Genomic DNA, 60,948 nt, shown 5'->3' with positions numbered 1-60,948 from the left:
TTGCTTTGAGAAGGAACTTGAATCTATAGAGCTGAGTAGGTGAGAGTGGGTGGCTGGGCAGGGTATGTGATGTTAACATATTCCGTGTTTTTGATCCAAAGGATAAAATATCAGGAAGGAAATGGAACTCTCATAAAGACGGGAAAAAGAATAGAATAACCTTAGATAAACTGCAAATATTGTTTTGAATCGTCTCCCAACTTTTTGCTTTTCTGTCTACCTTATTTTGGCATCTTTCTGTCTTCCTCCTGGCCTGCCCCTTTCGTTTTGGGGCTTCTCACTAGGGCAGTCACCTGGAGGGCTTGTTTCAATATCTGTATTGAAACAAGACTCTCCTCCAGTTTCCGATTCCGTAGGTCTCAGGTGGGTTTCGAGGATTTTCATTTCTAACAAATTTCTAGGTGAAGCTGATGCTGCGGGTCCAGGGTGACACTTTGAAAACCACTGGCCTTGGGATGTGTTTTACCATCTTAATATGTTCATTCATTCATGCACTTGTTAATTCAGTTAATGTCCAGGCAGTGCCTTACACATTGTGTACTCCCCACAGAATCCAGCTTTAGTGACAAGCGTTGAGTAGGTCTTCAATAAATTTTAAACTGTTGTGCAACGTACATTTCTCCAAGTCTCACTAGCCCATGGCTACCTAGCATTCTTTGGCAGGAGTGACTTGAACTGTACTGACTTTTACCCTCCTGCGTAAAACAAGACCTCCAGCACCTCTCCGAAAAGCACTTATTGTGTCTTAGGGATGCTTAGTCTTGTAGTTCATAGGCTTATAACCCAGGTAGTTCTGGTTACCACACACAAGCCTCTCTCATGGATGTTTTCTCTCTGTGCAGCTACTTATGGGCAACTTACTGCTTCACCTGCTGCTGTTGCTGCCTTCTACGGCAACCCTGAAGTCCACACCATGGGAGCTACCCACCAGTGCTCCAGAAGTTGCAATACCTGAGAGGTAATGGAAAGGATGAGATGCTCCCTGACCCTGCATCATATTTCTTTACCTTGCAAGCCAATGGCTGCTGATGCTTTGATATTGCACAGAATAATATATGAAAATATCTCCATCAGTGCCTTCCTGTAGTTCTTCTTTTCTGGTGCTTGAAACCACAGTGCTGGGGAGGTGGGAGCGGGTGAATGGGTAGAGTATGTAACATTAACCCAGTCTGTCTTTTCCAATCCAGTTTCACTAGCAATTCTTAAAACTTGGGTATGTAGTTACATACCCCAACATTGTATCAGATAGGCTACATATGTCAGAATCACAGTAGGTGATCCAACTCAGTTCCAAAACTACCACATACAAATGAATAAAGGATTCCAAATTTCTCTCTACATTCTTCTCCTGCAGTTTAAGGTGTTTATTTATAATCCCAATGCATTTCTAATGTTCCAAATTTAATCTAATGAAGCCAGGAGCCTTTCCTTTCTTTAAATGTACTCTGTAGATTTTTTTCTTTTACATAAACTATACCTTAGGTGAGGAGAGAAAAAATAATTTGTTGGTCTGCACTAGTTTTCTGCAAGGAGCCCAAGGGTTGAGACAGTTTTATCCAATCTTTACTCCTTTACAAAGACAGAAAACTACTGCTGCGTGAGTTGTTCTGTCTCTGCCAAGAATGACCTAGAGCCAGTGTGTCTGTCCTGGTTTCTCCTCTGTGTGTGTGCCCTGGGGACAGAGATGGAGCAGAGTATCAGGACCTTGAGTGCCCATTTCTGAAACAGAGAAGCTTAGTTGTCTAGATTGTGCGGGGGCTTTTTGAAGAAACCCAGGGCAACCTCCAATTTTCCTAATTCTTACTTTATTCCATGATGACTCTATGAATTATCAGGTTTTAGAACTATAAAACAAATGGAAATTATTCTAACCTGCATAAATTATCTAATTATTAAGAAGTGAAATAATAACTTTGTACATGTCTATCATTTCAAATAGATGCCAAATTGGCTGTCATATGTTTTATCTGTTTACCATATCATAGTATGTTCATGCAGACATCGCCCAGTTTCTGGTCATGTGGCAGAACCATTCTAACACAGACACAACATCAAATCACGGAATAAACGTTCCTAGGGAAATGAGGCAAATGCATTATTGCAGGAGATTTCCATACCAGGAAAATGGAGGAAAGTGCATGGTATAATAGTAGACAGAGGAGAGAATACCTAATACAATGCAATGCCAGGCATTTTATCTGCTGGAAATATGCCTATTTGGTGTTCTCTGGGTCATATATAAGTGATTAGGCTATAGCACATAGTGTTACTTCATAGATTTGTAAGACCAGTTCTGAGGAGACAGGTGATTTTCTCCAAAAGCACTTCTCCTACTGCATATAGATGTACTAGTTTAGGTCAACAGGAATAATGTCCTTAGGGGTGAGCAATCAATTGTCAGATAAAAAGTGCACATATTTCTATAAAATATGACATAATCAATATAACTTCTTTTGCATACTGGTCAAAAGACAGATATAGTATAGACTACTATTTAACACTTTTATGACAAAACTTCAAAGATTATAAAGTTGAAAGTTTTTCAGCAGCAGGCGGGGCAGCTTGGTGCTGTCCAGGCCTGGTGTTGGAATGGATAGCAAAGGTATTAGCAAATTCCATACAATAAGTAGGGCAAAGGTTGTACCCAGGAACCTATGCTAATGCTGCAATTATAATCATAGTAGGGTTATGGTTCCTAGAAATCAGGAATATGAGGAGCAAGGGATAGGGTGCCCCAGTGGAAGAGTCTGGGCAGCACTGAACCAGGAACAAGGTGTCCATCTGCAGGTCTGCAATCTGTGCAACAAGCCTGGGTCAACAACGGTAAAGAAAAACTCAGTACTTAGCTTTTCAGTGATTGGAGTCCTTATATTTTGTCCTTCACTTTCCCAAGGGCTCTCAGGAGATGGGCAAGTTGCCACACAGTCACAGCAGGTGACACACCTGACAGGAGTGGGGGAAATGAGAGTGCTGTGGGTGAAAGATGAGGCCCGATTCACTATCTAATCTGGTCCAGGAGTTGTCCCAGACTGAAGGCAAATAGCCTTCATCAAACTAGGATCTTACTATTGGAAGCCTTGAAGGGTTCACTTCATTGCCAGTGAAACCTAAGACATCATTTAATTGTAAAAAGGTGTTAATTTGCTTCTAGAACTAAGTATTTAACTTATATATAACAGTGAATTATACACAGTATATAACAGTGTATATAATTATACACAATATATAACAGTGAATTATAACTCTGCACATTAGAAGCTTTTAAAACTGTGGATTCCTGAGCCCTACTTTAGATCATTTAGAGTCTCTGGGAAGATGGATGGGGCCTAGACACTCATATATTTTTAAAATTTTCGGGGGTTTTTGCTGTTCTTTAGTATTTAAACTTAATTTTTAAATGACTGAAAAAAATGTGCATTTTTTATTGTAAACAAATTATTTGTCCTACTCTCCTTCTTTATAGATTTATAACATATATACAAGGTATAAAGAATATAAAATAAATAACTATTTATCTACCACCTTTCCAATTTGATTGAAGGATAAGACATATATAAATATGGAAAAGTACAGAAATCACAAATGTATAGTCAATGTGCTATCTCAAAATAAACATACTTAGGTAAATCCCATCTAAACGAAGAAACAGAACATTCCCACAATCCTGCTCTACTCATGTTTTCTCTCCATCACCATCCTTGCCCCTCCATAAAGATATGGAAAGGTCCCCAGGTAATTCTAATGGGCTCTACCATTATCTTACTGTCTACCTTTTCACTTTATTTCTCTCATTATTTTTAAGAAGAGAAAATATTTTAGGCACGAGAATTATTAGTCTCTCTGATCTAATCTAATAATAATAACGAATGCTTTGAGTTCTATATGTGCACACACAGATTATATTGTAAGTTATAAACGAATGTTATATTGTGGCAACAAGTTTTCAAACTAACACTCGTTCAAGGAATTTAGCTTTATTTTCCTAAAACCAAATTAAACTTCTCCGTGTCCCGTGCTACCTGATGGCAAAAAACACCTTTCCATTCAGTTTCAACAGAGACCATGAGCAATTGATGGCAATTGCTTCCACATTCCAAAATGAGGTATGGATCCGCTGTGCTGAGGGAAGTGGTTTGCTGCATTGGGAAGTCTGAGGTTACTGGAGCAAATCATGGTGACCATGTCCATTGGATCACTTGTGGGGCAGTACACAGAGGTCCAAGTTAGAAAACCAGCCTGCGAGTCAGCCTAAATGCTGCCTAAGAGAACAGCCTGGAGAGATGAGGTGATCTCAACAGAACAGGGGGCTACCAAGTTCCAAGGGACTGAGGGGCCATCAACAGCCAGCTAGAGAGATGCTTTGATAGTGGTGTCTTTGAAGTGACTACAAGATGCTCATCGCAGAGTCAGCTTTACATACCTGCCAAACCTGGAGAGCTTATAAGTCATCGCAGCATTATGAATGGAGTAGCAAAACCATTTCTGCCATTATTGCTTCTCTCTCTCCACTACCTTGGAACAGCCAGAGCCAGGCTCAAAGTAAGGTGAGTGGCTGGGTGAGTGGTTAAGGAACGAGAACTCTAGGCAGGAACAAAAAAGAATCTACGATGGATCTCCTCTGTTCCTTTTCAGTAGATTTTGGTTATGCTTTTTGAGGGACTGCTATCTTCTGGAGAAATTCTGGAAATTTGAAAGAAATTTTTTAAAAAATTTACTATGATATAGAATCAAACATATTAATTAGTTTATGTATATTACATGTCTGTATGTCTATGGCTAACAACTGGAGAACTTTTAAAAAAATTTAAGTATTACTGGAAAAGTCATGGGGCCTGCCTGAGTTTCCATTTAAGAAAGTTGAAAAGAGGTATCAGGCCACAGAAGAGGTTTCAATGGGCAGTGGAGGGGGCAATCACTAAAATTGTGTTCTGATTATATCTGACAAGCCCTGTTTATCCAATGTATTGGTTACATCAATATCTTGACTACAACTAATTCAGTGTGCTTGTCCTCAATTCTACCGTGATAGCTTTGCTGTGGTGCAATGGTGACTATGTGTCGAGGCCTGGGCCGAGGAGACAGGCTTCCGAGCAGTTTAATGAGGCATCATGGGGGATAAAAACAAACACATTGCTGAGTATTTCAAATGATCATTCCAAGGCTGCTATCTCATTCAATCATCACAAGAAACCGATGGAGTAAGTGGTATTATTTTTCTTCTCCTACACATGAGGGAAACTGAGGCAGGGTAAAATGACTTGCCACAGGGGACCACAAGTAAGAGTTAAATGAGAAGAATTTAAAGCCAGGCTTCCTCCCTCTTCAGCCCATTCTCTGAATATCATAGTTCAGAGTAGAGAGTGGAGCCTCCACTAATCCCTATTGTGGCTATAGCAGGGGACAGTGTATTGTTCTTTTTCTAGGAGACATTTTCGGAGTGGGGTGGGAAGGTAGTCAACCAGATTTACTAACTCACACAACTCGCCCTATCTCCTAGGCATTTTTCCATGAAAAAAGTAGCTCTAAAAACAGCTGGAGGAGACTTCTGGTTATTATAACTGGCCTCTGACAAAGGCTTACTTTTAATTTTTATAGAGCCAAGTCAGTTGTTCCTTTGACTGTGAAAATAATAAGATGATTATAAAATGCAGCTTTGGTATGGTTTTCTTGCAAGAAGTTCACATTTTCTATCTAGAAAATAATTCTGTGTGTATGAAAGTATGTGCCTTAAGAGTTTTTGAGTGCAAATAAAATTGCTTTGATGCCTGAATTCTCAGAAAGTTTAGCCAAAATACCCAGGTACTTCCAGGCTACTATCAATATTGGGATTGCTCCTTCTCATTCCTCCATGTGGCAGGACTTTTAAAGAGGAAAAAAGGTCTGAATTTAGAGTGCTAAAATAACAGCCTGATTATAATTTTCGTCAATTTACCACTTGGACGTTTATTCTCTCCTTCCATATATATTCCAACTCCTTGCTCTTTTTGCATTGTAAAATATAGTATTTTTAGGAATATACACCATATGCTAATCTTTTACCCACTCTTCAGTATCACAACTTTCTTTCTCTGTGGGGAGGAAAAATCCCTGTCCCCTTTCTGTCTTCTTGCCTTTTGATTCTATTTGTCATAGTCTAATTGAGACCCCGAGGTCATCAGCTCCTGCCTTTGTGCTAGGACACGCAAACCACCCAGGCCAATCCCGCACCTGTTTTTTTTAAAAACCTCCAATCAGAGGAAATCCACGACTTCTTTTTGTGAACTGTTGCACTGTGCAACTGCACACTATAAATGTCTTTCCTTATCTATGTGCACTCTTATCTCACTGTTCTATTTTTTCCCCCTCATTTATATTAACTCTTTCTTACCTTTTTTTTCCTGAACTTCTAGGCCTTCTCTTTCCAGAACTGGTGGAAGACAAATGAAACGGCCAAGATGGTAAGGTGAGTAGTTCCTGGGAACGCTTGTGCTCTAACCCCAAGTTATGCGGGATGGACACTCGAGGGGTGGTGGCATTCCGCATTTTACAAGTTACTCCCTTGGCTGCGGCTGCTCCACCAAGATAGCAAACACTCTCGATCTTTTGAACTTCATGAGACTGACATTTCTGAGTCTGTTTTGCAAACATGACACTAGAGGGCTCCCAGGGGTTAAAAATAAGTGGAAAGTTATTTGAATGAAAACTGATTCTCTACGGCATTTCTTTTTTCCGAATTTAAAATTAATGTTTATTTTGTTAACTATTGTTTTTAAAAGCCTTATATCTCTTAAAACCATGCAGCAGTCCGTTTCCAAGTTTTGCTTTGCAATCAGTAGTTTTCAAGGGAGCTTTTAAAGCTGAACTGAAATGTTTGAAATGTGGAACACTCTTGACCATGAAATATGTTCTACTTACATGCCTCAGCCTTTAAAAGTTCTTTGCATTAGAGTCAAGGATTACATTCTTCCTGGAGCCAAGCATGGGGCCAGCTGTGTAAGTAAGGTTGCTTACGAGTTTCTTCTTTTTCTTTTCAGTAGTGAAAAAACAGAACTAGAGATGCTTTTATTTTCTTTCAGCTGACTTCGGTGGAAAGAAAAGAAATAAAAAGCAGTCAGAGATGTGTTGTGTTGTGTGTGTGTGTGTATGTGTAAGAGAGAAAGAGAGAGAGAGAAACAGAATAAATGCAACTGTTTCCAACATATATGGACATTTACGGCTTTGTATTATACTAACAATGTAAGCTAATGGAACATATTATTAATATGGAGAAAAATTTGTACCATTAGACTAAGAGAATATGTTTCTAAATTTTATTGTTAATACTTGCTGCTTGTACTTGGTTAATTCAGGGCTTTAAAAAGTAAATATTGTATAGTTATAGAGTTTTAAAAAATCACCTATTACTTGTCTTAAGTTCTTTCTGAATTTCAAAAAGGAAAAGCCCAGGTTTGTCACATTTTAATGCTTTTGCTTCAGAGTCAACTTAAATGACTCTAGGTACAAGTTATAAAACACTCTTGGATTTTTGTGTCTTGTTTTCACTACTTTAAAGTGACTGTCAAATCTATACATCTATCTTGTTTCCATGGTTTTAACTTTTATTTTTAAAAACATTTAGTGGTGATATTTATGAAAGGAAATGATGACTTTTTTTCTTTACTCTTGTAGAGGAACTTAAATGGTTTGAGATTGTGACTCAGTTAACTCTGTATCCATTCATTTCCAGAAACCAGCCACATTTCTCCTTGGGGAGACTGATAGTTTAAAAGGTTTGTTGTGTCTGAAACATTCCCAGCTTCGTTACCAACGCTTTCCTTCCACCTCTACCCACTGGAGACCATTTATGTCCCGAAGCGGACGCGACAGCTGAAGTCAGGAAACCATGCATTACATTAGCAGGAGCCAACTGCAGACTTTAAACTCCGTTCAACATGTGGATGCGGCAGAGAAATGACCTGTCCAGACAAGCCGGGGCAGCTCATAAACTGGTTCATCTGCTCCCTGTGCGTCCCGCGGGTGTGTAAACTCTGGAGCAGCCGGCGTCCAAGGACCCGGAGAAACCTTCTCCTGGGCACTGCCTGTGCCATCTACCTGGGTTTCCTGGTGAGCCAGGTGGGGAGGGCCTCTCTCCAGCGCGGACAGGTGGCTGAGAAGGGGCCACATCGCAGCCGCGACACCGCCGAGGCATCCTTCCCTGAGATACCCCTGGATGGTACCCTGGCGCCTCCAGAGTCCCAGGGCAATGGGTCCACTCTGCAGCCCAATGTGGTGTACATTACCCTACGCTCCAAGCGCAGCAAGCCGGCCAATATCCGTGGCACCGTGAAGCCCAAGCGCAGGAAAAAGCATGCAGTGGCATCGGCTGCCCCAGGGCAGGAGGCTTTGGTCGGACCATCCCTTCAGCCGCAGGAAGCTGCAAGGGCAGCTGATGCTGTAGCACCTGGGTACGCTCAGGGAGCAAACCTGGCTAAGATGGGAGAGCGACCCTGGAGGTTGGTGCGGGGTCCAGGAGTGCGAGCGGGGGGCCCAGACTTCCTGCAGCCCAGCTCCAGGGAAAGCAACATTAGGATCTACAGCGAGAGCGCCCCCTCCTGGCTGAGCAAAGATGACATCCGAAGAATGCGACTCTTGGCGGACAGCACAGTGGCAGGGCTCCGGCCAGTGTCCTCTAAGAGCGGAGCCCGTTTGCTGGTGCTGGAGGGGGGCGCACCTGGCGCTGTGCTCCGCTGCGGCCCTAGCCCCTGTGGGCTTCTCAAGCAGCCCTTGGACATGAGTGAGGTGTTCGCCTTCCACCTAGACAGGATCCTGGGGCTCAACAGGACCCTGCCGTCTGTGAGCAGGAAAGCAGAGTTCATCCAAGGTAACAGATTCACATGCTTCGTTATTTGCAGCTGTTGGGGATTCGGGTTCATTTTCTCCTTTCCCTTACTGTCTTTTTCTAAATGATTTTTCTCCACCCACGGTTCACATTTGGACAGCAGCACCAGCAGCAGCAGCAGCAGCAGCAGCAGCCTGTCTTTCCATGCTCTTGGCATTCTTTATTTTCCCAGCCTGGGAGGATATGAGAGTTCCAGGGAAAATGCTGTATTGGACATACAAGAGTAAGCCCATACTGTATAATCTTGGCTCTCCATTTCCCTCGCTGCACTTCCCAGTGGTTTATTAAATCTAATTAAAGCCAACGGCAATTTGCATGATGAGGAGAGGAAGCTAGGCTGGAGGCAAAGAACTTGCTGACAGTCAGGCATACTATTAAATAGGTTACTATGGGAGGAAGTAGAAGTTTTTAAAAGTAAGAGGGAAGCGAGTTATCGTTCTTGAGCAGATGGAATCTTCTTAAGGGGCGCAGAGCCAGACCATGTTAGGTTCAACCCCTTGATTTTTTTTCCAGTGGATTTAACCCCTTTATTTAACAAAAAAAAAAAAAAGAATGAGGCAAAAATTGGTAATTTGTTCAGTATGTATACTAACTAGCTGTGTGGTTTTATCAAGCCCCTGACTATGGTCTATTGAGCCAGTCTTTCAAGATTCTCTCTTCTTGGGTGACAAACATTTTGGCAGGTTCTAACATATGTAGCCAGTTACTGCAGTCGCCAGCAAAAGGATTGGTCTGCGGTCATGCCCATGCCATATAAAGGATATTCCCTGAATATTAAAGCTATTCCAGGGTTTGAATACAAAGTACAGTGAGTCAGTGGCTTATGTTTGAATGCAGAATGATGCCAGAAGTTACAACTTTGAATCCAGATTGGCTCAAGAGGCTAAAACGTACCCCAAAGAGATTAAAAGCTGAAAGGATACTTACTTTCTCCATGTCACCATGAAATTTAGCATTTCAGTGAGGTTCCCAGGGAGCCTACAATGGAATGGATTAAAATCCCTTGGAGTGGCTGAGACCCAAACTGCATTTCCAATGGCTTTAGCATTATAATTTCGTTTTAGAATGGATACTCCTTGAAGTACCAGTGATTTACTTAGAAAAACTGGACATTCATTACTGATAGTGGTTCTTGTCTAAGTGCTCCAGATTCACAGGTATGCTTTGATGTCTCAAGTTTACAAAGCAGTCCACCACAATTATGCCAATGTAAGAAACCCTCTCAAACATTTAATCTAATGTTGATAAAAATGAATTTTGTATTGGGTGTCCACAATTTGTTAAAGATTATACAAATTGATTCATATGTGTTGGCTCCTAGAATTCTCATAGCAATGCTATTATGTAGGGACTATTATTATTTCCATTTAGTGGGTGAAAAAATTGAGTCTTATTGAGACAAAGTAATTGACCTCAACTCCCACAGCTAGTAAGTGGCTAAACTGGGTTTTGATTGTAGGCCCAGCAAACTTCAGAACATAACTTCTTAGCCACTGGACTTAGGTGAATATGTAACTTATTATCCAAACTGGAACCGTGTGGCATGAAAGGAGCTGCTGGTGGGCATTGGGACAATAGGCACAACCGACTGTTCTGAGCAGAGTAGGGCACAGGATCCCTCTTGTTATGCTGTAATCCCATTCATTTTCATGTCATAAAGGCCCCAGAGAGGAGAAGATGAACTCCTGGGTACATCCTGAGGCAGGGTTCTCTGATATGTCCTTTGAGCTTCCCTTAGACACTCTTGGATGGAAGTTGGGAGAATACAGTAGTGACTAAGAGCCTGGGCCCTGGAGTTGGACTAACTGGGTTTGAACTTACCAATCTTATGACTTGGAAATGTTGCCATGTCTCTTTATGCCTCAGTTTCCTCGGCTGTAAAATGACAATACTGCCTACCATATGACATTGTTGTTAGTCAATATATGGAAAACACTTAGAACCAGTATTTACCACAAGATAAACCTTCAATAAATATTGGTTATTATTATTATTATTATACCAAACACAGGAGGTACCAAGTTCATTGAATTCCTCACATAATCTCCAAGTCTCATATATTATTTCTTTATGTGATAAGACTATGGCTAAAACTGCTCAATTAAACTTTTGTAATCACGATTCCTCTTAGGTATTTAATTCTTTGCTCTGAATTTCCAGCATCTTTGAGAACAAAAATTCATTTGAAGGAGGGGTTTATAATCTCAATATAACCTGGATATTTCTCTCTCCTTTCATATGGGAGTGGTGATGGAAATAAACTAATAAGGTTATACCAGTATGACTCAATTTAATAAATAAAATCCCTAAGATTATATCTCAAACAACATTCTCTCTTTGATACCTTCTTCTACTTAGTCATTTAGAGTCACAAAGTCAGGTCAGTTTCTTCAGGGGCTCATGAAATGATTTCATATAGTTATGAATACTCTACACAATATAATTCTACTCAAGCAGACTGTTATAGTGATGCAAAGTACATAAATAGAACACTTCTGGTCATGGTATAGACAGCATTAGGTTCTCAGTATCTCTACCCATCCACCTATTTCTAGTCTTTTCCTCACTATGTCTTTCTTCCCTGATTTCCACAGAAGTGTGTAGCTTTCTTCTAGGGCCCTCCTATTCTGTTAGTCAGTTTGACTTTATTTGAGCCTCTCAGTCCACCCAGAGAGGCAACAGATCTTACAGTTACCTAGCATCTTTTTCAGCTTGCTCTATATCATTATATTATATAATACATTTTTGTATTATAATCATTTGCTTAATCATCTGTTCCTTCCCACTACTCTCTAGGTCTCTGAAGTCAAAGATACTTCCCATTTTCTTTAGAATTGCATTTCTGGATCTTAGTGGAGAGTCTGGCCTATAGTAGAAGCTCAATAAATATTTTGAACGAATGAAGGAATGCGTTCATTGCTTGTTCCTTGGACTCTAAACAGTAAATCTATACTGGAAGCCACTAGCTTCTAATACTTAGGATGCGTAATAACATTTTTAGTCTTAAGTCCAGGCTAGACTTTCTCCTGGAGGATCTCATAAGGAATTCATTGTGGATGTAATAAAAAATGTTTTTGTAGCCTCCTTACAATGCAAATGAAAGGTTTACAGGGCTTATTCTTGTGAGGACTATCAATGTGGTGTGTTGGCATCACGCTCTAGTGTAATTTGATAATGAGTTTTCTGCAGGAGGAACAATAGGATTTAATTTAGGTATATATTTCTCTGATGATCAGGCTTGGTCTGGGAGTAGATCTTTTAATATTTGAGAGAGTGAGAAGCCAGCAAAGCCTGTAAGTAATCTTCCCTAAATGTTGTTTCTGTTCTGACTTTTGATTAATGTTTACAAAAATAAATTTATATCTGGCACCAAGGAAGTGGTTAGTCTGTGTTGCAAGTTGAATTTAGATATTTAAGCTGTCTTAGTTAATTTTTCTAAGAATCCTATGCAGTAGACTTTTTAAACCTCACTTTAGAGATGAATGAAAGGCAAGAAGACTGCTCAAGGACATGTGATGAGTTGTCCAGCAAAAATTTTTGTCTTCTAACTTCCAAGTCTTTTCTCTTTTCACAAATCTGCTTCCCTCAACAAATCCTTTAAGGGGCCCTAAGGTAAGTCGTCTTTCTCTATCACCACAGCCTACTAGGAAGTATAGTTATTTAATATAATGAAACAGATTACTTATACACTGATGCACAGATGTAGCTATGGGAACCTCCTTTTTATCCTCAAGGAGACAAAGCAACCTTAACCATAGCTAAGAGTCATTCAATTTTCCTAGATATATATACCAGGCACCGTTCTAAGTACTGTGCTTGCATTATTTCATTAAATCATCATCTACCAGCTGCACCCAGGTGACATAGAGTTTGGGGACTCTGACAAACATTTAACAAATATAGAAGTTGAGGCCCAGAGTAATTATAAAATGGATATGTGATGTGGAAAGGGAGATGTAAAAAGGAATCAAATGCTGTAAATTGACTAATCTGCCTGCCCCAGCCTTTCAGATAAAGCTCTCTGTTGATTTAGTTAAAAGACAAAGAGTTCCAATTAATAAAGGTCATCTTTAGGGTTTTTCTAAATTGGCAGAACTGGTGTGGGTAATCCAGTCAGCTAGCTCAGTTTAGTCTGAGACAAGATCTTGATTGTGTGACCTGATGAGTTCTAGATGATTCTTCTTGAATACAAAAAGATGTGTGAAATTAGTGGACTTACTGGTATTGTACTTTATAACAGACTATTTTCTGACAGATTATGCTCCAAGATATTCTAGAAAATGAGAAGGGTGCACTTGAGGAAGGGCAAGTTAGTAATTAAGTAGGCAGAGCCAGCAGTGTGCCACAATATAAGATCCAGCAGTTACCACTAGAGCAGATTTTCATCCTATATGTTTCTGTGTAGAAAGTCTTAAAATGAATTAAAATATAGCATCAAAGGGCCTTAAAATGTTTGTATGCAATAAGGAAGTATTTTTCAATTGTGACAAAGAATCTAGTGTTATGTATCATATAGTACTTACACTGTATTTGACGTGTGTTGTCTATTATACCACCTGACAATTTTACGCAGCAGATATTACTCTTATTTTAAATAGGGGAATCATGAGGCTCAGTGAGCTTATAAAATTTGCCCTGCATCGCCTACCTAGAGAGCAATGAAATTGGAATTTGTGCCCAATTCTATCTCTGACACTGAAGTTTCCTCATGTTGCTTCTGTTAACCCACACTACCTCACAAATATAACTTACTACAATCATGGGGTAATGTCAAAAATGTACAAATTTTAGCATGATGGTTTCTGATTTTACCACTATGCCAACATTTCTATTTAATTTCTTTTTTCAATTCAATAATCTAACATTGATAATATTTTTACTCAAGTGCAGTACTGATGTATCATTGTGAACACTGCTGCAAGTTTTTTTCGTGCAAGCCAAGGTGCCAGTGCTTACCAGATTTTCTTGTTTACCATAAACAGTCACATGTATATCAATGTGACGGAACATATTTGTTTCCTGCCAAATTTTCCTTGCAAGAGTCTCAAATTATTATAAAAGTCACCAGATACTGTGTGGTGCTGATACATTTTGATAATTAAAAAAGCGAAAATATCCTAAAGTATTTATCTAGGATTAGACAAAGCAGACTATGTCCATGTAAAAATCAAGAGAATAAAAACAGAGACAACCCAGCATGCTTCTGTGATCTCTGATTTAGCAGCTTTGCCAGAGCTTCCCCTGTAGTCTGCACAGTATAATGTGAATGAATCTCAAGGGACACCATTTTGGTAGCATTTAAGCATTGTGCTATTTTTCATGCCCAGCATGGAAGATAGATGATGTATGCTTTATTTTTAGGATGCTGCTTTATTCCACAGAGCTGTCAGACTGAATTAAGGTAGGCTAGTTCCAGGAATTCTGTATGTCAAGGCTGCTTACATGACAAACTGCAGGCACCCCACAAACTTCCATTTAAATTCATTGTAGATCCCAAGTTGCTCACTGTTTTCCAACTTGTATTGCCTCTTCGTATTATAAACGAGGAGAAATATGTTGTGTGTTTTTCACTCTCTTTTCAAGCCTATGTGAGCAGCACTGTGAGTTCTGGGTGAATGTGCAGTTGCCGAGGCAGAGGGATGGCAGCTTTGCATTTTATATTGTTTCAGGCTCTCAGGTAAGGACATAGTCATTTTGCAGGGAGTGTTGAGAATAACACAGACGTCCTCACAACCTGGGAACATACTGGCTTCTGAATCCTAGAAATCTTTGACATATAGGCAAACTTTGTGGAAATATTTATTTAGGAGTGTATAATCATGTTTTATTTTTTAAAAAGTTGGATTGAAAGTATGTTGTGTTCTTCCTCAGAAAAGCCCTAAGGCTATTTCTTTATGAATCAAATTGAGCTGGTCAGCTTAATACATTCATTCATCAGTGAACAAAAGTTTACTGAGCCTCGGCTCTAAGCAGCGCTGTGCTCCAGCGTCCTCTTGTTTGCTCACTACATAACTTCATAGGCAAACGGGGAACCGGGCAACCTTCTCTGCTGTGTAATTTGTCCCTTGGTCCCACACACAGCTGGGATCAAAGGGGTGATTAATGGTTGCCACAGTACTCACAGCATAAGAGATGCATGTGCCTTAACTCCATGCAATCTATTGTCTTCTATAGGATCACATTTATCTTTTCTTCCTTTAACATGTATTTATTGAGCACGTGCTGTGTGCTAGCTACTATTCTAGTCACTGGGGCTGCATCAGTGAACAAAACAGTCAGGAATCTCTGCTCTTGTGGCGCTGACACTACAGGGCCATGTGTGAGTTCAGTGTTCTGGAGGAAATCTTCCTGTCACTGATGTGAGGATTCACTAAGCACCTTCCCAAGCTCCAGGAGGTGGGCTCTTCAGTGGGAGTGAATCAGCTGCTGTCTCTGAGTTGCTGTAAGGATCACACAGGTGCAGGGGTGCTAGATAGCTCTTCCTACCTAAGTTAAAGAAGAATTGTTACAGTTTCAGTGTGTTTGTAATCAACTCAATTCAATGGCATTTTTAGGTGTGAGGCACTGCCCTAGGTACTAGGGGAAAGTGGTACAGTTTGTAATTCAAATAGCTTTGTATTTTGGGGTGTTGACGGGGAATGTAGACCCCTTGCAGGTGAATCTGGATTCTGCCACTTGCTAGCTAGGTGATCTGGGGAAAAGTTACCTAATCTTTCTGTGTTTTATATTTTATTAGTATAATAGGGATGATGATAATAAAAACAGTGATGATAACATTACTTACCTTAGAGTTGTCATGAGAATTAAATGAGTTAATATTTATAACATATAACATAGCTTAACACATACTAACACCTTTTTTTTCTTTTATTTTTTTCCCGAGACAGGCTGGAGTGCAGTGGTGAGATCTCGGCTCACTGCAACCTCTGCCTCCTGGGTTCAAGCAATTCTCTTCCCTCAGCCTCCTGAGTAGCTGGAATTACAGGCGCCTGTCACCACGCCCGGCTAATTTTTGTATTTTTAGTAGACACAGGGTTTCACCATGTTGGCCAGGCTGGTCTCAAACCTCTGACCTCATGATCCACCTGCCTTGGTTTCCCAAAGTGCTGGGATTGCAGGCGTGAGCCACCGTGCCCAGCTAGCGCTCTTGAATGCCACCCTTTTCATGCCGTTTCTAAGCTGATGTAGCTCTTTGTGATATATTTCTTTAGATTTTCTTAGTTGGTTTATCCAGATCGATGTTTACTTGAGTAGAATAAATGGGCACCTACATTTTTCATTTAGAGAAGGACCTTGGAGCTTATAGAGGATAATAACAAGATCTCTTATTTGTGGAGTGCTAGGCAGTTTGCATTCATTATCTTATTAAATGTCACAACAGTCCCCTACATCAGATGTTCTTATACACATTTCCTGAGGGGAAACGGAGGATGAAAGAATAATGTATGTTCCCTGAAAGCCCACAGGTAGCGTGCAGTAGGGCTGGGATACAGACATGGGTCAAGAGGACTCCATAGCCTCATTCCTCAAAACTGTGCCTTACTGCCTCCCGCTGTCCCTTCACATCATGTGTGAGCCTTCAATGACTGCAGCCTGGGGCTTTCCCTGTTAATCATCCATCCAGATTGTGACCACGTTTCCCATTGCCTTGTCTCCTGATTCCTGAATGTAGCCATGATGCCTAACTGTTCCCCTTCTCATGATAGTAATCTGGGCTCAGAAGGAGAGAGGCAGTAGTGCTTCCACCACCCCTATTTTCATCGTCCCAGTGTATAAGAGATACATCGGAGTGGATAGTTGAGCACAAGCTGGACAGAATGAGGGCATCAAAACCTCTGCACATCCCTGGCTCTATTTCTCAAGTTTTTCTCTAATCCTTCCCAATTCATGTTGAATGGAGACAGTGAAATTACACCTTACTAGGATGTCATGCCAGGCAAATTTTTATTCTGGGTCCATGGACCATTCCTTAGACTCTAAGAGCTATACATGAACATTGGGGGATTCTGCAAAAATGTGTTCAGAACTTTTGAGTGCTTGCTTTGTTCTAGACACTGCATCAAAAGTTGGAGATCCAGAGGACTAAGAAGTAGTCTCTGTTCTTCAGAGCTCTCAGCTTGGAAGACAGGAGACCGTTAAGCAAACCTACCTTACAAAAAGGGTGTGATAAAAACATCAACGGAGATATTTTTAGGAGGCCCTGTAGGCAAAGAGAGGGAGAATTAAGCCTAGAATGTGTATGTAGGGGGTTGAGTGGGAAATTATAAATACTTTTGGAAGAGGTAATGCCAGAACTGGTTCTTAAAAGTCACTGTGGGTGGTGTGAGAGATGGGATGGGTGCAGAAAGTATAGAGGGAACAGACTATGAAAAACGTGTGAAAGCAGAGTGTGTTCAGGAAATTGCAAATAGTTCTGAAAAACAACAGATTAGGGTTTGGGGGGCATGATGTGAGTTAAGCTGTGGTAAGTAAGAGTGAGTGTGTTTTATGTCCTGTAAGGAGCCTGGACTTTATCTTGAAGAAAATAGGGAGTCACTGAAGGGTTTGAAGAAAGGGGGTGATGTCATGGGCTTTGCACTGTAAGAAGTAAGAGGGTCACTCAGGTCAGGAATTCATGGATTTAACTGGATTAACAAATGCTAAATCCCCCAGGACTGAGTCACCCTGATGTGACCAAGACTTCATCTGCCAAATGTGATTGTAGAGTCTGGCACAGTGACCACATCATCACCACCCTCTGAAGTCAAATTTGATTCCTGTTTTTTAAAGTGGAATATTGAGACAGGAAGGGTCTTGGAGTTTCCATTTATACAGCAGAAGTTCAGGGCAGACCTAGAAAGCAGAAGTTCCTGCCCATTCGTTGGAACAAAGAAGAATGCTTGTTTTCAGAGGAGAACTGGTGATTTAGGTTGTTTAGGTAGTGATGAATGAAGTCACAAGAAATTCTCCTTTCCTGCTTCCTTAACTTCACACTTAGCTAACTCCTGAGGAAGTATGGAGATTATTTTAACTCAGGCCTAGAGAAAACAAACTATGAAGTGAAAAACAGTTAGATAAATAAATATATGAAACATATTCTGAGTCACCCAGAGATCTACTTCTTTTTTATTATTTAATCTAATTTTCAGTTGAGTATTTCTATATATTTATGGGCACAAGGTGATTTTTGATATATGTTTACAATGTGGAATTATTAAATTATGCTAATTTAAAAATCCGTCACCTTACTTTTAAAAAAATTTAAATTTTAATTAATTTATTTTTTAGGCTTCTTCGAATCATAGGATTATCTTTTTTTTTGGTGAAACATTGTAAATATATTCTTTTAGTAATTTTGATATATACGTTGTATTATTATTTATTATAGTCACCATTCTGTATAATAGATCACTAAAGCTTACCTGTCCTGTCTAACCAAAACTTTGTATCTGTTGATCAACCCTTTTCCAATTTAACCCCCTCTCCCAGCCTCTGGTAGCCACCATTCTCCTCTCTACTTTTGAGTTCCACTTTTTTAGATTCCACATATAAATGAGGTCATGCAGTATTTGTCTTTCTGTGCCTGGATTATTTTGTTTAAAATAGTGTCATCCAGGTTTATCCATGTTGTCACAAATGACAGGATTTCTCCCTTTTTAAAGGGTGAATAATAGAATTCCATTGTGTATATGTAACATAGCACATTTTTCTTATCCATTTTCTGATGATGGACACTTAGGTTGCTTCCATAACTTAGCTATTATAAATAGTGCTGCAGTGAACATGGGAGTACAGACATCTCTTCGGCATACCGATTTCAATTCCTTTGGATAGACACCCGGAATTAGGATTACTGGATAGTATGGTAATTCTATTTTTAGCTTCCTGAGAAACTTCCATACTGTTTTCCATCATGGCTGTATTAATGCACATTCTAACCGGCAGTGCTAAGGATTCCCTTTTCTCCAAACCCTCACCAACACTTGTAATCTTTTTGTCTTTTTAATCATAACCCTTCTGACTGGGATGAAGTCATATCTTATTGTGATTTTAATTTGCTCTAGGACAAATTCCTAGATTCAGGACTTGTTTGGCCATATAAAATCTATGCCTATGTAATCTACAGACTCCTACCTCCCCACCTACTGTTTTTAAAAATCATGAAAACCTTACAGAGGTTTATTTCTTTTTGCATTAAAGTTTTCCTTCAATGTGTTGTTGACAGTTGCAATGGAGCCCAAGAGAATTTGTTTCCTATAACAAAGATGCCACTCAAGTTTGACTGGCTTTTGTTTTCTTCAATGGGTATTGTAGAATTGTTTTTAATGAAGGACTTGAGCTGGACTGTCACTTGCTTTTTATCTTGTTCACAAGGAGTCTTGGAACATGGCCCGTGCAAGAGAAAGAACTTTTGATTTCAGAGCTCAAGACTTTTCTTCTTGTTTTTGCTCAGTGACAAATGCACACAGACATTCACAGCTCCACCCAACATGCTTAGCATTCACCTATAATTCCACAAAACCACTCAGCCAGTGCTCAAAGTGAACGGCATTTAATAAATCTAGACAAAGAAGATTGTGTAAAGCACTCATTCTAAGTGAATTTTCATGTTCATCTTCTCAGAAGAATGTCTTCTTTGTGCTTTTGAATAAAAAACGACTTGGGAGAGCATCAAAATTCAGGGGAAATATTCAGATTTCAGAAAAAAAGAAGCTTTCCTGGCAAGTCTCATTTTTTAGGACAGCTCTATAACCTTTAATTCACATGAACACCCACATATCTTTTAAAACCCGCTTTCTCACCACTGTGACAGAATTTTATCTCTTCACTTGTTGAGATTTCTCTGGAGAGTTCAGTACTGCATCATTTTGACAAACCTGAATGTGGAGAGATGAATACTTCTCATCTCTGAAACACTTCAGGGTAAGTTGCTTTAACCAGTTTCCTGTTTTTAGAGGCAATTTTTCTGTCATCTCTTCAAATCCATCAAGGTTCATTTAATTCTTTCAAAAGCCATATATTAAAAGAAGTGGAATTCTCCTCACAGAAGTACTCATTGCTCTGAGATCTGGAGTTATAGTGACTACTATTATTACCTGCAAGGGCCACACATGTATATGTAGCAAGAAGACCTGTGTGTGGAAAGAAACCACAGCCATCTGTGACTCAGTCTAAGTCTTGCTGCTCACCATGCTTTCTTCTGGTTCTCTGGGAATCCCCTTTCCTGAGGTGCACTGATTTCTAGCAGGGCAGGAAAGAATGTCTTTATGCGATAGTCGGCATTCAGAAGATTTTGCTGAGGGGAAAGGGATGGATTTGGAGAAAAACATAGGCTATTAATTGAAAACCAATTATACTTATCAGTTGAACACTTTCTTTGGCAGTTTGAGAATGCCTTTTTAATGATTAGTATAGAAAATGTATCATTCCAAAAATTTGTTGATCTAAAATAGAGAAATGGTGACTGACATACAGTATACTCATAAACTAAATTAGGGGTTAATGTATAGCTTGTGGGCCAAAAATAGCCCACTGCCTGTTTTTATTTTGTGAACTAAAAATCGTCTCTATAATTTTAAATGATTCACAAAAATCAGAAGGTTAGTGATATTGCGACTTGAGACTCACATGAAATTTAAGTTTCGGCATACATGATAAAATGTTAATGGAATAGTTACGACCACTTGTTTATATATTTTCCATGACTGCTTTTGGGCTACAATGGAGTTGAACAGTGGCATAGTTGAATAGTTGTGATATTTTAGGCCCTCAAAGCCTAAAATATTTACTATCTGCCTTTTATAAAATTTGCTGATCACTGGGCTAGATTATTGCATTACAATTACAGTGGCACTATTTAAAAATAATTGAAATAAATATTTATAGTATAATATTTAGTGAAATAATTATGACAAACTCTACATACAAGATGATCCCAAATAGCTTTTTTTCTTTGCATAAATTTTGCCTCTTTCTCCTGGTAGAAATGTAAGTTCCATGAAAGCAAAAAACTTGACATTTATCTATTCATGTATGTAGCTTCCGGTTCTAGAATAGTGCTTAGTGCACAGTAAATCCTCAAGAAATAGTAAAGGTCAGTTGAAGCCTGATGAATTATGTGATTATGTGATGTATATATGTAATAGTCATCAGAGCAAAACCTTTCTGGGGCATGTGTTTATATTAGGTACCATGCTGGGAATTTTAGATGCACGATCTCATTTCTTCCTAATAGGGTCAGTTTTGAAAGTATGTTATTGCTTCATTTTACAGGTGAGAAAAACAAGGTTTAAAAGGTTACATAACTTCTCTAACTTTACAAAACTAAGACATAATGTGACCAGAATTATGTTGGATTCCAGAGTCTGAGCTCTAATCATAAGTTATACTCTTTAAAAAAAATTCTAGAAGCAGTTTACCTATTCAGATGAGAAAGAAAGGGATAGAAAAATACTGGAGGTAAATATACAAATAACAGAACCAATTACTGGGAGAGGAGGTTATGGTTGATTTTTATTTTCTTAGCTATACATTTTTATGTTTTTCTGTATTTCATGAAATGAGTGGATTTACCTTTAATTAGTTTTACAATTAGAAACAAATGTTTCTAAAGGGAAGAAAAACAGCCCAGCAGGTTTCAATTGTTTATGTAGATCATTTCCATATTTCTCCAAAGGCCTTATATGAATTGCTGAGGAAACTGCTGTCCTTCTGACCCGTGTGTTGATGTGTGTTGAAGTTCACTGTTAGGTTTCAACTCCCTTTGAATACTTTCTAGCCCTGAGCATGCTAAGTGCTCTTTGTCTGTGTATAACTTTGGTTCAAAGACACTGATAGAAAGAGCTTCTTGGTGTTTATTTTTAGACGCCTGAAGCGCACACCTTTGGAGGCTATGTGTCTATTTTTTATTTGTATTTGGTTATACTGGCCCAGTGCTGTCTTCCACAGCATGATGGATTGCTTTTACCTGGAATTTATTCTTTTAAAATCAATTGGCATAGTATTTGGGATATACATATTTAAAATTATCTGACATCTAAGAAGATATAATTAGGTCCCAGGAACCCCAAATCATTTACTAAGGTAAAGCGAAATTGGAAGGGGAGAGAGCGTGCTGCAAATGAAGCTCTTTTGTTATGGCTCACATTTCTTTCTCCACTCTTCTGTTAGTTTTGTATGAATGATTGTAGCATATTTTCCATAATCCAATAGACTTTCCACATGCCCTGGCCTACATTGCAAGGCTAAAGGGAGAAAGATTTTTCTTTGAACAGAACTATAATGCAAGTGATTAGAATGATTTAAGTTAATGCTACTAAAACTATTAAGGTTGGTATAACTCCAAACTCAGGAGTGGTTAGAGGACTGTTTCCTGTGTTAAAGACTGGAGATAAGAACTCTACAACATGGCAAGACAGTAAGGTGGCAAAATAAAAGTTTCTAATAGACCATAAAATTATATATTGAGAACATCTGAGGCTATTTAAGAGCGGTCTTAAAAATTCCGGTGACAAGTCTGAACACTCCAGTTGTAATTTCAGAGGCCTCTGTTGTTCAGGCCTGTTAAGAATGAGTTAAGTGGGCTTTATCGGATCTTTGTAATTTAGTTGTTTTTATCAGGTGCATCATTCTGATTTTTGAGTTATAAGCAAAAATGCTCAACACCATCCCCTTGTGACTTTATTGGTCAGAAATGGGGGCTTGGGAATGATGTTATTGGTTTTAAGCTTGAAGTGTTGTTTAATGTGTCTGGATCATGGTCTTTCTTGTTTATGATTATTTCACTGGGGCCCATCATTCTTTGTACAGTTTAACAATGAAAGAAATTGCATTTCCAAACTTCCAAAAGTGAGACAAAACAAATTGAGTGACAGGTTAAAAAAGATCATCTATGCACATGCAGTTGAAGAACTGACATCTGCTTAAATGAACTTTGTTGAGGTTGTGTGTGAATAAATGATCTCTTAACAAGAGCACTGTTGTGCTTGCACAGTTTCTATCAGGAAAGAAAAAACCTCTTGCCTCTTTTTTTTTCCGTCTTTGTAGATTATAGTGATTGGTGTGAACCATACAATTTCACTTTTAAATTTGCGACTTCTAAAAATTCTTTTTCTTCCTGACATCATAATGTGGCCTCAGAAAATCAGACAGTTGTTATTACAAATAAAGAGCAGCTCCACTCAGACGTTGAATAGACAATTATAAATGTCTGGATTCTTTCCCTTGTTGTGGTGGCTGCTTTTAGATGTGGAATAAAACCACATTAACCATAGGACGTTGTTATTGGTGCTTAGTAGCCTATTCCTGCCACATCTATAAAGTATCTTGTTTAAAATTTTTTTTTTCATTGTCTAACAATAACTTTCTGCTTTATAAGACTTCAAACAGGAAGCACTGAGGTATGAAAGTATTAAAACTTCAGAAGACAAAGGGACCGTAAAATATTGTCAAATCATACTCTCACATTTGATAGGTGAGAGTGAGACTGTGAGAAGAGTGAACGACCTGCTCAAAGGCACACCCTGCGTCAGTAATGTGCTGAAAGTGTGTTTGTTTTTCTGATTCCATAGATGGCCGCCCGTGCCCCATCATTCTCTGGGATGCATCTTTATCTCCAACAAGTAATGACACCCATTCTTCCGTTAAGCTCACCTGGGGAACTTATCAGCAGTTGCTGAAACAGAAATGCTGGCAGAACGGCCGAGTACCCAAGCCTGAATCGGGTTGTACTGAAATACATCATCATGAGTGGTCCAAGATGGCACTCTTTGATTTTTTGTTACAGGTAAGTTTATCAAATGAAGCAAACAGTTATCTAAGACTGGCACTGAGTTATATTAGCCTGACACTAAGGAATGTTCAGCACCTGGAGTTTTTATGAAGCTGGTGATACCTTCTATTAGGTTGGTGCAAAAGTAATTGTGGTTTTGGCCATAATGGCCAAATGCAGACGAAGCCTCCAGGTAGCAGGCTTCAGAGAGAATAGGCTGTAAATGTTTCTTATCAGACTTAAAGAGGTACCAGACTCTTAATCTCTCCTGGACCAGGAAAAAAGATCTGGAAGGGGATTCTTTACAGAATGTAGATTTTCCGCACAAGTGAGAGCTTGGCAGGGCCATTTCAAAATATATCAAGGAAATACATCTTGGGGTAAAATACTTTGATTTCTTTCAGGGCCCACTGTCTGTCATGCTGGTATCTTATTGCTACAAAGAGAGTTTGTTTTGTCGATCTTAGGTTCTCTTTTAATGTTAATTCTGGTCAACTGTGCCTGAATTCCAAAGAGAAGAAGGTATAAGGAGGCATGCCCAACCACCCTTTCCCAACATGGCCTGAACTAGTGTTCAGGTTTACTTTTATTTTTTAATTGTATTATTATTTTTTAAAATTTCAATAGGTTTTGGGGGGACAGGTGGTGTTTTGTTACATGGGTACATTATTTAGTGGTGATTTCTGAGGTTTTGGTGTATGCATCAACTGAGCAGTGTACACTGTACCCAATGTGTAGTCTTTTATCCCTCACTCTCCTCCCATTCTTTCCCCTGAGGCCCCAAAGTTCATTGTATCATTCTTATGACTTTGCATCCTCACAGCTTAGCTTCCACTTATGAGGGAGAACATCCAATGTTTGGTTTTCCATTCCTGAGTTACTTCACTTAGAATAATGGTCTCCAATTTTATCCAGGTTGCTGCAAATGCCATTATTTCATACCTTTTTATGGGTGAGTGGTATTCTATGGTATATGTGTACCACACTTTCTTTATCCACTTAATTGATGGGCATTTGGTCTGGTTCCATATTTTTGCAATTGCAAATTGTGCTGCTATAAACATGCGTGTGCAAGCGTCTTTTTTGTATAATGACTTATTTTCCTCTGGGTAGATATCCAGTAGTGGGATTGCTGTATTAAATGGTAGATCTACTTTTAGTTATTTAAGGAATCTTCACACTGTTTCCCATAGTGGTTGTACTAGTTTACATTCCCACCAGCAGTGCAAACATGTTCCCTTTTCACCACATCCACGCCAACATCTATAATTTTTTATTATGGCCATTCTTGCAGGAGTAAGGTGGTATCACACTGTGGTTTTGACCTGCATTTCCCCGATCATTAATGATGTTGAGCATTTTTTCATATGTTTGTTGACCATTTGTATATCTTCTGAGAATTGTCTATTCATGTCCTTAGCCCAGTTTTTGATGGGATTTTTTTTTTTTCTTTCTGTTTCTTGCTGATTTGTTTGAATTACTTGTAGATTCTGGATAATAGTCCTTTGTCATGCATAGTTTGTGAAGATTTTTCTCCCACTCTGTGGGTTGTCAGTTTACTCTGCTGATTATTTCTTTTGTTATGCAAAAGTTTTTTGGTTTAATTAAGCTCCATCTCTTTATCTTTTGTTGTTGTTGTTGCAATTTGTTTTTGTGTTCTTGGTCATGAAGCCTTTGCCTAAGCCGATGTCTAGAAAGGTTTTTCGGATGTTATCTTCTGGAATTTTTATGGTTTCAGGTTTTATATTTAAGTCTTTTATCTATCTAGAGTTGATTTTTGCATAAGGTAAGGGGTGAGGATACAGTTTCATTCTTCTACATGTGGCTTGCCAATTATCCTAGCACCATTTGTTGAATAGGGTGTCCTTTACCCACTTTATGTTTTTGTTTGCTTTGTTGAAGATCAGTTAACTGTGAGCATTGGACTTATTTCTGGGTCCTCTATTCTGTTTCATTGGTCTATGTGCCTGTTTTTATACCAGTACCATACTGTTTTGGTGACTATAGCCTTATGGTATAGTCTGAAGTCAGGTAACGTGATGGCTCCAGATTTGTTCTTTTTGTTTAGTCCTACTTTGTCTGTGTGGACTCTTTTTTGGTTCTATGTGAATTTTATGATTTTTTTCTAGTTCTGTGAAGAATTATGGTGGTATTTTGATAGGAATTGCACTGAATTTGTAGATTGCTTTTAGCAGGATGGTCATTTTCACAATATTAATTCTACCCATCCAAACACACATGAGATGTGTTACCATTGGTTTGTGTCACCTATGATTTCTTTCAGCAGTGTTTTGTAGTTTTCCTTGTAGAGATATTTTACCTCCTTGATTAAGTATATTCCTAAGTATTTTATTTTATTTTATTTTTTTGCAGCTATTATAAAAGGGGTTAAGTTCTTGATTTGATTCTCAGCTTGGTTGCTGTTGGTGTATAGCAGAGCTACTGATTTGTGTACACTAATTTTGTATCCTGAAGCTTTACTGAATTCGTTTATCAGTTCTAGAAGTTTTTTGGAGGAATCTTTAGGGTTTTCTAGGTATACAATTATATAATCAGTGAACAGTGACAATTTGACTTCCATTTTACTGATCTGGATGTCCTTTATTTCTTTCTCTTTTCTGATTGTTCTGGCTAGGACTTCCAATATTATGTTGAATAGAAGTGGGAAAAGTGGGATGTTTGTCTTGTTCCAGTTTTCAGGGGGAATGCATTTAACTTTTCCCCATTCAGTATAATGTTGGCTGTGGGTTTGTCATAGATGACTTTTATTACCTTAAGGTATGTCCCTTCTATACCAATGGGTTTTAACCAAAAATTGATGCTGGATTTTGTCAAATGATTTTTCTGCATCTGTTGAGATGACCATGTAATTTTTGTTTTAAATTCTGTTTATGTGGTGTATCACATCTATTGGCTTGCTTGCATATGTTAAATCATCCCTGTATCTCTGGTATGAAACCACTTGATCATGGTGGATTATCTTTTTGATACGCTGGATTGGTTTAGCTAGTATTTTGCTGAGGATTTTTGCATCTTTGTTCATTAGGGATATTGGTCTGTAGTTTCCTCTTTTTTCGTTGTGTCCTTTCCTGGTTTTGCTATTGGGTGATGCTGGCTTCGTAGAATGATGTAGGGATGATTCCTTCTTTCCCTGTCTTATAGTGGAATAGTGTCATCGGATTGGTTCCAATTCTTCTTTGAATGTCTGGTAGAATTCAGCCGTGAATCCATCTGGCCCTCGACTTTTTTTGTTGGCAATTTTAAAATTACTGTATTAGTTGCGGTCTCTAGAGGGACAGAACTAATAGGTTCGATGTATATATGAAAGGGAGTTTACTAAGGATTTTTGACTCACACAATCACAAGGCGAAGTCCCACAATATGCCGTCTACAAGCTGAAGAACAAGGAAGCTGGTCCAAGTCCTTATATCTCAAAAGTAGGGAAGTTGACAATGCAGCCTTCAGTCTGTGGCCAAAGGCCTGAGAGACCCTGGCAGATCACTGGTATAAGTCCAAGAGTCCAAAAGCTGAAGATCTTGGGATCTAATATTTGAAGGCAGGAACCATCCAGTATGGGAGAAAGTTGAAGGCCAGAAGACTCAGCAAATCAGCTTCTTCCACCTTTTCTACCTGCTTTATTCTAGTTGTGCTGGCAGCTAATTAGATGGTGCCCACCCAGATTGAGGGTGGGTCTGCCTCTCCCAGTCCACTGACTCAAATGTTAATCTCTTTGGCAGCACCCTCACAGACACACCCAGGAACAATACTTTGCATCTTTCAATCCAATCAAGTTGACATTCAATATTAACCATCACAGTTACCGTTTCAGTCCTTCTGCTTGTTACTGGTCTGTTCAGAGTTTCTATTTCTTGCTAGTTTAATCTGGGAGGGTTGTATATTTCCAGGAATTTGTCCATCTCCTCTAGGTTCTCTAGTTTGTGTGCTTAAAGGTGTTCATATTACCCTTGAATGATCTTTTCTATTTCTATTGGTTGTAGAATGCCCCAGGTGTAGAGATCAGTTCAGTTGGTTGGGGGCTTAGAATTTTATTTTTGGTTTACATCATCCTGCAATAATCATACTCGCCATAGCTACCATTTGTTGAGCTATGAGAAATAGTCTTACCCCATTTGGGAGGTGAGTAAACTGAAGTTTGGTGAGGTTAAGTGTCTCACTCAAGTTCTTACAACTACTCAAGCCTGGAGCTGGGATCTGTTGGAATCTGTTGATGGTAAAAGTGTCTTCTTTCCAACATTCCGCACTGTGTTTCAATGGTCACTTGGCCATGTAACTTATTTTCCTTCTTTCCAGTTAAATTTATTGCAAATTTTTCATGAAGAGTCTACATTAGAGAATAATAAATATTGATCATCTACATAATTGTGTGACTCCTCACGTTTTATAAGGTTTTCTTATGACTCTTTTCTCCCTTTGATAAATATCTTAGGACTTTCTCCAGCACCTCATTCTGATTACTGCCTTTCCCTTCCCCCATTTTAGAAAAAAAACTTTTCTGTTGTTGCATTGTTAACAAGTATCTTGTAGAAATTTAGAATGGCCTTAGGACATTTGGAAAACATTATCCTTTTGTTAATTCATTGTTTTGTGAGTGTGAGCAGGAGGAAGAAATTGGAGAAGGACAAAAATGTAGGAAGAAAATCAGTTTAGTAGAGTCACAGACTACAAAATAGGAACTTTGATGGAGGAGAAAAGGATCCCTGATGTCAGTGGTGCAGAGACACCAGCAAGGACTGAATTGGGGAGTAGAACATTTGACTTGGCAAGGAGGTGGTCAGCAGCCACCAAGTTCTGCCTCCTTAAAGAGTGTTCAAGGGTCCAGCTATAAGGCTGTAACTGGTTTTAAGCATTATATATGCATTATCTCATTATTCCATTTTATTAATGTACTAGCTCTGTGAAGTAGGCATCCTCCATTTTATAGGCAGGAAAACTGAGGCACAGAGAAGTTATTATCAAGAGCTATAAAGAGTCTGGGATTTTACTTTACTTGGAAGCTAACAGGTGAGTCTGCCACAGGTTGATAGATGTTAGCAGAAGATATGAGAATCCTGGGTCAGAAACAAATGACTTTATTACTCATGATATAGCAGGTGCCATGAGTTTTATGCTCCCTTGCCTCTCAAGTTCTATTGGGGCAATACAGAGTGGCCTTGGTGAATGCTTCAGATAGTGTGTTTATGTTACTGCTGAGGGACACTAAGCTTAGGAAACCCCCCATTCTATAAGGGGCTGCTAGCTAACCTGCCAAATATTTGCCTCAGATGGATACATTATCTTTATTATCTTTGTCAGGAAACAAATCTGCCCTTCATCTCAGAGGGAGATACTCTCTGTTTGGTATGCTAATACTCTTAAAAATACATGCGGACTTTGGGAGGCTGAGGCGGTGGAGGGGGATCACGAGGTCAGGAGATCGAGACTATTCTGGCTAACGTGGTGAAACCCCGTCTCTACTAAAAATACAAAAAACTAGCTGGGTGTGGTGGCGGGTACCTGTAGTCCCAGCTACTCAGGAGGCTGAGGCAGGAGAATGGTGTGAACCCGGGAGGTGGAGGTTGCAGTGAGCCAAGATCATGCTACTGCACTCCAGCCTGGGTGACAGAGCAAGACTCCCTCTCAAAACAAACAAACCAATCAACCAAAACAAACAAACAAACAAACAAAAAACCCCAAAAAACAAAACAAAACATACAGAACAAAATCTAATGTAAGATGTGCAGAAATGCCATGAAGAATTGTCTCTCAACAATTATCTAACTTGTTCAATGTTACATAGCTAGTAAGTTCCTGAACAGAGATATCATCAAATCTGGCTAATGCTAGATTCTATATTTTTAGCCGTTGTTGTATAACTACTACCAAGTTATCCTTGGATTAATGAAACAAGTCCATATGATAAAATGTCATAGTGATAAAGTAGAGAATGAATGAAAGTACCCAGGGTGAAGTAGGTAAAGGTTCTCACTATGAGGTCAAGTGTTTGGGGAGTGGCAAGCAGAGATATGGAAGTTCCTGAGAATGATTAGGTCAATGGAAAGTAAATTATGAACCCGGCAGTGAAGTCTATGAGAAAGGACCTTGAGATTTAAAGCTGATGAACATAAGCGCTAACCTATTGTGAATACAGGGCAAACCTTTATGTTCTCTAGTGACATGTGTTTTAATTCTGAACGCCTCAACTAAATCTCATTCTACCCAACTGCCTTCATCATTCTTTCTTCTATTGAGGGAAGCTCAATTTATGCAACATTTACCATGTGTTATAGTGAGGAAAACAACCAGAATGGTAGCAAAGTAGTACAAGGTGATTATCCTCACTGCCCCACTTTAAGCTTTTTAAAAATTATTTAGTTAAGGAAACATAGTGTATGAAACAAATGATAGTTCCATCTAAGAACTGCTGGATGACATAATATAAGTTCTAATTTTTATGAGGTCAAAAGAGGAAGAGTGCTTTGCCATAAAATAGTGAAGGAGGAAGAGTTTGAGTAGGATTGTAGGCTGTCAATGATAGAGAGGATAGGGACAAGTATGAGTAAGAATATAAGATTGGTACTGTTCTTGTGACATCCAGGGCATTCTAAACATACCATTTGAAGCAGAGAGTTCCTTGAGGGGAGTAGTAACGCTTGCTGCCTCTAAGAGATACGATTCAACATAGAGGAAGAGAGATGTTTCTCCAAGATGTGTGTTTACTTTGTAACTTTCTGCTGTTCATACTTGTTCCTGACTGAGCAAGAACAAATTCCAGCTGATCTTCAGTCTTCTTCTGAGTGCATCAGCAGCTTTAATCATTATCGTGCCTATTGCCTGTGGTCTTGAGGACAAATCTGAACATGTGAAATCACTATTAGGAGTTTTCAACAAAGATCAATGTTTAAAATCTGTTGCCCCCTCTGCCTGGGATGGGACAGCCTTTCTCTTTTTTGATACTCCATAAGGTTGAGGTCTCTGCAAGACTTTACTAGAACTTACTCAAATTATAATACCAAGATTGGAGCTCCTGATTTTAGCTATTACTAAAGCACAAAGCTAAAATCAGAAGTTAATCTGATTATTAGAAGTTAATTTGGTTAGTATTTACAAAAGTAACACTGTTTGTCAAATTATATATACAGGGATAGCAATTGAGAGAATGGACTTACATATTTTGTTCAATCAACATTTATTTATTTCCCACAGTGCAAAAGGTAAGAGGGTAATTTCTTGCAGATGTTGTAGCATTTTACAATTTCAACAGTAAAGTATGAAACTACCTCTTTCCTTTTCTCTTACCAACTGTGGGAAGTGGAAAGCAAATTAATATTTTTGCTAATCTTATAGGTGGTGATGGGGCATTATTTATATTTTTCAGTTTTTCATTTTGAGCGATATTGAGGATATTATATTTTCTTTCCCTTTTTAAAAATAGAGACAGGGTCTCGCTCTGTTGCCCAGGTTGGAGTGCAGTGGTGTGATCAAAACTCACTGCAACCTCAGACTCTTGGGCTCAAGCGATCCTTCCACCTCAGCCTCCTGAGTAGCTAGGACAACAGGCGCATGCTACCACACTTTTTAAAAACTTAAAAAATTTTTTTAGAGACACGTCTCATTGTGCCTAGTCTGGTTTCAGACTCCTGGGCTCAAGTGATCCACCCGCCTCGGCCTCCCAAAGTGCTGGGCATGAGCCACCACACCCAGCCTCTATTTTCAAATATGTATAGATTATTTACATTTTACTTTCTGTGAATTGCTCACTCAAATCATTGTGCTTTTTTATTGCATTCTGTAGCTTTTTCTTATTGATTGATAAAAAGTTTTTGTATATCATGAAAATTAACCTTTGTCAATCCTATGTCTTAAACACTTTTTCTTACTTTGTTGTTCTTCTTTTGGCTTCACTTACAGTAGATCTTACTCCAGAGAAGTTTTTAATAAAATCATATCTTGATTCTTTTACTTCCTCTATTCACCATCATAAAAGTTTTTTTTAATTTAAATTAAATTAATTTTTTTTTTTTTGAGACAGGGTCTTGCTCTGTTGCCTAGGCTGGAGTGTGTTGACATGATCATAACTTACTGCAGCCTCAACCTCCCAGCTCAAGTGATCATCTTGCCTCAGCCTCCTGAGTAGCTGGGACTACGGGGATGCGCCACCATGCCTGGCTAATTTTTTGATTTTCAATAGAGATGGAGTCTCACTATGTGACCCAGGCTGGTCTTAAACTCTGGAGCTCAAGTGATGTTCTTGCCTCGTCCTCGCAAAGTGTTGGGATTACAGGCATAAGTCACCACACCTGGCCATCAAATGTTTATAGAACAATATCAATCAAAAAAGTGTATTGAATAAATAAACAAATGGACAAACTTAGGTCATTTTTCATGAATGCCATAGTAAATAGTTATTATTATCTAAACACTCTTTCTCATCAATTACACTGAAAATTTTATTTTAAATCAGAATAAATGCTTCAGTTAAATGGTATTTAGGAATGTATTGGGTGGATATTTGTGAACAATCTTAGAAAAGTTATGCCTGAAGCAAACTAAAATCACTTGCTCTATGATGCCAGAGCAAGAGCAATGGAATACAGAACCCAGTTGTTAATTTTCTGTACACAGCATTCTTTTTGTTTTACCCATTTAACAAATCTGCATTCACAAAGGCTATGCCATTTTACTGGGTCTGTAAAATGTGAGAGAAACACAAGTAATCTTTTATTCTTGAAGCGTGGGGTATAAACTGCGTAGACAAAAAGTCACCTCCATTAGGATGACAAAGAGAAGTATTCTAGAGAGTGTTTGAGTCTCCAAGATTTGGTCAAACTTCTCTCAAAAGATTATATAAAATAACAGGAGCACATTTAGGAGGTAGAAAACTTGCTTTTTGACCAAAGAGACACTGTATTGTAATGGTTAGGAGCTGGGACTCTGCAGTCAGCTACATTTTAGTCCCATTTCTGCTACTACTGATTTAACCTCAAGAAGTTGCTTGAACCTCTCTCTGTATTGGTGTCCTCATCTGTAAAATAGGAATAATAATGGTGCATATATAGAGAGCTATTGAGATGATTAAATATTTTTATATACATAAAGCATTTAGAATGATGCCTAGTACATGGTAGGCGCTCAATAATTATTGCTTATGAATTAAGCAACTGATCATCCAGAAATAAGAGTAGAAATAAGTAAGAATTAAACTATTTTATCATTATTTTTATTTATTAAATTATAAGCCGTTCCCAAATAATTTCATTTGGACTTTCATACGTATAGGGCTTCGCCTATTAAGTTTTAATTATTTTTGACTAGTCTGTCTTGACAAACTGTGAACTTCTCAAGGGCAAGTCCCTGTCTTTTTCAACTTTGCAACAATTCTGTTAGCAGCAGAGTGTCTGGAAATGTCACACTTACTCAGGGCATGGTTTACTGAAAAAAGAAAAAAAACTACTTAGTTATATTAAAATATTAAGTCCAAAGTGTCAGATTAAAAATGTTAAACATGAAAGATGTAAAGTATTCTCACAATGTATGTATATTTAGCTTTGTTAAAGGAAGAGAATTAGAAGTTCAGAAAATAAAAGAATCAAACAAGTAAAAAATATTTAATATTTTTACTGTTTGATGGAGTTCTTCATATACTTACATTTTCTGAGAATAACTGTTTATTTAATGGTAAATTAATGGGTGTTAGCATAAAGGAGGACCAACAAAGATATGTCTTGGGAGATATTTTTTTCTACCATCAAATTAAAAGCCTGCATATATTTCTTTTCACTTGATTGTAACAGACTTTTCTGAGCTCTTGTTTGCTGCAGACACTGAGTAGGTTTAGTGCTGGTAATAAAAGATAAATGGGACCATTTCCCAGCCCTCAAGAGTTATACAGTCTAGTAGAAGAGACAGATAATCACAGCAGAATATAGCAGGTGTTATAATTAAGAGTAATATTTTATAAAAAGAAATTTCAAGAGTGTAGACATAAAATGTGACGTGTAATCTAGAAATGGAAAAACCTGCAGAAATTAGGCGAGTACAAGAGACGGGAAGAGAGTTTATGAGAGAGAGGAATTTTAGCAAAGGATTGAATGTATGCAAAAGTTCTTTAAGTGGGAGAAATGGTGCTTACAGAAATATCCTGTTCCCTAAAGATGGTTTTCTCTCAGATGGCTATAGTAAACTTATATTCATAAATTCAACAGACGACAATAATATGAGTTGGTATGCCTTGCCTCCTAGATTTGTCTCTTTCAATTTAACTCTGTCCTCCTAATTCTTACCTGACTTCTAAAGAGTTACTTCCTGAGACTAATGAATTAGATTAAGAGGTATTCATCTTTGTCCTACCTTCTCCTGTTTTTGATTCTGTGCATTATTTTTTTTTCCCACTTAATGGTGTGAAAAAAGTAAGAATAAAAATTCCAACCAATCATTGTTGAAACAAGAGGGAACTTATTACTGTTCACGGAAAGATCTGTTTCTGCAGGAACATTCTATGTGCATAAGAAAGAAAGATTCCAACTATGGCCCTCTTGATAGATGATGAGGATTTTTCTCCTGCTTGATGGTCAAGGGTCTTGCTGCCAGCTTTCAGAGGCGAGTGAGGAAACACACTCACAGGCAGGTGCTATGACAGCAAGAGACATGGAGATCCAGGGTCCTAGACATTGGGATTTCAAATAGTTTGGGTTGGTTTTATTGTTTTGCTGAATCAGAATACTGCCAAACTAAATGACCTCTAGCCATGTATGTATTGGCAAGTTCAAGCAAACGAATGAAACAGTTTCGCATTAGTTTTCTAGTAAACAATGAGAGATGATGTAGTTGAATGTCGTCTTGGCTTCAAGTAGCAAAAAAAGTCTGGGATTAGTTGTCAGTATTGGGTAGCATGCTGAATTGGTGGATCTAGGGAGCAAAAATTGTCAAGGATCAGAGAGTTTAGAGAACAATATATTTCTGCTTTTTATTGTTTTTGAGGCATCTTCCCAATTTTTAAAATAGAGGTAATTAGAGTGGTTCACTTAGTCACAAGGAATCACTTACTAAGGTAAAGGATAAGGGAATGTATGATGCTAGGCATTAAAAATGACAAATTCCAAACTTTCAGGTATGGACATGCTAAGCACTGAACAGTATTGTGGTTATTATAGACTTTTAATTGTGTACAACTAAGTTTGTCATAAATGAAATTCAAAAGTCTGACTTAGACACAGTTTCTACTATATATATTTCCATAGTTTGTCACTAGGATAAATTATTTCAGTATTGATGATGTTACTTAAGATAATTAATGATACTACTTAATAAAATAATGATGTTATCTTACTTAAGGAAGCTTCAGAAGACTTTCCAAATTATCTGGCAAAATTACAATCTTATTCTTCTGAGTACTGCTTGCAATAAATGAGCATATTGGGCAGAAAACTTGGTATTTATTGGGCAACTATGATGTGTTCACTGTTTTATATGTTTAGATGTATGGAGACAGGGAAAATGATGTAAAATAAGTACATATACAGATCTACTTATGATATCAAGGAACATGAATATTTTTTGCAGTGAAATAATGTAAACTAATGGTAAATCATGACAAAAAAAGTAGAATTTTATCAAAGAAGGGTTTGGGCTATTTTAATATTAGTAACAAGGAAATTTGACTTATATTTTAATTTTATTCAATTATTTTATTATACTAAGTTTAATTTATGACACTGTATTTTTAAACACATCATCACATTTCAGGAGACAGCACAAAGGATTTTTTTTATGCATGCATAGCTAAACAATAATTTACGTTAATACCAAGTGGTCACTTCTTCCTCTCAAACTTGATGTCCAGAAGTAAAATTGGTTACCTCATCACCTAACAATTTGTCATCTGGACTGGCCTGTTTTTATTCATGACATTACTATTTTTAAAATATGCCAGGTTTGAGATTTTTGTGTCATCTTTTAATCTTTCTCTGCTTAGTGTTTCATATTCAAGTAGTAGTGAACTTTTATGTTCCTCAAAATCATTCCTGTCACTTCTTCCTTTTCATTTCTATTAATGTTACCTCAATCAGACTTTTGTCAATGTAGATCAAGTTGCGTAAGAGACTCTTAACTAATCTCCTGGTCTTTAGTCTTCCCCAACTGCCAATTAATGTGCAAATCATTGCTGAATTTATCTTTCCATTTCCCTTTTAATCATATTGCCACTTGCAAATAAAATCTCTAAAGACTTCCGTTTAATTGGAAAATAAAGTTTAAATTCTTTAGAACATTAAAAATTATTATGGAAAACTAAACATATGCAAAAGCAGACGGGATGTTATAATAAACCCCTATGTGCCTGTCACTCAGCTTCAGCAATTATCAGCTCATGATCCATCTTGTTAAATCTCTGTCTCTATCTACTTTCCACATCCACATTAATTTCAAGAAAATAATGGGCGTTATATTATTTCATCTGTAAATATTTCAGTGTATATCACTAGAAGATAAAACACATAAGCACATTACTACGATCACACCCAAAATAAAATTGAGCAGTGATTTAGTCAAATATCCGATCAGTGGCCACATTTTTGTTTCATAAGTGTCATTTATATCTTTCAGTTTGTTTATTTGAATCAATATTTAAATAATGCCCACACTTTGTGATTGGTTGGTGTGCCTTCTAATCTATGGACTTCGTCTCTATATCTTCTCTTTTCCCTTTCAATAGCCTGTTGAAGAAACCAGATCATTTGTTTTGTAGAGTTCACACTCTAGATTTTGCTGGTTGTACTCTTGTGGTGCCTTTCTTTTGCCCTTCCATTGTCTATATTCCCTATAGATTGGTGTTGAATTGATGATAAAATTTAGATTTGATTTATTTTGTCAAGTCTTCTTTGTAGATAGTGGTGTGTTCTTTTATCACAAGACATCATATCTGGTTAGTCCTTTTTGTGATAATAGCATCTACTGATGTTCACATTGATCCACCAGTTCACTGGGAATTGAAAAATGGTGAGATATTAATTATGTGATTAATTCTTCATTTATTAGTTGGACTACTTCTTTAAAGAGAAATCTCACCTTATGTCCTTTGTGGTTATTCAAGGGTACAGTTTATACAGAAAAAAAAATAGCATGCTTTTAACAAATCCCATGACCTAATTTGCTGACTTTCCAATCTTGTCTGCCACTATTTCCTCATACGGGGTGTGTGTGTGTGTGTGTGTGTGTGTGTGTGTGTGTGTGTGTGTGTTGTAGTTTGGTCTATCCACTGCTGGTTGAATATGCCCCACACTCTTTTTCATGGTCTCTTCACCACTGCCTTTAGTGGTGGAGATTGAATAGGTCTTTCTTTGAATGTTCCACAGTGTGGAGCTGCTCATTATGGTATTTGGTGCTGTAAGAAACCACAACATCGGCCAGGCGCGGTGGCTCACGCTTGTAATCCCAGCACTTTGGGAGGCTAAGGCGGGTGGTCAGGACATCGTGACCATCCTGGCTAACACAGTGAAACCCTGTCTCTACTAAAAATACAGAAAAATTAGCCTGGCATGGTGGCGGGTGCCTGTAGTCCCAGCTACTCGGGAGGCTGAGGCAGGAGAATGGCATGAACCCGGGAGGCGAAACTTACAGTGAGCCGAGATCGTGCCACTATACTCCAGCCTGGGCAACAGAGTGAGACTCCAATCTCAAAAAAAAAAAAAAAAAAGAAAGAAAGAAAGAAAAAAAAGTAAATACAAGGACACTGACCAATGAATCCCCCTTTTGGGCATTAACCTCATTTTTCTAGTAGAGACTTGACTTTTAAGACCACATTCTCTCACTTCACATAATTTAAGCATTTTTTTCATGACGGCAACTTTAAGAAAAAGAATAGCCTAGCCACCCTGACCCAGGTTCGTTATAGAGGCATAGCTTATGAGATACCTGTCCTCAATAACCAGAATGTACTTCTGAATGTTTTCTGATACATTCTGGTTATTGAGGCCCGATAGCTCATAAGCTATGCCTCTATGATGAACAGGGGTCATTATGACATGTGCTCGTACACATCCTTTTCAGACTGATCTTTGTCTCAAATCATATCTCTTCCATTAAGAAACATATAGATTCCTCATGTCTGCTTCCAACCTGAAAGCCTCTAGAACTTAATATATTCTTTCCATCTACTATCTAGCATTCATGCTCAGAGATTGCTGGCATTGTTGTTCTAAAGCCTCATCTGCATCACAGGTAGACTAGAAAATTGGTTAACATAAGTCTTTGCTCTTAAATTAGTCTGAATTAAAGAAGGAAATGTCTGATCAAATATGTTATATTTATAATTTTCAAATTGCTAAGTGACAACTAGTTGAGCATTACTGGATTCATTCTAATTTTATTATTAATCAAAAGTGCAGTATATATTTTTAAATTTTATGTCTCTTTTGCTTATTTCCACCCTTGTGGTGAATTTTTTTAGACTATGTTGAAATTGATCAGTGCATAGTTAGTATGCTTCAATGGCAAGTCTAGTTATAGACATAGCTGGGCTAGAAAGATGAGAGATTTGAGGAAGCCTGTGTGATTTCATAAATAACCATTTGAGATTCAAACATTGTTTAATGTATTTAAGATTGGCCTCTTCACTAAGCCTGTGCCATTGAACTATAGACAGTCTGAAACCAACCTTGATGGGTATGTTCGAGCAAAGCAAGAGGTCAAAGCACTGAACCTCTGAGTAAGTCTGGTAGGATGCAAATATAACTATTTTGGAAAAATGAACAGGATAGTGTTTTCATAGGAACATCTGAGAGGGCAGACAGATACTCATTGGGCTCAATGTATATGGTTTTTGTATGTATTTTTTAAAATTTATGACTCATTATTGGCTAATGAAGAAGTAGATTCAGAGAGGGTTAAGGGTTAAGTGAGAGCTGTTTCAACCAGTTCTAAAGTAGGATAAGTATTCTATTAGTTTCATGCTCTTCCCAACCATATTCGTGATGTTTATGGACATGTATCACTAAGAGCTATATGGAGCTTCCAAGAATTATTACTGTTGTGTGGTCAACTTGAATGAAACTGTTTGGGGCATGGTTTTTGTGTGCCTTTCTGGGAGTCCATACGGGCAAAACTATTTTCACAGTAATACTGAGACTTTGTTTTTTCGCTTTTTTCAGTGTTGATATATGCAGTAGTTGTTAAATCTGTTGATGCTTTAGCATAAATAAAGGCAGGCACCAAACTGTACCAGTGGTCATTGTACCCTTCACTGCCACTGCAGTCACAGGAAGAAAAATAACACATGAAATAAATGCCAGATTCCCTTAAAATTTTTCTTGAAGCAGTGAAAATCTATTAATTTTTAAAAATCTGTACTTGTAAGTCTCTTTTTAATATCCTGTGTGACAAAATGAGAATGTGTAAAGCACATCAACTTATCCCATAGTGCAATGGTTGTCTTGAGGAAACTACTTACATAATGTTTGAATTGTGAGCTGAACTAGCTGCTTTTTTCATTAAATGCCATTTTAACTTGAAAGAACAATGCCACTTCTCTCATTTCTTTGGAAAGTATAGCAAGTTCCTTTAAAATATGTAATTTGTATTAACATATGATAGGTTATTTTTATATGAATTTAATGCATACTTATTTTTTAAATTCTTGGCTTTAATTTTTCATTTGATATGGTAAATAATCAGAAATGAATACTCTTAGGTGGTCCTCAGTAATTTTTAAGAGTGTGAAAGAATTATGAAATCAAAAGTTTGAGGACCACTGTTCTAGGCTATCTTTTCTGAAATATACTCCCTTTTGTCTATATAAGATCCAGTAACTTCAAAGGTATTCCATTTCTATGATTCTAAGATTCTGTGATTTTAAGATTTTGACATTTTCACAAAAGGACGGGTAGGGGAAAACAGATCTTTTAGTCCATAGCCATCTGCATTCTGTTTCAATGGGTGAGCTGAGTGGAGCTGGTATGCGTTCTTTGATTTCTTTCAACAATCATTTATAAAGTACCTGCACTGTATAAAGTATGATGCTGGTTGCTATAGAGAATACCCAGCGAATCATACTTAGAGGCATTAAGTTATAATCTTCATGAAAGCAAGGACTTTGTCTTTTCTAGCAGGGGAAGCATCGTGGTAGGCAGGCAGATGTCTTTTGAAATCCACACGAGTCACTCGTTTTATCTCCTTAGGCAGGTTGCTATCCTCTCTGAACGTTTTTCTTCAATTGTAATATGGGGAAAAATACATACCATTCTGGATTATTTTGATGATTAGGAACTTTTAATGTAAAGTGCTTTAGCAGTGTTCTGAAATATTTTAGCCAGGTTATATAAAGGGCTTCATTTTATAGCTATTTTCTAACCCAAGAAGCATAGAAATATAGAATGGAAAATTCTATATGTATATGTAAAAGTAATTTTTAAGAAAAGTTTAATTCATAAAAGCATAATTTATTTTTAGTGACCAGAAAATAATAAGACTGTCAAAATTAATTTATTTTTTAAAAGAGAACTGATTTTTATTAAAAAAAGTATGTTAAAATAGCTATTAGATTTGATTGCTACATTGGGTTCTGTTAACCATAACCAAAACTAGGTTTTAATATAGTCATTTAGCTTATCTTTACGTATTTTTGTCATTTTCCTTTAAAAATCTATATTATAGAAGAAATAAAATTGATAGAAATTCTATATTAATAATAAAAGTAATACACATCAGTTAAGCAAAAAAAAAAAAAAAGGTTTTCACTGATACTATTCCTTCAGATGTGAATGAACATGTTTTACTCATTTCTAATTCTATTTTATAGATTTAGTTCCAAATAGTAGTGCTTTACTTCACTGAAGAAAAGCAATTAAAAATTTCATTACGATAAGGTTATTTCATTTCCATGTTAAATGTATTGCTTAAGAGTGGTTCATTCTATAAATCAGAATTTCATAAAATGTAAAAAATTTTTTCTTTTTTTAGTCTGAGTGTTCTTTTTAAATCTTTACAGGAAAATGGATGTGTCTCCGATGGAGACTATTTTCAAGTATCTCTGCTTGTGCAAATTATAGAACATAAATTTTCTTTCTCCAAAAATAGATTGTTGCTTGCCTGGTGACTCCAGTCTTCTGTGGCATAGTGATGTTTGACTTCTGGTTCTTATTGAGAGGTGCAGTATATGGATTTTAAACATTGCATCTATAGAAATTGATCCAAATGTATAATAACCTTAGAATATTTTTACTCATACATAAAGAAATACTGTGTTATTACGTGTTGTTTATTAATGTGGAAGAAGCTAGAGATTCCTCCCTGGATTGGGATACACTGATATTTATTTTTAAACATGGAATTCGAAAGTAAAGGTGGAGTAGAGCAATGAATGCTCCTTACAGAGGCAGAGGCATGAGGGATCCTATGCCCATTGTTAGATTTCTATATTGCAGACTATTTTTACACTTCTCTTCGTTCGTCAACTGCTCTTCAAGTCACGTATGCATGCTCACTAATTTAACAGGCACCTGTTGTCATGGCAGCAGAGAACAAGAATGAAATTCATTATTTTATGCAGTGAGAGTTCCCAGGTGATACAGGTGCTGGCGGGGGGTGGAGCGGGGGGAATACTGTAGGCTTTTGCTTTGTATAGCTCCCCAAGTAGAGGCTGTGTCTATATTAGCAAGTGCCATGGGGATGATAGGATTTGTCTGAGGTTGCGTTCTCTACAATCTAGTGTCCCTTTATACACTCATTAGACTACGTGGGGCCAACTCTAGTTCCGTTGATAATATGGCAACCATACAATGGTTTTCATCAAGGCAAATTCATGTGAAGGGATTTTCCAGTGTAAGTTATTATCTGATAAACAAGTCCATATGTTTTTGTATCTGTCTGTCTGAAGGGGTGCTGATAATGATAACAATTCTCACTGTCTTTTTCCCTTTTTGAAATAATTAAAATAATTGTTGTAAATGGAACTTTTTTCTAAATGAGATATCCAATGAGGTAACTTGGATTGAAAGAAATCTTACAGAAAACTACTAATTGTAGAAAAGAATTTCCTTTGGTTATTTCTGTCAACCTGCCCAGTATGTATTTATCGAATGCCCGTTACAAACATGGCATTATGGCGGACCCTCTGTGAGATATGAGAATTCACTATCCATGGTTAGTTAATTTAAACCCACATGAAGAAACTAACCAAAAGCACGTAACAAGCACAGGCCATTCCATTATTTGGCCTGTTCATTTTTTTTTTGTACTTTATTCAGTGTATGCTACATTTTAAAAAATCCATTATCTTGGTAAGCCACCATCATTTTGTTTATTTGACTCTTCCCAATACAAGACAGTGCTTTGGAGGAGCATTGTAAATAGCCATATACAAAGTGGGTGCCAACTTTTAGCAGGGTTCATCCAATAAACATTTATTGAGTGCCTACTATGTGCTAGGCATTGAGTGAATTACTATGGTGAATGTTAAATTCCACCAATTACATGTCTTATTGCATATTTATACTTTCTCTCTGATATGCGTTTTTCTTTCTAAAGATGCAGTTTTTAAATGCTGAAAACGAATCATTTGAAAAGAGATGGTGCGGATCTTAAGATGCTGACTTACCAAACCAGAAACACACACACCTACATAGACACTTGTGATTATACCCTCACTTAGACCCTTAAAGAGGTGGAAAACAGAGGTGGAAAAACAGAAGTTTATCTAATTTAACTAACAGATTTGAATGAGAATAACATTTGGATGTTGGGAATTTCCTACCTATGTTAGGAAGAACATCCTCATTTTACCCTGTTTTTATCTGTCAAGTACGTTCTGCCTGTGTTCCCTTTGGTTTTCATTCTTTTAATGTTTTCACCTGATGACCTGCTCCCTTGCCTTCAACCTTTCTTCCAGCTCTGCATGAGAAAATAAAAATGAAACTTGCAGACACATAAAACATTTTTAGTTTTTTTTTTTTTTTTAATAGGCACAGTGCGTTTTTTGGGGAGTGAGGGGATGGGGTTATGTTACCCAGGCTCGATTTGAACTCCTGGGCTCAAGCGATCCTCCTGCCTCAGCCTCTTGAGTAGCTGGGACTGTAGGTGCACATAACTGCACCTAGGTAACAATACTCTTCTCCACCTTTCTCTCTGACTACCTGCCCTAATGTTCCCCTTACTCTCAGTAATGTGGTCTTGTACTGTGCTACTCAAAATATGATCCAAGGACGCATGCCACTTCATACCAGTTCATGATGAGATAATACAAAGTAAGCAATTAGAAACTTTGATAATAATTTGATAGAATAATTTTGTCTGTTGAATCTAACAAAATGTCTATCTGGTATTTTCCATTTAAAAAATTTTATTTATCTAATGATTAATCATTATTTATTTAACAAAACAATAGTCCACATAGAGAAGCACTGGCCAAATACACTCATTGTATCTCTAAAGATGCCTTTGGATTTCTTACTTCCATGCCTTTCCTGGTTTTTAGCTAATACTGCCTGGCTCTTAAAATTAACTGTAATGTAATGTCATCTCCTTCATGAGTTTTTCTCCGAAATCCTACTGAAGTTCTTTGTATTTCTGATGAAACCCTTATAACTAATATTTTAAATTCAGTATCATTTAACATTCTACACAAATGTGCTTGCTTTTTGCAGTGTCATTTTGGAGACTAAACCTGAGAGATACAATCAGGATGGATAAGAGCATGGACTTTAAAACCGTAGATACCTGGACTGGAATCCTTAGAGTTCTGTCATTTAAGAGTTGAGGGGCCTTGAGGAGGTCAACTAGCCCTTTTGTGCCTCAGTTTCCTCATTTATCAAATGAGACTATTGGTATCACCTATGTCTTAAGGTTACTATGAGGATTAAATGAAATAATACATGTGAATCATTAAGTATACAGTTCCTGGCACATACTAAACACTCAATATAAAACTGCTATTCATATTTTTATTATTAATATTAACAGCATTATATATATATACAAATAAAATAAAAATATAGCACTTTTTTTTTTGAGACAGAGTCTCACCCTGTCGCCCAGGCTTGAGTGCAATGGGGTGATCTCGGCTCACTGCAACCTCTGCTTCCCGGGTTCAAATGATTCTCCTCAGTTTCCCGAGTAGCTGGGATTACAGGCACATGCCACCATGCCCAGCTAATGTTTTTTGTAACTTTAGTAGACAGGGGTTTCACCATGTTGGCCAGGCTGCTCTCGAACTCCTGACCTCGTGATCCGCCCACCTCAGCCTCCCAAAATGCTGGGATTACAGGCATGAGCCACCATGCCTGGCCAAAATATAGTGCTTTTTATTGCCTTCATCCAAGCATTGCCTGAAATTAGTGATTTAATCATATTGTTTTGAGGAAAAAGAAGATATGAAGAAACTGACACAATTTCTTGATAGACCCATTTTTGAAGACATGGCTGGTGTGGGTAGTGTGCATAGGGATGGAACATCTTTGGGTTTTTGCAGATTTCTAATGGGTTTTGGGGAACTAGGACAGTGCAGCAGAGGCACCCTTGTGTTGGTGCTGCAAGCATAATCTGAATCACTCATAAGATACTTTTTTTCCTACAGGCAAAACTAACACTACCAAAGGAAAATGGAATTTAAAAAAAACTTTAGAAGAAGGAAATATATCTAAAAATATCCCACCACCACCAACAAAATTTTGGCTGGAACACCTGGGTTTTTCTGAGTACAATTTTAGTTAGGTAAACATTGAAAAGATGTATTTTCCTAAGAAAGGAAAGAGTCGTTTTATGGAAAATGGTGGTTGGCAGTATTTTAAGATGTAGAAGATCAGTTTTGCAAAAGATATTCCTGTTTTAAAGAATGAGAAGACGTGAATTTGAACAAGCAGTAATAATGAGGACTAACACTCACCATTGCTTAGCTGACAAAATTTATCCCCAAATAGCCTTCTTTGTAGGGTAATTACCTACATAGACACGTAGATGTCCACTACAGTGCTTAATCATGCAGTAGTTAAGTGATTGTTTTAATGTGTGCACTAAACAAGTATATTAAAACCATATTATGGATTCATAGCTATGTAGGATGTGCTTTATTAGGCTTTAAAAAATAGATAAGCAGTCTTAAAAGTAAGCATAAATAACTAAATTAACTGCCTAACAAAATGGCACTGAATTTAAGGGAGTAGATTACGTTTTTGTGGTCAAGTTATTTTTGGTATATGGAATGTGAATTCAAAAGGAAGACCATAAACAAAATTCTGAGAAGAGCTAGAGAACATGAATTAAGAGGTACATAAGCCCTTGCTAGACAAAGGCAATAATACAAAGACATAATGTACTATAGTTGGAGGATAAGGAAAACGAAGTAAAACCTAGATTATTTGAGAACTTACAGTTGATTTTACATCTGTAGGTGTACACACAGTGTTTGTGCACATGCGCACGCATGTATATATATTTTATTTATATATATATATAGAGAGAGCCATCAAGTACATATATAGATCTGAAAAAAATGAGTGGCAACATTTTCTAGAGGAGAAGTTGGGCTGAACACACACACCTGTTTTCAATAATAATGTCTGTTAGATCTGGATGGCACACGGTCTGTCAGGGAAGTGGCGAAATCATCACAGACTGTTGAGTCATTCAGAATTGGATCAGACGAAGTACTTTAAAAGTACACTGTAGCAAAAAATCTAATGTTGGTAAGGAAATAAGAAGATGACCTAAATCAATCTTTTCCACCTTTAACTTTTAATGCTTTTGTGTAGTTTAAAAATAGAAAAATACAATGTTTACAGAAGTACTGAAAGGGCCTTATCTCTAAAGAGCTTATTATTTAACATAAATATATAATACTCATGGTTTTGTTATAGAAACAGTACAAATGTAGCTATGTATTTTAGTCCTTTCCCCACTACTATGAAATCCACAATGATGGAAGAACTTAGGGTTTGAAGAAGCATTTAAGAAATGTTTGGTAGAGTTTTCTTTAAGGGTTATATTCAAAACACGTATGTCCAATATAACAGACTTTGATATTGTAGTCAAAATTAAATAAGATTTAGGCTTTAAAATTTTTAATGTTAATATAACTAGATGAAACAAGGATGATGATAAAATGGTACACAGATTCTTTGAGAATCGTTAGTTAATGTATATTTTAAAAAAAAGAGGTGATTGGATGGGAAGCAGCTTTTAGAAGTTAGTTTTCATGTTCTTTCTGACCTTAACTTAAATAATTGGCAATCAGATGCAGTCTCTTTTATGTCATTTTATTTCTCTTATATTCAAAGTCAGTGAGGGTACTGCATAAAATGACTGAAATTGAGAAGAAAGAGCTCAATAAATTTTTCTAAAAGTTTCTAATTTGTGCTTTTTTCGTTTCATGTGCTATTCTAACCTACAGTGATTTGCTCGGGGCACTCTTGCTCACCTTTGGGAAACCTTCTTATGCTCATGTCAAACAAATGCATGTTAACAAGCAGTGGTAACGTACTGTTCCCTGGAGTCAGCCTCTGTGACTTTTTGGATAAGCTATGGGTTAGATTTATGGTCCCATGGCTCAGGGATTGGAACCAATCTTGACAGAGCCCTCCTTTTCTGTGACTGTTTCTAGGCCAGCAGTGTACCTTTTGACTGGTGCAAATGCTTGGTTGCTCGCTCGCCACCCATTGTGACCAGCTTTACATAAACTTCATAGAAAATTGGCTTATGCTAACTTCTCTTACAATCCTTCATCTCAAGCATGGTATTTGGTACAAAGTCTATTTACATACAGAAAACAGAGAAGAAAGTCCTTTGTCCAATTCTTGAAGCTTGCTCTGGTAGCGAAGCAAAACTAAATAACTATTTCAATTTCCACTGGAAGTGGTGACGATGGAGAGGTGCTGACCTTGGGCAACATTTACCTTGGTGCCTAGCTCACTGATAGGATGTAGAAGATGTTCAATAAGTGTTTGTTGGATAAGTGAATAAATGATCATTGCAAAGTAGGCTAAACTTTGGCACTGCTTTACTGCATCCCTTTCTAAGCAGTTGGTCTCCTGAACAGCTCCATGGGAGCTGCAGAAACACAGGAGGATGAGAAAAAGATGGGAATTTAATACCAAAAGAATAAAAGTGGCAGTATCTGTCTATCTTTTGACTCGTAAGCACACGTACAAACTCTGACTAGTTAGCCTAAAACCATTCAATATGAAATACTGGGGAAAAAAAATTGTGAAATTTTGGAGACAAAAATCTATGTCTAAATCCTAACTTTGCTGCTTACTTACTAATATTCTACCCAGAGCAGGTTACTTAATGTCTCTGAGGCTGAATTTTTCTTCATTTAAAATGGGTAAATTACTTTTTGTCTTAGAAGCTTGTTTTGAGGTAAATAACTTTGGAGAGTATGTAGGTGTGTCTCAACAAGAGTAATAGTAGTTTTCATTTTTTGAGTGTCTTATAGATGCTTGGGACAGGGCTGGAGGGTGTACACATATTTTCATCAATCTTTCTACCAAGTGTTCAAGGTAAAGAGTATCATTCCTCTTACTCGGGCGTTTAAATTGAGGGTCAGTGATGAAAAGGAATCTGCACAAGGTTTCAGAGCTCAGAAGTGTGAAAGCAGAGATTTGACTTAAATTTATCTAGTTCCTTTGCCCAGGCTTTATTTTACCTGATTCATAAATATTATTTCTTTCCTTGCCCAAAGGAAATGGAATTAAGCAATTCTTCTTTTTCTAATTAATCTGGTTACCCTCTTCTATAGGGTGGTATCCTTAACTCCCATAATAAACTTCAAGAAGCCCATTTTGTTCACTTGTTTAGATTCTAGCTGTGGCTTCCATTTAGATAGTGCTTTTAGTTTTTATGTTTGGGTCTCACATCTTTTCAATAGATTTCTTCTATGTAATTTCGAGTTAGATTACTGTAATACTGAAGTCCAGGTAGGCTAGGGGTTGCAATAAACTTTTTGTGGCAATGAAGTAACTCCAGTTTCCCATAAACCACCTGAGGGAGAAAACAAGACAGAGCCTTCCAGACACATAGAAGTACAATGGTGTTTCTTCTGTCGTGCATGGAGTCAGAGATTCTGCTGGCCATGTGTCGGTATGTGATGTCAGTGGGAACTTTGAATATTTAGGGTGGAGATGCCTGACTTGGATAATCTGACTTTGGATCTATTAGCAGAAGCTGGAAATGCTCATAACTATGACTGAGTCAGAAGGATATGAACCTTGGACTTGTTCTGACAGTTGCCTTTAATTAAATGAGCCTGGCCCTCTTAGATTCTGGCAAGTCAGCTGTTGAGAAAGCACTGGTTTTTGAAAATCTTGTAACTTTCCCAAGTTTTGTTTTCACTCAGCATCTTGGATTTTGTGTTTTCCATTTACAGATTTATAATCGCTTAGATACAGATTGCTGTGGATTCAGACCTCGCAAGGAAGATACCTGTGTACAGAATGGATTGAGGCCAAAATGTGACAACCAAGGTTCTGCGGCTCTAGCACACATTATCCAGCGAAAGCATGACCCAAGGCATTTGGTTTTTATAGACAACAAGGGTTTCTTTGACAGGAGTGAAGATAACTTAAACTTCAAATTGTTAGAAGGCATCAAAGAGTAAGTTTTATAGTAACATCTGCAGGACATCACATTTATATTAGATAAGTAGCAAGGTTCTGAGAAAACTCACATCTTACATCTGATCATTTTAACCCTTGAAAATCATTGTGAATGTGGAATCTGGGAATGGAGACCCAAGAAGGGAAACAAACCCAAGAAGAACAGAACAAGAGTGCAGCCGTAGCGCCTCTATCGCCAACCCATACCGCCTACAAAGCGCATACTACATTTCACATTCATGATGTTGCTTGGTTCTCATTGGGAAAATCCATGTGGGTTTTGGTGCAAGAGTGCAGGGACCTCTGGCATAGGATTTGGCAGAGCAGGGATAAGCAGGTGGCGGAGGCTCCACTATTAGGCATAAGATAGGACATGGGAAGAACTAATAGACATGCAAATATTGACATGGCAGAACGTCCAAATTCATAATGAACTCAAGTGACTTTTATGAATGCAGTGGAGAATGACAGCCAATCTGGTAAGTAAGGCATAGTCTCAAAGGACAGCTGGCTGTTGAATTCAGCAGGAGGATTTTTCAGCATTTTGAAATCCTTCAAGGAGACATAGATTAAGGGGAAAAGTATCTAACACCTGAGAGAGGGTTTATGGAGGCTAGTTAGGGAAGAATTATTTATTTACTAAGGGTTGACCAAGAATTCAGGAAAGATCTCAAAGATTTGGGGACATCCGGTAAGACTCAGAAAGAATGCAGAGCGGAGAGGGAACCAAAGAAGGAGTTCTGCAATGCAGAAGTTAAAACACAGTGGTTGCTCATGGCACACTTGATCATACATCTGTTGGAAATAAAGGACATTAAGACACTTAGTAATGGCAAGAACCCAGCTATAAAGCGTGAGCTGTTCAACCCCAGCAGTGGAAATTGTGGCTGGATTTCAAGTTCCACCGCAGAGTGGGCAGAGCCACTCTCCATACTTCCCACCTTAGTCAGAAATCAGATTGACTAAGAGACTGCTGTAGGGTGGAGATCTAAAAATAGAGGGTTCATTGGTAAAATAGGTAACCAGCTGTGTGAAGCTAGGTGACTGCTGGAAAGCTCACGAGCAAGTCTAAAATTGAGGTTAGAACCCAGGTCTTCCAAATCCAAGTTCAGTATTTTTTTTTTTTTTCTGTAATAACTGTGGTGTTATTTCTGTAATAACTGTGGTGTGCTCTGTTACTATTACTCTTGTTAATAATATTCTGGAGCATATTTCAATCATTCTTCCTAAACTCGATGACTTACATGGTGTGGATTTTGTGTACTTAAGCATTAAGAGCAATACTGTTCCTGTGAGAGTTTTATGAGACACGATTTTATAAGTTTTTTGCCGGGTCCTGCCCGGTTGATACTTGTTTCTCACCATCTCTTTGTGGATTGAAGGCAGGATGTGTGGCAGGTTTTCTCTTTTAAGCTAAGGAAATTTTATGTATGGGAAAATCGACTTTCCTAAGACATCACTTACTAGGGTGATATTACAGGGTCTTGTTAAATCCCTAAATTCCCTCTTAGACTTAGGAGTGCCTGAAGAATACAGTCCATCCATTTCATACATTTATGTAAATGTGAATATCTTTATTTCTTCTTTAAAAGAAGATTTACGTTTAAATGCATTATGAGGAGTAATGGATTTGAAGTTAAATCTTCTTTGAAAATATAATTCACACATTGAAAAGCAAAAATGAAGACTTTTCTAATTCCTGATTTATGCATTGAATATTCCGACTATTATATCAGTGTAGTGCAGAGACAGGTAATATTTTTGCTTTCCTTTATGAAAAGGATTAACCACTAAGGAGATCCAATGGTTTTAATGATTTCATCTCATGCATCCTGCCACAGCTAAATTAGTTGAAAGGCTGTAGAATTGACAATTCATGGACTATTAATACTTCATAAAGCAAAAATCCCACTTAATACTAGAGCCCCTAAAGTTTAGCCCCTCAACTATATAATAATGTCTTCAGGTAACTAAGAGCATCTTATAAACGTTCTTTCATTCCACATTTCCTCACATACATTAAGCTTGTCCAGCGCTTTGGCCTTTTTACTTGCTGCAGCCTCAGAACTGCTAGAGCACCTGATACTTGCTTTCAGGCACTCTCTGTGCCATCTCCATTGTGCTCCATTGAAATTTGGAAGAGGTGCTTAGAAGGCCTGAAATTTCTGGCAAAGTGTACTCTTTAAGCAAGTATATATGTTTTTGAGGTATAACTGAGTTTATTAGAAATGTACTCTTAAAAAATATTTTTACTGTGCTTTTATCAGCATTTTAATGAAAGCTGAGAAACGTCAGATTAGGGATTTAGCAAAATATTACTTACGTTTTTGACCTAGAAATTTTGCTAAGTCCTTCAGATAATGTATATGCTGGACTCCTGGCTTTCTACTTTCTAAATGAAGAAAAGCAAGCGCAATGCATTCTTTCAAGGTAATTCAGCAAAGACCCCTCTAAATTGGTCTTAGGTTTTCCAGAGAGACTTTCATTGTGGAACTAAAAGTTTTCTCTGAAAGTTGAGTTTTGCTAAATTTATTTGAAAACATCTTAGTACTCCAGTTAAATAAAATGATCCTAAATCCTCAGAGTTCCAGAGGTATAATATGACTCAAAGACAATTCGTTCTTTAATTTGATGTGTTTGAATGATTCTTGTCTCATTTTAGTACACACATTTTTTATTATTTCACATAAATTCAGTTGTGTAACTTGTATTCAGGCAGAATACTTTATTGAAGTTGTCATCATCAATTTGTCTCTCATATTTTCTTGCATAAAATCCCACCTTGATACGTCAGAGGATACCATTCTACTTGACAGATTAAAGGGGTTTCCACAGCTGAAATGAGCCTAAGACTAAGAAAAGTATTTCTGCCAGGCTAATAGAATCCTTTCCAATTCCATGCCTTTGTTTGACTGTACAGAATTACCTTAAGTAAGATGTCTGTCATGTTCTGAATGGTGTAGAATATTCAGTTCACTGGAAACACTTTCTTCTAGTATATTATTATTAAGAGAAGTGTCATCTTGGCAGTGACAAAAATGTTTTGGTTCTCAAACATACAACTTGATAGTGTGATTTATGACAGGTTAATGAAAGGCAGGACAGTTGGGTAAGGAGTACTATTCCCAAGCAATTACTAAGATTGAAATACCATGTTTTATCTTTTCAGGTTTCCCGCTTCTGCAGTTTCTGTTTTGAAGAGCCAGCACTTACGGCAGAAACTCCTTCAGTCTCTGTTTCTTGATAAAGTGTATTGGGAAAGTCAAGGAGGTAGACAAGGAATTGAAAAGCTTATTGATGTAATAGAACACAGAGCCAAAATTCTTATCACCTATATCAATGCACACGGGGCCAAAGTATTACCTATGAATGAATGACAAAAGAATTTTCTGGCTAGGATATTATATATAAATATGCATTTTTGGTTTTGTTTTTAAATCAAGCACATCAACCTCAAGCGTGTTTAGCAATGAGGCAGTGTAGATGAATACATAAAATAAATGACTTTAACCAAGTAGCTATAATGGAACTGAGCACTGTATGCATACTTAAAAAAGTTTTTAAAAACAAGCTACTTAAGAAGTATTTGTTTATATTTTTCTGTAACATCATGCTATGTGTGAATCTGAACATCTGACAACAGAAGCTTCAGTTATTATTCTAGCTAAGTTTTGAAAACATTTGTCATGCTGTTTAATAGAAAAGTGTAAGCCAGAGGTACTGACTCCATTAATAAAGCATATTTTATGCCATTTTGACTGTTCTGACCAAATACTAATGGGAATGATTCTTGACGTTCTTCTGTTGCTGATTGTTAACATAGAGCAGCCTCCACACTACCCCGAGGCAACTCTACATTGGAACACTGAGGCTCACAGCCTGCAAGAGCATCAGAACTGACCGTACATTTAAACAGAAATGCTGACTTACTTGCAAAATCACCAGTATATTTTCTATTGTGTCTATAAATAATCAGCCATTTAAGTAGCAAGAATCATATTTTCCATTCCTTTTTAGAAATTTTTTTTGTTGCCACTATGGAAATCATTCAAACCTGACAATTTACATATTAAAGTTTAATTTACATATTAAACTATCTCTGTTTCGGTCCAATTCATGCCTAGTGGCTGAGAAATTAAATAATTCTCAAGTATGAAGTTACCTATCTGAAAATGTACTTACAGAGTATCATTTTAAAATGGATGTCTCTTTAAAAATTTTGTTACTTTTACAAACAATGTAATATAATTTATGTATATTTTATTAATAGTAGTGAATTCCTTAACATTTGTTCTATGTAATTATATTTAATTTGGTTTAATGGTTGCTGCCCAGATATTGAGAAATGGTCCCAATATTGAGGGTGTTTCAATATATTATCTGGCTTATTTCAACATGAGTAATATGAACAAAATAAGTTAAAACCTGCCTCTGATCAATTTTCCTCATGGCTAGAACTAACACAGTAAATTTGGACAATATTAAGCCTCAAATAATCCTCTCCAAACTCAACACTTCTTAAATTAGCTTGGAAGAGGTTCGTGTGTTGCATCTTTATGTCCTTTGCCAATACCCAAGATGGTCACATATGGTAAATACTCACATAGAATTTCAAATTCAGAATAGATTACCATTACCCTCCTGTCCTTACACATCCTACTTCTTATTTAAAAGTTCAATATGTGACTTTTTCATTTCCTGAAAGTTTAAAAATACAATTTGAGAATGTTTATAATACATTCTCTCCTGTCTTTTCACAGTTATGTCTGTTATTGCTAAAATACACCACATTTTCTTTGTTCTGTTCAAGGGTAACTCAATATCTGTGTGAAAGAGAACTACTAACAACATTACAATAGACGCTAGATTTGAAAAAAAATCTGTAGATCTAATTGACACAAGTGTAGAACAAAATGTCAAAATAATGTTTTAAGTATAAGAGAAGATGGACCAAGGAGAGAGAGATCATTTGAAAATCTAATTGTAGCTTTTCTAGGCTCACATTCAGGTACTACTTTTAGCACCCTTATGGGCTGTGCTCGCCCCCTGGACAGTTGAGCTTTGGACTATCTTCCTCTTCAATGTTCCCTCTATTGACCTGAGTGCTTCCCTCGCTTCTACAGATTTATAGCACTCCTTGGCTCTTTTGAGTCTCCACTTTTACTCACTGTCTCTGGGATTTTTAAGATCCTTTTCTTATCTTATAAATCATCCTCTTAATGAAAATTAGCCTAATGAAAGTTTGGAGACTGGAATTCTACTTTGAGCCACTGATTTGAAATAACTCTTTTGGCAAGTTGCCTGATACCTTGTCTTACCAAGGTGGCATATTTGCATTTTTACTGCTTAAAACATTTTTTTTTTTACCATCTTTATCCAAATTTATCATATTGATGGTAGGACTAACAGGCTTTTTAGAAGCTGGCTTTAACTTTTGAGTCTCAAGCTACAATGCTGTTGGGTAGCCTGGTCCTCCCACGTGAGGGTTTAACTTCGTTTATTTGCCTCCAGTTATTCCAAAATGCTTATTAAATGAAAGGCCCAGGAACATGTTTAATTTAGTCACCTTTGCTTTTTAACAATTTTGTTTTGTAACCAATGAGTAATTCATGATGAATTATTTTTGGCTAATGGATAGCTGAAGGCCAGGCTTTTAATTCTAATAGGTAATGCCCTTCTTTTGTCTTATTGAAACAATGAGAATACTCTGTGCATTTCAAATGCACTCCGATTATGCTGCGGTTTCATTCACATAAGCACAATATGTGTTTTATTTATAACTTCATAACAAATTTATAATGTAATAATTTACCTTAGCAGACATGCAAACACTTATTCTTGTGTGACTTACTTTCTTTAAGCTAATAATATAAAAATAAATATGTATCTTAAAAATCTATAATGAAACATTAGAAATTAAAGATACATGCTTTTTATTTTGCAGATGAGTTCATTTGCTTTTGTAGATGTGTTTTCAAAAGCTAGGTACAAAGGAATGTTTGCTACCTTTAGCCCTGAATAAAGAAATAGAGTCAAGAATTTTGTTGGATTGTGTTTGTGTGTGCATATATTTGATATCATCATTATATTTGTAATCTTTGGACTTGTAATCATAGCCTGTTTATTCTATTGTGCCATTAAATATACTTTACCTTATATATAATGAATACAATACCTAGATGTAGATTTATTTACACACTGTCTTATGAAATTCTTATGTTTATATCAGCACAGAACAAGCACACATTTAGAGCATTCATCTGAAAATTATATGGAAATTGAACGTGGGTCAAATAAAGATGATAAAGACCTTTTTTAAAAAAATTAAGTATCATAAACAATAATCAAGAACTTTCATTCATGAAAGAACTATAATTGACTTGTCAGATAAAGATGATAACAATTGACACTTGGGACTACTAGAGGGGGACAAGTGTTGAAAAACTAATTCTTGGGTGTTATGCTCAGTACGTAGGTGATGGGATCATTCATATCCCAAACTTCAGTATCATGCAGTATGCCTAGGTAACAACCGTGCACATTTACCACCTGAATCTAAAATAAATGTTGAAAAAGAAGAAAAAAAAGAAAGAATTGACTTGTCAGAATGAAACTTGGAAATAGCCAGAAAAGAGTTTTGTGTGTTTTTTCAGTGCAATGCTGGGCTTAATTTTCTATTACATGGGCTACTTAACAATGCAGGAGGGCAAAGACTTATAGACTTTTGTTCTGTAGAGATGCAAATAATTTCTTTCTGGTGGAAGTGATAAACTTAATGATTACAATTTATTACTTTGTTGGGCATTAACCAGTTTTAATCTAGTCCAACAATATTATCCCAATATTGCCTATAAATATTTAGCTTTTGAGATACTCTTTTAAATGGTTTTTACCATCTCACTGGTTCCATCATTAATGGATTATTTGAATAAAATCTTTATAATCTATTCATTTAACATTTTCATATGAATCAGTTTTTCATCTGTTGAAAATTTTGCTTTAATAAACATTTGACCATAGAGCCATATAATTTTATTTGCTTGAGAGTCATGATTTTACATTTTGGAAAATTTTACTTTAATAAACTTTCAAAATACAGACTTATACAATTTTCTTTTTTCTTTTTTGAGACGAAGTCTTGCTCTGTCGCCCAGGCTGGAGTGCAGTGGCATGATGTTGGCTCATTGCAACCTCTGCTTTCTGGGTTCAAGGGATTTTCCTGCCTCAGCCTCCTGAGTAGCTGGGATTACAGGTGCCTGCCATCATATCCTGATAGTTTTTGTATTTTTAGCAGAGATGGGGTTTCACCATGTTGGACAGGCTGGTCTGGAACTCCTGACCTCAGGTGATCTGCCGGCCTTGGCCTCCCCAAGTGCTGGGATTACAGGCTTGAGCCACAGCGCTTGGCTGACTTACACAATTTTATAATAGAATGGGACCATGAAGTCAGCATCTTGTCCAACAACTTCATCCTCCTGATGGAGAAACTAAGGCTTAGTGAGGCAAAGTGACTTGCCCCAGTCTATACAAACTGTTGACTGAGAATCTTCAATGTTGAAACTGACTTAGAAAGTTAGAAAGCCAAGATTTTCTCAGAGATTTATTACCTACCAAGATAAAATAAGAAATCCCACTTTATACACCTTGAAGATCTTACATAGGCATATTCGTATGTAGTAATAATTTTAGGGCACTATTTTATGAACATTTGGAGAGCAGAATGAACAAGAAAGCTACTTATATTATGAAACTTTTGATAATTACATTGCAAAGTTGATTGAGAATTTACCAAGTGTTACGCTGTGTTAAACAATGCAGATACACAAATTAATAAGTAAATTTTTAATGTGTTAACCATCAATCGACCTGTAATTGGGCTTTAAGTTATATCTTTAGTAGCAAAAACGTAGGAAAACAATTCTTTCGAGAAGTGTCCAGAAATGAACTCTTATTAGACTAGAGAGGGGATTCGGTACTCACAGTAAGAGTTTGCCTATCTGTAGTTTATTGTTAATGATTTCTGCTTGAAATGATAGTTCAGAGTCACATTGTGGCTAAATGAATAGATCTAATCACCTCAATATGTTCTGCAGACATCACCATGTTCTAGTGTTATGGTACAATAATAGATTAATACTGTTTTGCAACCTAATGAATATACTGATTAATCAAAAATGCATTAATTTATGTTCTGTGTTGTACCAGTGGTATTTAACCTTTTATGAGATCTGGATCTCTTTGAGAAGATGATTAAAAGTTTAGCTGTCTATACAGTTCTGTGTGTAGTTTCATGGGGCTCTCAGATCTGCAGATACCTATTTATGGAGCTCTTCCCTCCCAGGTCTATAGTCTCCCAGGTTAAGAAAGCTTGCTTTCTAGTGTACTTAAGAAGATGGGAAATTTTATTATTTGCATTCAGAAGATCTTCACCTAATATGTTTTAAAAGCTTTGTTTTTATGCAAAGGTGAAAACTTAGGTTTTGGTGAAGAATATTCAATGAGATACATTATTTACCAATGAAAGTTGAGAGACCATTTACTTTAGCAACTCTTAAACATTTTCAGCCCATACCATCAATTCCAAATTCACTACCCTTTACTTAATCAACTATATAAACAAACCTTTGAGTTTATTGTCACTTCAATCTTTAATTTATTAAAAATTACCAGTTACCTGTTTTATTTGCTGTGAAATACAAAAGATCTCAGATAGTCACTTTTAAAATTGTGTTTTGCTCAGGAATAAAAAAACAAACACCACATTTTATCACTCTAAGTGGTAGCTGAACAATGAGAACACATGGATACAGGGAGGAGAACATCACACACTGGAACCTGTTGGGGGTAGGGAACTAGGGGAGGGATAGCATTTGGAGAAATACCTAATGTAAATGATGGGTTGATGGGTGCAGCAAACCCATCATGGCACACGTTTACCTATGTAAGAAACCTGCATGTTCTGCACATGTATCCCAGAACTTAAAGTGTAATAAAAAAAAATTGTGTTTTGGAGTATAGGAGAAATACAGTCAGTGTATGCTATTGAATGATTTCCTGCCAGTGGTTTTCTGGGCATTACCATAATACTCCTGCTTTTTATTAAACAACTTCCTAAACAAATGAATGAATTTTTCCCAAAGGAATTATTTCCTTGACATTTATGCAAAGAACTGTAACCATTTCTTACTGTTCTTTTGGCCTGTTAGAGGAGTTTGAAGTGTCTATGCTCATGTCACCTTTTGCCCCACTTCCAATTTACACACAGCTGTCTTATGTCAAAATATGGCATCTTCACCAATTTTTAAGCTCTTTAGTCCTCCGGGATAGGGCTTTGCCGTAAGAAAGGTCTGACTAAGAAGGGTTGCTGGCAGACTGTTTTGCAAACTAAAAATGCACATGGTAAGCAAATGAAGTCACAGGAATCCTTTCTTAAAACGACATTGCATGTGGTTAAATTTGTTCAATATATTTTTTTTTCATCTTAGAAAGGTACCATTTTATTCTCATGATTCCAAAGTGTATTTGTTGATAAAAATATGCACAGTCATGTGTACATTAAGAAATCTCTATGCGTCTTCTTTTAAGAAAGTTATCTGTATTTTGTAAGAGTACTTGTCAAGATTTCTAAAGCTTTTGAGACAAAGCGCTAACAAATAAAAAAACTTCTCTTGTCAGTGGCTTTAATCACTGCTGCAGAATAGCTAGCTGTGCTATATTTCGAAAGGCAAACTGGGCTGTGAGAGAGTGGGACAAGTCACTAAATGAGACTGAAACAGCTGTGATTCTGCAAGATGTGCCAACAGTGTCTTTAGCTTCAGGACACCAGACGTTATTTGGTTTATAAAGTACCCTATGTTATTGGCTCTGCTTCTGTTTAAAAGAACAAGATATCGTGTTCTGTACACTCATTTCAGGCTCTCAGGAGTATTAAAAAAACCATCATTCTCAGCAAACTAACACAAGAACAGAAAACCAAACACCACATGTTCTCACTCATAAGTGGGAGTTGAACAATGAGAACACATGGACACAGGGAGGAGAACATCACACACCAGGGCCTGTCGAGGGGTGAGGGGCCAGGGGAGGAATAGCATTAGGAGAAATACCTAAAGTAGCTGACAGGTTGTTGGGTGCAGCAAACCACCATGGCATGTGTGTAACAAACCTGCATGTTCTGCACATGTATCCCAGAACTTAAAGTATCATGAAAAGAACAGAAAAAAGAAACAACTCTGATCCAGATATTCCCTCTAACTTTCTGAGAATACGTTATGATTAAGCTTGCAAGATTCAGTTCTTTTGAAAGAGAATGAGCAAATGATTTATAGCTTCTCCTAGGAGGGAGTCAATTTTCTTCTCTTTTAATCAGGTAACAAATGACAGTTAAAAGATAGGACTTTCCCAAGAGTTTTGGTGGCTACTATGGCAATGCTCTTATTGTGTATTACTGTTAGTATTCCTTTAGTGCTTGCAATACCAAAAATTTTATCTCAGATAGAAAGGATATGCTATGTTTAGAGAGGAGGGATGTGGCAGCATCCAGAGAAGCAAATTCCTAATTAAGGACAAATTTCTAATTAAAACCTGACTTTAGCCTGGGTTTTCTGAATCCCCGAACTAGGGACATTTTGAGTCAGATAATTCTTTGTCACGGGTAGCTGTCCTGTGGACTGCAAGATGTTCAGCAGCATCCCTGGCCTCTACCCACTGGATGCCAGTAGCAGCCTGTACAGGTGTGACAGCAAAGAATTCTCTAGACATTACAAAATGTCTCTGGGAGGCACAATCATTTCCCAGTTGAGAACCACTGCTTTAGCCCATCGATAGTCCTTTATAAAGGGTAAAACTTTTACCATTTTTTGGTTCTCTCACATTTCATTTATGAAGATTTTCTCTGTCAAATTCCTTGTACTGTAATTTATGGCCACATTGTATGACGTCGGTAATAGCCCTACGAGGTCTGATGATTGAACCAGCGGATCCTTGAGCAAAGCCACATGACAGTCAGAAGGAAGAAGCATCTTGAGTTCTGAAATAAAATGTAGAGGTGAAGCATAACTCTGGGAGCATATGATAAATTAAGTATCAGGGTGAAAATTTTTTAATGGGTTGTTGTTGCAGATAGGAGTGCTTGCAAATCTGTGTGTTCCATCCTCTGTCCCAGGACTCAGTATCTGCATTCTTTAAGAAGATAACCTGGACTGTAAAGAAGCTGATTCCCCTCAGGAACCTTGTGGGAGCCTCTTCTGAAAGAGGATCAAAGAAATGGAAACTAGGTGTTTACCTCCCGGCAGGAGAGGAGGAGGAACAGCAAAATGCACTAGAGTGGAATTGTTTTAGCCATGATATAGTCAGTAGCCACGGAGTAGTGCAGAGTCACAGTGTCAGTTAGGGTAGACTAAGTACAGCTATGGTAACAAAATGCCATTAAATCTCAGTGGCTTAAAACACAAAGGGAGATTTCTCATAGCACATATCCATCACAGATTGGCAGACTGTTACTCTTTGTAGAATTTCATTCTATTTTATTAAAATGGTGGCCTTTTTTCTTTTTATTGATACATAATACTTTTCCATATTGATGATGTACATGTGATATTTTGATACATACATACAACGTAATGTATTTGTAATGAACAAATCAGGGTTATTAAGATATCCATGACCTCAAACATTTATTCTTCACCTAAACATTTTATTTCATGGTCGAAGGTGTTTCCTCCTCCTGAGCTTCATGTGGCTTCCTCAAGGATCCCTTTTCCCAGAGACCCGGCTGAAGGAACAGCCTGGATGCTTCCATCTCTGTGCCTGAGCAAGACAAAGTTCTGAAGGGCCTTTCACTTCCACACACAACTCACTGGACAAAAGTAGCCAGGAAAGGAGAGACACTAGAAATATCTGGTGAATGATGTTTAACTGTAGTGTGTGGTGAAAGTTACACATGGCGCCTCTCATTATATCTGAGACAGCACAACTTAAAATTTATAATGGTTTTTCCAATAACCTTTTACTTTTGGGAACCTTCCACCCCAATCCACCCTCATCTCACCTCTGCCCTGGATTCCAGGCCATAGTGAATAGGTCCAGTGATGTGCATGTGACTTAAGCTGGGCAAATCACAATTTTCTTTTTCAGCCCTTCTCATGGCATAATTCATTGGTTCAAAATTGAACACCTGACCTAAGTGGGCCAATGTGAATACTTCCCTCAGAATTTTATTATAATGGTGCAATTTTCTCTTTTAAAAAATTGATATGTAATAATTGTGCATATTTGTGAGGTATGTATATTTTGATACATACAGACTCTGTAATTATCAAATCAGAGTTACTAAGATATGCGTGACTGGAAACTTTTATCATTCCTTTGTGTTGGAAACATTTTAAATCTTCTCTCTAGCTATTTTGAAATACGTAATAAAAGTATATTGATAACTGTAGTCACCTTACTCTGCTATCAAACATTAGAACTTACATCTTCTATCTAACTATATGTCTGTACTCATTAGCCTCTCTTCATCCCTCCCATTCCCCGCCCATTTACTTCCCAGTATCTGGTAATCATCATTCTACTCTCTACCTCCATGAAATAACTTTTAAGTTCTGCATATGAGTGAGAACATGTGATAGTCTTTCTGTGCCTGGCTTATTTCACTTAACGTTATAACCTATAACTCCCTTAGAATATTAGAACTGAAAATGAGGAAGAGAAACCAGGACCAAATACTAAAGTAATAATGTATAATCTTCCAGTGATTTTAGCCATGA

General features: G+C 37.3%; 1 protein-coding gene across 2 annotated transcripts; it reads left to right on the top strand.

Moving 5' to 3' along the window:
- The first annotated feature begins 6,256 nt into the window (after nt 1-6,256).
- FAM198B (family with sequence similarity 198 member B) lies at nt 6,257-54,377 on the top strand. Of its 2 annotated transcripts, none has more exons than XM_025386146.1 (5): nt 6,257-6,442; nt 7,706-8,839; nt 23,407-23,621; nt 47,953-48,179; nt 51,351-54,377. In XM_025386146.1, the coding sequence occupies exons 2-5, from the start codon at nt 7,930-7,932 to the stop codon at nt 51,556-51,558; spliced, it is 1,560 nt and encodes a 519-aa protein (XP_025241931.1). In that variant the 5' UTR covers nt 6,257-6,442; nt 7,706-7,929; the 3' UTR covers nt 51,559-54,377. The 2 variants fall into 2 exon arrangements, with proteins under 2 accessions (XP_025241931.1, XP_025241930.1); XM_025386145.1 differs by lacking the exon at nt 6,257-6,442 and adding an exon at nt 6,574-6,972.
- Nucleotides 54,378-60,948: the final 6,571 nt, after the last annotated feature.

Source organism: Theropithecus gelada, chromosome 5 (assembly GCF_003255815.1).
Source record: "Theropithecus gelada isolate Dixy chromosome 5, Tgel_1.0, whole genome shotgun sequence".
Taxonomy (NCBI): Eukaryota; Metazoa; Chordata; class Mammalia; order Primates; family Cercopithecidae; genus Theropithecus; species Theropithecus gelada.
Note: the sequence above shows the minus strand (reverse complement) of the source record. Positions and strands in the feature narration are given on the sequence as shown.

Bases quoted from the DNA above. Each gene is read 5' to 3' on its own strand.
- FAM198B (XM_025386146.1), top strand. From the start codon at position 7,930: ATGACCTGTCCAGACAAGCCGGGGCAGCTCATAAACTGGTTCATCTGC. The intron at 8,840-23,406 runs GTAACAGATTCA...CTGATTCCATAG, and splicing joins GAAAGCAGAGTTCATCCAAG to ATGGCCGCCCGTGCCCCATC. The intron at 23,622-47,952 runs GTAAGTTTATCA...TTCCATTTACAG, and splicing joins TCTTTGATTTTTTGTTACAG to ATTTATAATCGCTTAGATAC.